Here is a 72089-nt window from a genome sequence, read left to right as displayed (position 1 = left end):
ATGAAAGAGATAGGGACTTTAGCTTGTGAATAAGCGTTGCCCTTTTGAAAAATTATGAGAAAGAATATAATAAAAAGGTTTGAGCATTGCAAGGCAATTAGGGGCAATTACCTTAAACTCAGATGATAGGTCTCTTTTTAGCCTTTCAGAATGAAAGGGTCTATCCTTGCCATAAGAGGGCAGGAAGCCTTTCGTTTGGAGGTTGAAGGGTCATCGAAACATCCTTTGCCATAAGACTGTCCCATGCCATAGGAGGGCAGGTAGTCTAAGGTAAGGATCAGAATAAGCCTTATTCGTAGGCAGCCAGAAGATACCTCAGCCTTTTCCGTAGGCAACATCCGAGGGTCGAGGTCATTTGTGTATCGAAGGCAGCATCATTAGGGTCGTGACCTTTTTATCGAGGCAACACGGCTGAGGTATCCTCGAATTCGAGGGACATGGCTTATTCTGCAGAAAAAACGAAGGCAACAGGCAACAGGCAACAGGCAACAGGCAACAGAGAGGGTTACCCAAAAGCGTGCGTGTGTGCACCAATCATGTGATTCAATTCAGATTATATTATCTTGTGTTTAGTTATTCTAATTAATTTAGGGTTGCACTCCCTATTTTACTAACCACGCAGTAATATAAAGCAATAAAAGGGAAGGGGACAATGAAACCAGCGGATCCCCAATGGGGTTTGACACAAGTAATAATAAAATAAAAACGAGGGGCAAAATTTAGGGTTACCGACTATGCGAGGCTTTGACATTTGGCAAACCTGAAAAGGCGAAAAAATGGCAAACAGAAATAGGGTGAGTGCATTATCGGTTCGGAGGCAAACATTATAACCCTAAAAATAAAGAGTAATGAAATTTAAAAATAAATAAAGTAAATAGACACTTAGCTTCGGATTTGATCTGATATGGTTGGCGGGAAGCTTCGGGGTTAACCCTGAAAGAAACAAGGCAGGAAAGGAATGAAAGCGAAGCAAACCCTAAAAGTAAAATAATCTGAATATAATTTAAATTGAATTAGAATTAAATTACTTAACTTCGAGATTTGTTGAAGGCGCACGCTCGGGACGAACCATGTTGCTAACCCTGATAATGCACAGAAAAGAAAAATAAAATCAGTGTATGGCATGATCTCGTAAACCCTGATTAGGGTACGAATTTAAATAAGAAACCACAAATGATTTAATTAATTATTGGTCTTGCGACCTAATTAATTAAATCAGGATCAGAAGATTAAATTGAATGTAAAAATATTTTTTATGAATTTTTATGAATTAAAATAAAATATGTATGAATTTTTGATTATATAAGTGATTAAATGTAATTTAAATGAAAGAAATCAAATAGATATAATTAAAATAAATATTCAGGATTTTAAATACTATATATAAATATAATCTAATAATATAAATAAGGATGATAAAAATAAAAAAAAAAATATGTAAATAATATAATTATAAGAAAATAAATAGATATATGAATATAATAATGAGAATTTAGTAAATAATATAAGTAAATAAGTAAAGAAGAAAATAAATGATAAAATAAGAATATATATTAAATAGTACAAAAAGAAATAAGTTTAAATGTTATTATTATAAAAAAACAAAGTTTTTGTAATTTGAAAAGAAAATAAATGAAAAGAAGAAAAAAAAATAATAAAATAAAATAATAATAAAAAGAAAAAGAAAAAGAAAACTTAGCGAAATAATCCGGTGTTGCGAAGGTCTGCAGGTCCATGGTGCGCCTTCCGATTTGCATGCGTTGGATTCAATGAAAGAGAGATCAGACGTTTGTGATGAGACAGGCACATGGTATGGCGTAGGTCTTATCGCACCAGATCCCAAAGGTCCCCCCTCAAAAACGCGCGCGCTTCAGTTTGAATGGGCCAATGAGAGCGTGACACCACGTCGTCTTCTTCCTTGCGCCGTCGTTTAAACCAGACTTATACCTACAGTTTCTTCGTCCGTTGCCATAGCCCTGCGCTTTTCGAATACAACAAAAACACCACAAAAATTCTTCGCGAGGCCATGGACGTGATCGTCCAGACCTCACGATCCTTACCTTGGCTTTAATTAAGACTAATTTAACCTGTGGCAAAAAACCCCAAATTGGAGCAAGAACCCTAACTATGGCGTCTTGCTTGAAACAATGTAATAACGCACCAAATTATCCAGAATCGATAAACACACCAAGATAAACAACAATATGCAATTTATTTTAAGTATGGATGCTTATATGGTGCAAATCGAAGAAGATTAGAATCGGATAAAGAACCACTTACAGTGCTTTGTTCTTGAGGTTTCAATGCTCGAAAACGATTGGGATACACTCTATGATGATCCAGGAACGTGTTTGAGTCGATCAAATGCCTTGAATTGTCCCGTGATGCAAAATTCGAGTGTGAGATTTTGATGAACTTTGGAGCTTGAGTAGGGTTCACTTCTGCAGCCAACTTCTAACCCTTGCCATCTGAATTCGTTTAGTACTTATAGGAGGCTAATTTAGGTCAATAAAATTGGGTTGAATCCTTGTAAATCTTTGATTTGCAATTTTGGAAAATATGATTGAAATATGTTTCTAAATATGATTCAAATCCCATCTTTTTCTACCAATTATCCCTTGCACGAATTTTGTATGATTATTGGATATTATTGGTGATTGAATTGATTGAAAAATATAATTGAACCAAATCTTTTCAAATTTCTTTGATTTATTTGATTTAAATCATATTTTAATAAATAAAAATCAATAAAAAATCAAATAACCATCAAATTTTCGTGGCATTGGTTTTGGATCTTCTAGATGACTTGGGAAGCAAGATTGGATAAAAAGATTTTGGGCCCATTTGCAAAAACGTCCCAATTCTTTCACATTTTTCTCTCCAAAATAGTCCAACTTTGACAAGGTGTATCTCCCTCAATTTTTGAGGTATGGAGGTGTTCTAGGACTTTTTGGAAACCTTGGAGAGTCCTCTAACCAATGTCTTTGGTCTCATATCAAAATCCTTTTCCATTCTCATTTTATGTCCTTTTGAAAAAGGTGTCTTTTTGTTGACTTTTGAAAAGGACCTCTAATGTTTAAGGCCATATCTCTTAAACCATTGACCTATGGGCTTTGATTCTTGGACAATTAGATAGAGGAATGAATTCTCTTCAAAATGAGCTTTGGTGGGAATTTTTCTGATGAAGTATGAATATTTGGTGAATTTTCAAAGTTTGGTTGACTTTTTTAGTTCATGCCCAAAATAGTAACTTTTGACTTTTGACTGTTCTGATCTTTCCTTGTATCATCATGATCAACCCTTGATCAAATGATGATTTTAGGGTTATGAGGATGTTGTTGACCAAATATCTTGAGTTTTGACTGTATATTGACTTGAAATGACTGTTTTGCCCTTGAGAGTCGACTGTTTACCTAATCAGGTTTTGAGGGACTAAATTTGCTCTGTTTGACTTGAAACTTTACAGGGAGATTCTTTAGGATGTTGGTGACCCTATGGAACCACCTTGGGCCATTGATTCAATGATTTTCTTTTGCCTGACCTAAATCCTAGTTCAGGGCCTTGTATGGGAGAGTGTGTCTATGAGCTTTTGCATATGGACTTGAAGCTTGAATAAGAGAAATACTGTGGGCAAATTTTGGGGTATGACACCATGGATCTATCCCATATGTGGACAACATTATCGTTTCCACCACTGGCCAATTGTTGTCTTGAGGGGGACCACTTGAGTCCACAAACTTCCTGGCTGTGTCCCCTGTAAGTTTGAACAATGGGAGACCTCACTCTAACATCATTGTTTAATATTTTACCATCCATTCCTCCTGTTGTCAGAATATGATTGTTCCAAGCCAATGAACCCACAGTTGCTCTGTGTCCACCCTTTAATGTCCTTAGCTGCAGGCACCAAAATGAAACCATACAAACATGAGATTTCAAAAGAATTCCAAGTTTAAAAGAAAAGGAAGAACTGTTGAAAAAGGACAATTTGCATATTTAGTATGATAATTAAAACAACAAGAGTTGATATTTACCTTTTTACTAGCAATGGAATCCCAAATTTGGACATGGGAATTGTTCAAACCAATGGCTAAATGGCGACCATCTGGGGCCCAGCTAAGACTTGCGACAGGACCGTGTTCCTCATTGAAGGTGACAAGTTCTGAAACGGAACTGTTTGAATCATTCCACAGAAAAACGGTATCCTGAAGGGCAATTGCGAGGACATTGGTTGTACCCCAATCTAGTAAATTCAAGGAAAAGTGGTCCAACATATCAGGGGCATCCAAGGTTCTCAAACATGTCTGCAGAAGCATTTTGACAAACAGATTATAAGCATGCAAATGGTAAGAATGTGATTATATAACATGAAATTGAAAAAAGTAATAACCTTAGGAATGGATGGTTTTGGTTTGGAGTGAGGAGGAGATGAGAGAATCTGTTTAGGTATGAGTTGTAGCCGTGATGGAGGCTTGTTCTTGAAAGCCAGAATTCTAGTTCTTTCATTGAGGTCACATGCTTCGGCAAGGCGTTTGCGGTAGGCTTGTGTCGATGGTGAAATGACCTCTGGAACCGAAATGTGGTTTTCCTTACGACTCAGCATGTAGTAGGCGTAACCGAAATCCATTGCGGAGCGATTTGGAATAAACCTATCCAACTGTTACAAACATAAAACTAAAATGAGAAATCAAACCAAATGAAAATTAAATGAAATTGATGAATGGAGAAATGGAGAAATGGCTTACGTTATCCTGTGAAGAAATGTTTCGGCGTTGTTGGAAAGGGTAACGAGAATCCATTAGTGATGGTGATGAATGAAATCTGCAACAAAGAAACAAACAAAGCGAGATTCAGAAAACTGAGAGATTAAAAAAAAAATGAAAAACAAATGCACAATCAAATTATTGTTAGTAGCGATTTTCGAAGATCAGAATTTTCAATTGGGTTGAGAGAAGAGAGAGATGAGAAAGAAGAGAGTGATCACTCATATGTCTGTTCTTCTATTTATATCTTTTATTTTTTTTATTTGGTTTCGCGGAATATCTTTTTCAATCTTTCTCAATCCTTTTTCAATCTTTTTTTAATCTTTTTCAATCCTTTTTCAATCTTTTTTTAATATAATATCTTTTTCAATCCTACAATAATAATAATAATAATAACAATAATAATAATAACAATAATAATAATAATAATAATAATAACAATAATAATATAACTAAAGATTATATAATTTTATATCTATATTTTATATTTATATAATATAATATTTTATACAATTCAATATCTAAATTTAAAAATGGAACTGAAAATTAAGTGAAATTATTATAGTTAAAAATTAATAATCATTGTAAGTTTCAGATTTAATCTTCAATATAATCTTAGCTAGAAAAAGTATCCTTATAAAAAATAATTTTTTTATTTAGTATCACAAATACTACATATCACTTAAAATGATCTCATTTGTACTAGTACTTAGACCCGTGCGAGGCACAGGTTAAATATTTTATAAGTAAAAAAAAAATTAAAAACATTTATAATTTAGAAATTTCACTTATAGTAAAATTATTATTGTATAGATAAAATGTCATTGTTATTAAAAGTTTACATATAAAAGTTAATTTAGCTAAATTTTTTTATAAATTATAAAACAATTTGGATATTTCTAATTTATTAATATTTGTGAAAGTTTAAAAAAAATTTAACTTCTTAAATAAAATTAAAAGAGAATCAATCAACATGACATTCAAATTAAAAACATTTATTTGAAATAATTATTGTAATAAATTTTCTCTTTTTATTAAAAAAAAAATTAATAATGGTCATAAGTAAACAAATTAAAATTTTCAAATGCAAATGCAATAAATGAGATGATAAATTAATTAAAACTACTATAAATAAATAAAAAGTACGAAATAAATTCTTAAATTTATTATAAACTTAAATTTGGTTATTATGTTTTAATATCAATATAAGTAAATTTTGATGGAGAAAATTTATATTTTGAAATGTGTTGAATATTTTTAAAAAAAAATTAAAAACAATATAATACATTAGTACATAAAATCATATTGGTTTATATTGATTTTTAAGAAGTCTTAGGCCAATGAGGGAGGAAAATAGATGTTAGAGTATATGACTCAGTGGAGTGTTTTGTCATAATATATGTAGGGTTTAACGAGCCTATTGGTTTTAGGGATATACAACTGAATGCGTCGGATTGTGGAGGGATACAATCCAACAATAAAGTGAGATTGGTATACTTTAAAAGAGGTATACTTGTGGGGAATTATTATGTGGCTTATGGTAGCTGTTATGATATGCAAGCACTAAGAGAGATATGGTATAGATTTTATGGCTAATAATTAACAGCTGCATTTAATTTCCATGCCTTCATTCATATGCAAACCATGTACATTAAATAGTACAAATCCTTACTAGAATTCATTAAATAGTACAAATTCTTATTAGAATTCAAAGTACTCCTAACAACTTTTAATGACTTATCATAACAACCTAGAGAGTCATGGCTAGGGAATATTCCGAATTTACCAATCCTCCCTTTACTTCCAGCTTGGCATCACAAAGTCCTTGAAGTGCTTGGTCTTGTTTGCGTTCCTTTTGGCCCCTGGTCTAGGAAGATCCACTTCTTCCGTAACATTCCTTGAGGGATCAAAGTCCACCTTGACCTCAAGCTGAAAATCAGGGTATGCTTCTAGTATGTGTTAATAACCTTTCCAACTGGTATCCTCATGAAATAGGCATGCCCACGGAATTAAAACCTGCATTGTGTTGCCTTCATTTCGCTTCCAATCTAAGACAGTTAGTGGCTTATTCTGCGGCTGGTTTCCCATAAATTCATCAGGTAACTTCAGCTCCCATGTCTCTTAATTAAATATAGCTTGATTTGAGTTGGGGCATGAAAAATAGGGTGAATCATACTGGTGTGGGGCAGTTCGAGTTGGAAAGCAATGGCCTGCTTAAATGGCACATAGTAGCGTTTGGCTAAGTTATGAAACCTGCGTCCTGCTACAGAATTCTGACGATATGGACGCAACTTGACAAATACAAAGTCACCCGCCTTGAACTTATGAGGAATGTGTTTCTGATCATCCATTTCTTTTATGGTTATCTAAGCTTTTGCGAGTTTGTCGTTTAGTTCACGTAACATCTTTGAACGATCCTTTACTGTTGCTTCTACTGCCTGCAGTTGTGCGGTACCTTCGATGTAGTCGGAGAGTGCTAGTGGCGTTCTACCATACACAATTTGAAATAGTGAAAGTCATGTGTAAGTGTGTATCACTGTTGCAGTGTCATTCGGCCCAGTGTAAGTAGTGTCTCGATTTGTTTGGGCGATTATGCACGAAGTACCTGAGATATTTCTATAGAAGTTTGTTCACAATATCCGTTTGCCCATCGCTTTGTGGGTGATAAGCTGTGAACATACGTAATTGGGATACGTAATTGAGTGCCATCCAGACGAAATAACTCTTGCCAGAAGTGCTCAGAAAAACAGGATCTCTGTCTAAAATCATGCTGCGAGGCATACTGTGGAGATTGCATATCATGATGGTGAACAGTTTCGCAACTTTAGTAAGAGTGAATTGTGTTGAGAGCATGCTGAAATGTGCAGTTTATCGAGTCTGTCCACCACAACTAAGATCACAGTGTTGCTTTGGAACGAAGGGAGACCAACAATGAAGTCCAATGAGACATCTTCCCAAACATCATTAGGAATTGTTAATGGTTGGAATAGTCTATAAGGTGCATGATTAGCGGGTTTGGTTTGCTGAAACACCATGCAACTCTTGACGAACTAAGTGACATCCTTGCGTATACCAACCCAGAACATGCTTTCTTGTAATCACCCAACAGTTCGGTGGATTCGCTAGGTCCTCCAATCAGGGAAGCATGGAATTCTTCAAGCAGTGTTTGTTTCAAGGGCGAATCGCGGGGAATGAAGAGCTTCCCTTTGAAGAACACCAGTCCATTCAGTACTTGAAAACCTTCGTGCTCTGAAGGTTTTTGTTGCACATCTTGAACAAATTGTTGAAACACTACGTCATGGGCCAGTTGTTCCCTCAACATGTTAATGAATTGCATATGAGTAATTGAAAGAGATAAGCAATGGATCCGGGAATCAACAACCATAACAAGCTGGAAAAAAAAAAGAAGCAATATTTCTTGCACCTGGAGACTATATAGTGTTAGGGCTTTGGCTAATATGCATAAGGATTTACTTATGCACCATGCATAAGCCTACATAAGTCATTGGATCATGTTTTTAATCCAGTATTGAGTATTGAGTATTGAGTGGTGAATATTGAGTATTAACTAATAACAATTGATGTCTAGAATTTGATCCAAGAGTCCATAATAATCTATGCATGGTGCAGATTTTTATCTATGCACGGTAACTGCACCCCAGTGTTAGCATTATTTTATTTTGGATCTTGATATTATGATTTTCACAGTGTTTTAATTTCAATCCTTTTTTAATTTTTAATTTTTTGTTTATAAAAACTATTTGTAATAGTAGGTTAACAAATTGTTTATATAAAATAATATATCCTACTTTTGGAAACAACTTTGCAAAAGTGAAAACTAAAAAAATTGTTTTGTAAGTTATTTTTTAAATATAAACAATATATATATGTATATATATATATATATATATATATATATATAATTTTTTCTTTAAATTTTTAGTATATTTTCAAAATTATTAACTTTATTTAATCATAATATCATATAATCTAAGTTAATTTTATTTTTTAAATAAAATATTATCCTATTTTTTCATATTTTAAAAATTTCAATGGAATGTAAAGAGTGAACTGCATGCTCAATAACCATATATGGCTTATCAAGTCTAAGGTTCAAATTATTGATTGCATCTCTCTTATAGTTTTATTTAAAGAAGACTGATATTTTGATAGCGGCTTTGCAAGACACGTGACTAGTCAAAAATTAGGGTTAAATATGTTTTTAGTCCCTATAAATATGCGACCCTGCATTTTTAGTTCCTATAAAATTTTCCTTCAAAGAATAGTCCTTCTAAAAATTTTATGCATGCAATTTCAATCCCTCCTATTTTCTAAAATTTTAAAAACTGTTTAAATACCCTTTAATTTTTAAATTTTTGAATAATTTTTTTTGTATATGATTAGAATTTTGTAAAATATTTACTTATCAAGTTTTAGAATTTTTTAAAACGAGAAGAATTAAATATGAATTTTTCAAATTTCAAAAAATAATGATAAAAGTCATGAAAATCTCAATTTAGAAATTAAATTTTGAGTTTCTTTTTTTCAAAATTTTTTTAAAATATTATGAACATATCTGCAAAATAATCATTCTAAAATACATATTGGTTTGACAGTAGGGACTAAAATTAGGTGCATAATAATTTTATAAGGACCATTCATTGAAGAAAAATTTTATAGGGACTAAAAATGCAGAGTCGCATATTTATAGGGACTAAAAACGTATTTAACCCAAAAAAAACTATTTGAAGAATTTGACACATTATGGTGATGATGCTTGAGAAATTCTTTTGTCTCAATGATGTGTTGTTGGTTGATGGTCTTACTTTTGGACTATCATGGTCTTCCTTGACTAAAGTATGTGTTGTTGGTAGATAGTCTTACTACAATCTCATCAGCATTAGTCAACCACATGATCGAAATTTATGTGTTAAGTTAAATAGCGAAGAATGCAGTGTTATTGATACACAACACACTCAACTCATGAAGGGTTTTAGGTTCGCTCACTACAAGAAAATTAGGGTTTTACAACACAAAAGTTGCAACACTTACTTGATAACCGTCGTAATTGGTATATAGAGATAGTGGTTACGATAGTTGACACTAACCGCCCTTACTTTTTTAAAAATTATTAAACATTGTGACAGTTATCAATAAATCGCCCTAAAAATACAGGTCACATCGGTATAACAACGGTCACCCCAGAACATTTTAACACACACGTTTCACCCTAAGCAGCTGAACTAACTCATCAAAGTCAAGACGGCGAACCACCCGCCGCCACCCCCCTAAAACGCATCGAAGGTCACGACGCTGAACCTACCGTCGCTCCCTAAATTCGTGCAAATGCCTTAACCAATTGGTACTTCTAAACTTCAGAAATATCACAAGGGATAAGGAAGGATCAAATGCATCATTGCATAAAGATTGGAGAATATTCAAAAATTCAATGTCATGTGATTAAGTAATCATTACAAAATGGAATATTGGTAAATCATCAAGGAATCTTCCCCTATAAGCACACCAAAGCAACATAACTTTTTTTGCTTATAAATAGAAGTGTCTTCCTCTATATTAAGCACACCAAAGCAACATAAAATTCTTGCTTTCTCTTTCTCTTCCTCATGCTTATGTTTTTCAAAGGTTCTTTGGCAAGAAGGCTCAGATTCTTCAAACCAGAGCTCTTCCTAGCTCTAAGGTAAAGTAAACAAGTCAAATAAATTTAAAGTGATCCTAGCTCTAAGGTAACCCCTCTTTTTATTTTGTCCCCAGCAGAGTCGTCAGTTCTGTAATACGGTGAACTGACTTTTATTTTTATAAGCAACAATGTTGCGATGAGCAAGAGTCGCCACCGACTTTTATTTTATCCAATTAGGAAAGGTATAAAATAACAGGAAAGACCTTTGAAAAGGGACTGAGTTCGGGGGATAGGTTATGCAAAGGGAATGTGTAAGCACCCTTTGCATCCATGGTTATCCATGGGCTCTTAATTGCTTAGCTCACTTTGTTTGTTTTGAAATGTTTGAAAAGTGTCGTGTGTGTTTAGAAAAACAATTTGGTTTTGAGAATGTCTAAAAAGACAATGTTAGAAAACATGGTGTGAAAAACGTTTTGATTTGGATTGATTGTGATCAAGCACTTAAGAGTTCCTATCATAAATTCCTAAGGTCTTTCCAATGCTTTAAAGTTCTCCTTGGGTGATAGTACTATCCATACCATTTGAGGGTAGGTAGCCCTATACATTGGATGTATGGGTCATCAAAGGATCATTGTATCGTCATAGAGGCTATCCATACCATAAAGAGGGTAAGAAGTCCTATGAGATGTGAATAGTCATAAAGGCAACCAGTAGAGATACCTTAGCAATCCGAAGGGACTATCATCGTTTATCGAAGGAAACTCGAGGGACGAGATCATTTCATCGTAGGCAACTCGAAGGGACTATGATCTTTATTCCGAAGGGACAATGATGATTTTGAATCGTAGGCAACATGTGCTAAGGTATCCCTACGCTTCGAGGGACTTGACTATTATTTTCCGAAAGGCAACCAAGAGGGGAACCCTAAAGGTGAGTGTGTGAACAGTAAAGAGGAGTGTGTTATGTTCAGATATTTAGTCTTGAAGGTTAGTGATCTAACGGTTAATTTTAGTCTTTCCATGCAATCCTATTAGCCATACATCTAAGCAATTAATATTGCAGAAAATTAAAAGTGCGGAAAGTAAAAAGCAGAAAAGAAAGAGTTCCTATGCTATTACAAAAATACCCATGCGACCTATACATCGATTTCTAATATTTAAATATACATGAAGTAATTTAAATAAATAAATATACAATCATGCGACAATCATTGAGAGTTTTGAGATGAGAAGAGAATCGGTAGGGTTTGATTATTCGTTAAGCGAAAGATTACCTTTTATTAAAGTTACTTCTAAATTAACCTAAATTAATTATATACAGAGTCTACTTAAAAAAATATACATATTAAGTTATTTACTAAATCAATTATAACCTAATTCTATTAAATTAATTAATGACAAAATTAAATTAATATTGAAACTAATAAAACAACCTAAAGTTAATAAGTCCTAAATTAAATTAAAAGGTTAATTGGTGATTAATGTTAATTGGTGGTTGATGGTTAATTGGATTAATTAAATACAAATAAAACAAAAAGATAACTAAAAAACAAAGGGAGAAGGGCGTATGATTCCCTGCGTTGCATCCTGAGTGTCCATGGTGGAGTAGCATTCTAGGGCCCTTAGATCACATTTGGTATAGATCTAGCGGTGGAGGGCTGAGGGTGCGCCATACACCAGCGGGGAGGCATGAGCACTGGACTTGAAACAAAGAAATTCACATAAACAAAAATGTAAACACCTGGATTCGAACCCAGGTTTTTGAGGATAACATCATTACTCTCTGCCAGTTATGATGTATTTGGTTAATCATTAATGGTGCACACGGGATAGAATAAATATCAAACAAAGCAATTAATGGGGAATTCAAATGAAACTTTCAATGTGGGGCCCAGACGAAGCATTTCTGGGCGAAGAAATGGCCAGAACCATGATCAATGAAACCAATATGGCTAAGCATTTCTGGGCAGAAGCAATAAACACTGCATGCTATATTCAGAATAGAATCTCTATCAGACCTATTCTAAATAAGACTCCTTATGAATTGTGGAAGAATAGAAAGCCCAACATTTCATATTTCCATCCTTTTGGATGTGTATGCTTTATTCTGAACACTAAAGATCATCTTGGTAAGTTTGATTCCAAAGCTCAAAAGTGTTTCCTTCTTGGATATTCTGAACGCTCAAAAGGCTACAGAGTATACAATACTGAAACATTGGTTGTAGAAGAATCAATCAATATCAGGTTTGATGATAAGCTTGGTTCTGAAAAACCAAAGCAGTTTGATAATTTTGCAGATTGTGATATTGATATATCAGAAGTTGTTGAGCCAAGAAGCAACGCATCAGAAGCAGAGCTCCTCAGAAGCAAAGAACCAGAAGATCAAGTATCAGCTTCTCTGGAGGATCTAAGTATTTCTGAAGAACCATCTGTCAGAAGATCATCCAAACTTATCTCTGGTCATTCAGAAGATGTCATTCTTGGAAAGAAGGATGATCCAATCAGAACAAGAGCATTCCTTAAGAACAATGCAGACTGTCAATTAGGTCTTGTATCTTTGATCGGGCCAACTTCTGTTGATCATGCTCTAGAAGATCCAGACTGGATAATTGCTATGCAAGATGAACTGAATCAGTTTACAAGGAATGATGTTTGGGATCTTGTTCCTAGACCAGATGGATTAAATATAATCGGCACAAATTGGGTCTTCAGAAACAAGCTCAGAATGAGAAGATGAGAAATTCTTACGTATGAGTATCCTTTGATATGAATTTTTTTAAGAAGTTCTGATAGAAATCAATTAGAAACTGTGATTCAGTTATTACTAACGTTTCAGTGTCTAAGTTGATTCAGAATCTCTCTAAAAGCAAAACAGCTGTAACTGGCTATCCAGATGGTAAACACGTGTTCACTATTCCTGGACAAGCGTGCGTGCAGTTGAGGGGACGTCTACTTAGGTAACTGTGCAAATCACGTCTTTTGTCATTATTATCTCTCCTCATGTCACGTAACATTAAATGCTTTTCATCATTTACTCTCTTTCAGTTTTTTTTTATACTCTTCAAACGTTTATTTTCCCTCTCATATTTCTCTCTCTCTGCATTCGGTTTCTTTTTCATCTCTCTCTTTTCATATCATAAACCCTAGCAGTTTCCATTATCTGAAAATTCATCATGAATCCATCGTCAAGCTCTGGGAATCAAGACAATGATAGGAAACAAAAGAGAAAGGCATCTGCTGAACCAGAAACCAAACCTAAAAGAGTTAGGATCTCCTATGACCCTCTCAAAGTGTATCAACCCCTTGACGGTTTCCGTCAATCACCTCCCTCTTCAAAGACCTCCACCACCTCTTCCTCCTCATTCATCCTCTCGGAACCACCTTCTTCACCATCTGATATCTCTTCTCCTTTAACCCCTCCATCAGATATTTCTTCATCCCTCTCATACCCTTTTCCCACCAGAACACCTAATCCCTATAGTGTTGTTCTTCCCGACTCAAGGTTCACTGTCAACCCTCCAACCCCTACCACTCAAACATATCTGGAGACTTTCAGTGGCTGTTCAACTGGTTCAGAATGAACCCTTCTGAAAAAGCACCTCTCATGGTCTTTCCAGTAGTGGTTTATCGTGCTGAAGTTGCTAGTCCTACTCCTCCAACAAACTTAGCAGCTATTCTTCAAGCATTGGAAGATGGAACTTCTGAGCTGCCTGAACCAGAATATGCCAAGGCTCCTTCTGAGTCAGACTCAGATGAGGAAATGGGAGATGCACAAGCTGAAGATCTTCCAGAAGATCACCCTGCTGAGATTGCTGTCCCTCTGGGCAGAAATACTGGTGCTTCTTCTTCTGGTGAAACCTCAGCTCTGATGGAGACCTTGGAAACTCTTCATCAGAATCAAGCTATGCTGGCTTCTCGTTTGGACGCGCAAGAAGCAGCCAATGCTGAGTTTCGTTCCTTCATGACAAGGCAAGCTACAAGCACTGACGGGATTCATGATGTTCTGGCGCGGATTTTGCGTAGGCTAGGATCTTAGGATTTGGTCTTTGTAGTTTCCTTTCCTTGTTGCATCTGTTTTCCTGCATTCCTGTCTTGTAAACCTTTTTGATTATCAATGAAAAAGTTTCTTTGATTTACATTCCAGTGATTCTATTTGTCGTTTTATACATCTGAATTTTTTTAAATTTTCTTTTTGATGTTATGACAAAAAGGGGGAGAAGATAAATGATAAATGATTTGATTAATCTATCAGTTGTTGGGTAAAGGCTCCCACACATTCACTAACAAGAACTGCAAGTTCTATATGGTTTGAGTGTTTTGCAGGTACAGAGAAGTGAAGTGAATCTTCAGAAGCAAACACAAGAAGCAAAACCATGGAAACTGAAGCAAGCTGAGTGCTGTCAAGCTTCAGGAATCAGAAGCACGATCAGAAGCACTGATAATAGAATTTGAATATCATTGTCTATCCTGTTCTGACAAAATTCTATTTGCTCTGATACATATAATGTTATGGCTCTGATACATTATTTGCTCTGATACATTATTTCAGCCTATATGGCTCTGATACATATAATGTGTTCAAACATACATTTTATGTTCTAAACTCGTTCATGCTGACTTTTGTCGTTTAGTTTTTGTTCTGTAACATTTCAGGATGTAGAGATGCTCTGATGATGCTCTGGTACATTCAACAATGTTCTGATACAAATCTAGCATGAAGTGATGTTGGTAGACATTCAAAGTTCTGAAGCTATCCGAGGGAAGCAGAAATCAGAAGATGTGAATGTTCTAAAAGATCCAGAAAATTCAAGTTCTGAAGCTGTCCTGAATGGAAGCAGAAGTCAGAAGCTGTGAATGTTCTGAAGATCAAAGAAATTCAAGTTCTGAAGCTGTCCACGATGGAAGCAGGAATCAGAAGCTGTGAGTGTTCTAAGGATCTAAAGAAATTCAAGTTCTAAAGCTGTCCAATGGAAGCAGAAGTCAGAAGCTATGAATTCTCTGAAGGCAGAAGCTTATATGATCGTCTCTACCGAAATAATCAGGGAAGTCTTTTATCAAAGTTCTTCGAGTATTTATTTCAGGGGGAGATTATTTATCTCAGGGGGAGATTGTTAATCTCAGGGGGAGACATATTCATATGCTTATGCTATAGCTGTGTAATTTGTCTTTTGCCGTCTACTCTTTCTGATCGCAAATTCATATCATTTATATATGTTTTTGTCATCATCAAAAAGGGGGAGATTGTTAGAACAAGATTTGTTCTTATCAATTATCTTAGTTTTGATGATAACAATAATATGAATTTTGCTTAAGATAATATGGTACTCTAATCCAATGCAATTTCCCTTTCAGGAAATATATATAAAGAGTACGCATAATTCAGCGCTCAGAAGTTGTATCTCAAATGGTTCAGCATGCAACATCAGAACATGGTCTGGCAAGACATCAGAAGATGGTCGAAGCAGAATCAGAACATGGGTCTATGGAAGCATCAGAAGAACATGAGATCAGAAGCACTGAAGATCAGAAGATGGTATCACGCTCAGAAGCACTTCAAGGTCAGAAGATCAGAAGATGCTATGCACCAAGCTGTTTTGACTCTGATGATATTCAAACGTCGTATTCACAAACATCAGATCAGAAGGAAGTACAGGTGGCAGACTACGCTGACTGACAAAAGGAACGTTAAAAGCTACTAAAGGCTACGTCAGTAGACACAGCGTGAACAAGGCTCGAGGTAGTTGACAAAAGCGTATAACATTAAATGCGATGCTGTACGGAACACGCAAAACATTAAATGCATTCAACGGTCATCTTCTCAACGCCTATAAATATGAAGTTCTGATGAGAAGCAAAAAAAACCCAATTTCTACATCTATTCTGTGAATATCAAACTTGCTGAAACGCTGTTCAATCAAAGCTCAGAATCTTCATCAACTCACTACATTGCTGTTGTAATATTTTAGTGAGATTAAGCTTAAACGTTAAGAGAAATATCACAGTTGTGATTATCGCTTTTAAGAAGCATTTGTAAACTCTTGAATAGATTACATTAAGTTGTAAGGAACTAGAGTGATCGTGTGATCAGTATACTCTAGGAAGTCTTAGCAGTTGGCTGAGCAGTTTGTAACTAGAGTGATCGTGTTGATCAGAATACTCTAGGGAAGTCTTAGGAGTGAACTAAGCCTAGAGTGATCGTGTTGATCAGTAGACTCTAGAAAAGTCTTAGAGGGTATCTAAGCAGTTGTTCCTGGAGTGATCAGTGTGTGATCAGAAGACTCTGGAAGACTTAGTTGCGGACTAAGTGGAAAACCATTGTAATCCGTGCGATTAGTGGATTAAATCCTCAGGTTGAGGTAAATCATCTCTGCGGGGGTGGACTGGAGTAGCTTCGTTAACAGCGAACCAGGATAAAAATAATTGTGCAATTTATTTTTATCGTCCAAGATTTAAAGTCACACTTATTCAATCCCCCCCTTTCTAAGTGTTTTTCTATCCTTCAATTGGCATCAGAGCGCCGGTTCTAAGGTGCAAGCACTTAACCGTGTTTAGAAAAGATTCAGGAAGAGAAAAACGCTTCATTTAAAAGATGGTTGATGAAAGTGAAAAGTCTACACCTACACCTGCATCTACATCTGGCTCTGCTGAGCAATACAACGGTAACAATGGTTATACTAGACCGCCGGTATTTGATGGTGAAAACTTTGAATACTGGAAAGATAAACTGGAAAGTTACTTTCTGGGTCTAGATGGTGATCTATGGGATCTTCTAATGGATGGTTACAAACATCCAGTAAATGCCAGTGGCGTGAAGCTGTCAAGGCAAGAAATGAATGATGATCAAAAGAAGCTTTTCAGGAATCATCATAAATGTAGAACTGTTTTGCTGAATGCTATCTCTCATGCTGAGTATGAGAAGATATCTAACAGGGAAACGGCCTATGACATATATGAGTCCTTGAAAATGACTCATGAAGGAAATGCTCAAGTCAAGGAGACTAAAGCTCTAGCCTTAATCCAGAAGTATGAAGCCTTCAAGATGGAGGATGATGAAGACATTGAAAAGATGTTTTCAAGATTTCAAACTCTTACTGCTGGATTGAGAGTTCTTGACAAGGGATACACCAAGGCTGATCACGTAAAGAAGATCATCAGAAGCTTACCCAGAAGATGGGGTCCTATGGTGACTGCATTCAAGATTGCAAAGAATCTGAATGAAGTTTCTCTGGAAGAGCTTATCAGCGCCTTGAGAAGTCATGAAATAGAGCTGGACGCAAATGAGCCTCAAAAGAAAGGTAAGTCTATTGCATTAAAATCAAATATCAAGAAATGCACTAACGCTTTTCAGGCCAGAGAAGAAGATCCTGAAGAATCAGAATCTGAAGAAGAAGATGAACTGTCCCTGATCTCCAGAAGGCTAAATCAACTCTGGAAGACCAAGCAAAGGAAGTTCAGAGGCTTCAGAAGTTCAAGGAAATTTGAACATGGAGAATCTTCTGATGAAAGAAGATTTGACAAGAAGAAGGTCATGTGCTATGAATGCAATGAGCCTGGACACTACAAGAATGAATGTCCAAATCTTCAGAAGGAAAGTCCCAAGAAAAAGTTTCATAAGAAGAAAGGTCTTATGGCAACCTGGGATGAGTCAGAAGATGATTCAGAAGATGAGCAGGCCAACTGTGCGCTGATGGCGACAGAAGATGACGGATCAGAATCTACATCAGAATCAGATTCTGAAGAGGTATTTTCTGAACTTACTAGAGATGAGTTAGTTTCCGGTCTAACTGAACTTCTGGAACTCAAGTCTCAGATTAGTCTCAAATACAAAAAGCTGAAAAAGCAATTTGAATTTGAAACAAAGAAGCTTGAGTTGGAGAATTCTGAATTAAAAGAAAAACTTTTAAAATTATCCAATAATGTTGGATCTCCTTCTGATTCAGAGAAATCCACTCCTAGTCTAAACCATATTCTGAAAGAATATGATTTAAGTTTCAGGAAGTTCTTTTCTAGAAGTATTGGCAGAAGTCAGCTAGCTTCTGTGATATATGCCGTATCTGGAAACAAAAGAGTTGGCATTGGTTTTGAGGGTGAAACCCCATACAAACTTGAACCTGTTGATGAAATGAAAATTACATACAAGCCATTGTATGATCAGTTCAAGTATGGCCACTCTCATGATATTAGGCACACTTCACATGCTCAAAGTTTTCACATAACACACACCAAGAAGCATGTGACACAACCTAGGAAATATCATGAAACTCACATTAAAAATTATCATGCTGTTCCTCCTATTGCTTATAATGTTAAACCCAAGTTCAATCAGAACTTGAGAAAATCTAACAAGAAAGGACCCAAGAAAATGTGGGTACCTAAGGATAAGATTATTCCTATTGCAGATATCCTTGGCTGCAAGAAGGACAAAGCACAACATGTCATGGTACCTGGACTCTGGATGCTCACGACACATGACAGGAAGAAGGTCTATGTTCCAAGACCTGGTGCTTAAGTCTGGAGGAGAAGTCAAGTTTGGAGGAGATCAGAAGGGCAAGATAATTGGCTCTGGAACTATAAAGTCTGGTAACTCTCCTTCCATTTCTAATGTACTTCTTGTAGAAGGATTAACTCATAACCTCTTATCTATCAGTCAATTGAGTGACAATGGTTATGATATAATCTTTAATCAAAAGTCTTGCAAGGCTGTAAATCAGAAGGATGGCTCAATCCTATTTACAGGCAAGAGGAAGAACAACATTTATAAGACAGATCTGCAAGATCTTATGAGTCAGAAGGTGACCTGTCTTATGTCTGTTTCTGAAGAGCAGTGGGTCTGGCACAGAAGATTAGGTCATGCTAGTTTGAGAAAGATTTCTCAGATTAACAAACTGAATCTGGTCAGAGGACTCCCTAATCTGAAATTCAAATCAGATGCTCTTTGTGAAGCATGTCAGAAGGGCAAGTTCTCCAAACCTGCATTCAAGTCTAAGAATGTTGTTTCTACCTCAAGGCCATTAGAACTCTTGCACATTGATCTGTTTGGACCAGTCAAAACAGCATCTGTCAGAGGAAAGAAATATGGATTAGTCATCGTAGATGATTATAGCCGCTGGACTTGGGTAAAATTCTTAAAACACAAGGATGAGACTCATTCAGTGTTCTTTGATTTCTGCATTCAGATTCAATCTGAAAAAGAGTGTAAAATCATAAAGGTCAGAAGTGATCATGGTGGTGAATTTGAGAACAGATCCTTTGAAGAATTCTTCAAAGAAAATGGTATTGCCCATGATTTCTCTTGTCCTAGAACTCCACAACAAAATGGAGTTGTAGAGCGAAAGAATAGGACTCTGCAAGAAATGGCCAGAACCATGATCAATGAAACCAATATGGCTAAGCATTTCTGGGCAGAAGCAATAAACACTGCATGCTATATTCAGAATAGAATCTCTATCAGACCTATTCTAAATAAGACTCCTTATGAATTGTGGAAGAATAGAAAGCCCAACATTTCATATTTCCATCCTTTTGGATGTGTATGCTTTATTCTGAACACTAAAGATCATCTTGGTAAGTTTGATTCCAAAGCTCAAAAGTGTTTCCTTCTTGGATATTCTGAACGCTCAAAAGGCTACAGAGTATACAATACTGAAACATTGGTTGTAGAAGAATCAATCAATATCAGGTTTGATGATAAGCTTGGTTCTGAAAAACCAAAGCAGTTTGATAATTTTGCAGATTGTGATATTGATATATCAGAAGTTGTTGAGCCAAGAAGCAACGCATCAGAAGCAGAGCTCCTCAGAAGCAAAGAACCAGAAGATCAAGTATCAGCTTCTCTGGAGGATCTAAGTATTTCTGAAGAACCATCTGTCAGAAGATCATCCAGACTTATCTCTGGTCATTCAGAAGATGTCATTCTTGGAAAGAAGGATGATCCAATCAGAACAAGAGCATTCCTTAAGAACAATGCAGACTGTCAATTAGGTCTTGTATCTTTGATCGGGCCAACTTCTGTTGATCATGCTCTAGAAGATCCAGACTGGATAATTGCTATGCAAGATGAACTGAATCAGTTTACAAGGAATGATGTTTGGGATCTTGTTCCTAGACCAGATGGATTAAATATAATCGGCACAAATTGGGTCTTCAGAAACAAGCTCAGAATGAGAAGATGAGAAATTCTTACGTATGAGTATCCTTTGATATGAATTTTTTTAAGAAGTTCTGATAGAAATCAATTAGAAACTGTGATTCAGTTATTACTAACGTTTCAGTGTCTAAGTTGATTCAGAATCTCTCTAAAAGCAAAACAGCTGTAACTGGCTATCCAGATGGTAAACACGTGTTCACTATTCCTGGACAAGCGTGCGTGCAGTTGAGGGGACGTCTACTTAGGTAACTGTGCAAATCACGTCTTTTGTCATTATTATCTCTCCTCATGTCACGTAACATTAAATGCTTTTCATCATTTACTCTCTTTCAGTTTTTTTTTTATACTCTTCAAACGTTTCTTTTCCCTCTCATATTTCTCTCTCTCTGCATTCGGTTTCTTTTTCATCTCTCTCTTTTCATATCATAAACCCTAGCAGTTTCCATTATCTGAAAATTCATCATGAATCCATCGTCAAGCTCTGGGAATCAAGACAATGATAGGAAACAAAAGAGAAAGGCATCTGCTGAACCAGAAACCAAACCTAAAAGAGTTAGGATCTCCTATGACCCTCTCAAAGTGTATCAACCCCTTGACGGTTCCCGTCAATCACCTCCCTCTTCAAAGACCTCCACCACCTCTTCCTCCTCATTCATCCTCTCGGAACCACCTTCTTCACCATCTGATATCTCTTCTCCTTTAACCCCTCCATCAGATATTTCTTCATCCCTCTCATACCCTTTTCCCACCAGAACACCTAATCCCTATAGTGTTGTTCTTCCCGACTCAAGGTTCACTGTCAACCCTCCAACCCCTACCACTCAAACATATCTGGAGACTTTCAGTGGCTGTTCAACTGGTTCAGAATGAACCCTTCTGAAAAAGCACCTCTCATGGTCTTTCCAGTAGTGGTTTATCGTGCTGAAGTTGCTAGTCCTACTCCTCCAACAAACTTAGCAGCTATTCTTCAAGCATTGGAAGATGGAACTTCTGAGCTGCCTGAACCAGAATATGCCAAGGCTCCTTCTGAGTCAGACTCAGATGAGGAAATGGGAGATGCACAAGCTGAAGATCTTCCAGAAGATCACCCTGCTGAGATTGCTGTCCCTCTGGGCAGAAATACTGGTGCTTCTTCTTCTGGTGAAACCTCAGCTCTGATGGAGACCTTGGAAACTCTTCATCAGAATCAAGCTATGCTGGCTTCTCGTTTGGACACGCAAGAAGCAGCCAATGCTGAGTTTCGTTCCTTCATGACAAGGCAAGCTACAAGCACTGACGGGATTCATGATGTTCTGGCGCGGATTTTGCGTAGGCTAGGATCTTAGGATTTGGTCTTTGTAGTTTCCTTTCCTTGTTGCATCTGTTTTCCTGCATTCCTGTCTTGTAAACCTTTTTGATTATCAATGAAAAAGTTTCTTTGATTTACATTCCAGTGATTCTATTTGTCGTTTTATACATCTGAATTTTTTTAAATTTTCTTTTTGATGTTATGACAAAAAGGGGGAGAAGATAAATGATAAATGATTTGATTAATCTATCAGTTGCTGGGTAAAGGCTCCCACACATTCACTAACAAGAACTGCAAGTTCTATATGGTTTGAGTGTTTTGCAGGTACAGAGAAGTGAAGTGAATCTTCAGAAGCAAACACAAGAAGCAAAACCATGGAAACTGAAGCAAGCTGAGTGCTGTCAAGCTTCAGGAATCAGAAGCACTGATAATAGAATTTGAATATCATTGTCTATCCTGTTCTGACAAAATTCTATTTGCTCTGATACATATAATGTTATGGCTCTGATACATTATTTGCTCTGATACATTATTTCAGCCTATATGGCTCTGATACATATAATGTGTTCAAACATACATTTTATGTTCTAAACTCGTTCATGCTGACTTTTGTCGTTTAGTTTTTGTTCTGTAACATTTCAGGATGTAGAGATGCTCTGATGATGCTCTGGTACATTCAACAATGTTCTGATACAAATCTAGCATGAAGTGATGTTGGTAGACATTCAAAGTTCTGAAGCTATCCGAGGGAAGCAGAAATCAGAAGATGTGAATGTTCTAAAAGATCCAGAAAATTCAAGTTCTGAAGCTGTCCTGAATGGAAGCAGAAGTCAGAAGCTGTGAATGTTCTGAAGATCAAAGAAATTCAAGTTCTGAAGCTGTCCACGATGGAAGCAGGAATCAGAAGCTGTGAGTGTTCTAAGGATCTAAAGAAATTCAAGTTCTAAAGCTGTCCAATGGAAGCAGAAGTCAGAAGCTATGAATTCTCTGAAGGCAGAAGCTTATATGATCGTCTCTACCGAAATAATCAGGGAAGTCTTTTATCAAAGTTCTTCGAGTATTTATTTCAGGGGGAGATTATTTATCTCAGGGGGAGATTGTTAATCTCAGGGGGAGACATATTCATATGCTTATGCTATAGCTGTGTAATTTGTCTTTTGCCGTCTACTCTTTCTGATCGCAAATTCATATCATTTATATATGTTTTTGTCATCATCAAAAAGGGGGAGATTGTTAGAACAAGATTTGTTCTTATCAATTATCTTAGTTTTGATGATAACAATAATATGAATTTTGCTTAAGATAATATGGTACTCTAATCCAATGCAATTTCCCTTTCAGGAAATATATATAAAGAGTACGCATAATTCAGCGCTCAGAAGTTGTATCTCAAATGGTTCAGCATGCAACATCAGAACATGGTCTGGCAAGACATCAGAAGATGGTCGAAGCAGAATCAGAACATGGGTCTATGGAAGCATCAGAAGAACATGAGATCAGAAGCACTGAAGATCAGAAGATGGTATCACGCTCAGAAGCACTTCAAGGTCAGAAGATCAGAAGATGCTATGCACTAAGCTGTTTTGACTCTGATGATATTCAAACGTCGTATTCACAAACATCAGATCAGAAGGAAGTACAGGTGGCAGACTACGCTGACTGACAAAAGGAACGTTAAAAGCTACTAAAGGCTACGTCAGTAGACACAGCGTGAACAAGGCTCGAGGTAGTTGACAAAAGCGTATAACATTAAATGCGATGCTGTACGGAACACGCAAAGCATTAAATGCATTCAACGGTCATCTTCTCAACGGCTATAAATATGAAGTTCTGATGAGAAGCAAAAAAAACCCAATTTCTACATTTATTCTGTGAATATCAAACTTGCTGAAACGCTGTTCAATCAAAGCTCAGAATCTTCATCAACTCACTACATTGCTGTTGTAATATTTTAGTGAGATTAAGCTTAAACGTTAAGAGAAATATCACAGTTGTGATTATCGCTTTTAAGAAGCATTTGTAAACTCTTGAATAGATTACATTAAGTTGTAAGGAACTAGAGTGATCGTGTGATCAGTATACTCTAGGAAGTCTTAGCAGTTGGCTGAGCAGTTTGTAACTAGAGTGATCGTGTTAATCAGAATACTCTAGGGAAGTCTTAGGAGTGAACTAAGCCTAGAGTGATCGTGTTGATCAGTAGACTCTAGAAAAGTCTTAGAGGGTATCTAAGCAGTTGTTCCTGGAGTGATCAGTGTGTGATCAGAAGACTCTGCAAGACTTAGTTGCGGACTAAGTGGAAAACCATTGTAATCCGTGCGATTAGTGGATTAAATCCTCAGGTTGAGGTAAATCATCTCTGCGGGGGTGGACTGGAGTAGCTTCGTTAACAGCGAACCAGGATAAAAATAATTGTGCAATTTATTTTTATCGTCCAAGATTTAAAGTCACACTTATTCAATCCCCCCCTTTCTAAGTGTTTTTCTATCCTTCAATTGGCATCAGAGCGCCGGTTCTAAGGTGCAAGCACTTAACCGTGTTTAGAAAAGATTCAGGAAGAGAAAAACGCTTCATTTAAAAGATGGTTGATGAAAGTGAAAAGTCTACACCTACACCTGCATCTACATCTGGCTCTGCTGAGCAATACAACGGTAACAATGGTTATACTAGACCGCCGGTATTTGATGGTGAAAACTTTGAATACTGGAAAGATAAACTGGAAAGTTACTTTCTGGGTCTAGATGGTGATCTATGGGATCTTCTAATGGATGGTTACAAACATCCAGTAAATGCCAGTGGCGTGAAGCTGTCAAGGCAAGAAATGAATGATGATCAAAAGAAGCTTTTCAGGAATCATCATAAATGTAGAACTGTTTTGCTGAATGCTATCTCTCATGCTGAGTATGAGAAGATATCTAACAGGGAAACGGCCTATGACATATATGAGTCCTTGAAAATGACTCATGAAGGAAATGCTCAAGTCAAGGAGACTAAAGCTCTAGCCTTAATCCAGAAGTATGAAGCCTTCAAGATGGAGGATGATGAAGACATTGAAAAGATGTTTTCAAGATTTCAAACTCTTACTGCTGGATTGAGAGTTCTTGACAAGGGATACACCAAGGCTGATCACGTAAAGAAGATCATCAGAAGCTTACCCAGAAGATGGGGTCCTATGGTGACTGCATTCAAGATTGCAAAGAATCTGAATGAAGTTTCTCTGGAAGAGCTTATCAGCGCCTTGAGAAGTCATGAAATAGAGCTGGACGCAAATGAGCCTCAAAAGAAAGGTAAGTCTATTGCATTAAAATCAAATATCAAGAAATGCATTAACGCTTTTCAGGCCAGAGAAGAAGATCCTGAAGAATCATAATCTGAAGAAGAAGATGAACTGTCCCTGATCTCCAGAAGGCTAAATCAACTCTGGAAGACCAAGCAAAGGAAGTTCAGAGGCTTCAGAAGTTCAAGGAAATTTGAACATGGAGAATCTTCTGATGAAAGAAGATTTGACAAGAAGAAGGTCATGTGCTATGAATGCAATGAGCCTGGACACTACAAGAATGAATGTCCAAATCTTCAGAAGGAAAGTCCCAAGAAAAAGTTTCATAAGAAGAAAGGTCTTATGGCAACCTGGGATGAGTCAGAAGATGATTCAGAAGATGAGCAGGCCAACTGTGCGCTGATGGCGACAGAAGATGACGGATCAGAATCTACATCAGAATCAGATTCTGAAGAGGTATTTTCTGAACTTACTAGAGATGAGTTAGTTTCCGGTCTAACTGAACTTCTGGAACTCAAGTCTCAGATTAGTCTCAAATACAAAAAGCTGAAAAAGCAATTTGAATTTGAAACAAAGAAGCTTGAGTTGGAGAATTCTGAATTAAAAGAAACTGCTAATTTGGCCTTTATTGCTTAGGAGAAGAGTTAACATGCTTGCAATTGGATATCACGTGAGCCTGAAGAGACTGCTTGAGCCAAGCTATATTAAAATATAGTGGGCAAATTTTGGGGTATGACAGTAACACACTTTGATCAGAGCTTGATCTCCATTTTTTAGGTAAGCTTCATGAGCTTCAAACTCTATAATTCACGTATGATAAATGAAAAATGAAGTTACCAGTTGGTTTCTGCACTTATAAGGATCATTAACCCTCAATCAATTGCATCATATCATACATATATGTCATTTCATATTAAATTCCAATTTTAGGGTTCTTATGATTTATGCATGTGAATTTTGAGTTACACTCAAAATAAATGAAATCAAAGACCACCATCAATTTCCTTGTCCAAAAACGAGTGAGTTTCATATTTACTTCGTGGCAATTGGTTGTGAAACGAAGGAGTTAGAATTTCAAATTCTTGAGTGATGAGAGGTTGAAGATGAAGATGGCCATGGCGCGCCATTTTCTGAACTTAGGGGGAATGTTTAAAATACATTTATTGAATGTGTTTATTAAACGAATTCATCATTTTCCCTAGTGGCCTCACATGCGTTCTTAAGACTCTTGTCGTGCCTCAGGTCTGGGGTTCGATCCCCCTCTTAGACCTTTTGTCAATTTATTTTTCAAATCATTTTTAATGCTTTGCTTTTACATATAATCACATGGACACCTTTTGCTATCATTCCACGCGTGTGGTTCAGTTGGTAGTTGTTTTGTTTGGTAACCTAGAGGACATGAGTTCAACCCTTGGCAAGACCAAAACCATATATTTACCACTATTTTCTTTCATTTTTATTTACAACTTCATATAATTATTTAACCTATCAAATTAAATCAGTTTCACTTAATTTTTCACACACTTTTCATTTATCACATCTATTTTATGAATATAAAAAAAATCACAAAAATATTATTTGTTTGATGTATTTTTATTAGGTTTAAAATGGTGTATTTTTTTAGTATTTTTATACCTTTAAAAATAGTTTTTTCATTTGATTTTCAAAACCTAATATCTTGTAAATATTTTTGTGATAAAACCCTAATCATTTAGGTCCCAATTAGGTATAGACTTTGTCCTTACCTTAATTAAGTTGACTGTTATCATTTTCAAAACTGTTTTCAATACTCGATTAAACAGACGATCAAGGTTTTCAAACAACAAAACCTTGTATCCTTCAATCAACTATTTTTCATAAACAGTGGATAATCTCTTAGGCCTCTAATAGAGTGTAAGACCCAACCCTTTTTTGTACAGTAAATAAATCTTCTTGGCCTTTAATAGAGTGTAAGACCCAACCCTTTTTTATACAGTAAATAAATCTTTTGGGCCTCTTGAATATTAGAGAATGTAAGACCCAACACCTTTTTCTTTACATACAGTTTTTAATCCTCTTTAAACAGAAAATTCCTCATCTGTTTTTTCAAAACTTTCTTCTCGGTATTGAAGGGCATTATTCCCGATGAAACTCTTCATATACCTATGTGACCTAGTGTCCATCTTCATTTCTCCTGTTTTCAAAATAAAAACAATCAAAACTGTTTTCAATAAACAATTCAAGTGTTTTCAATAAACTATTCATCTGTTTTCAAAACAACTTCAAATCCATTTCACATGGGCCTCTCCTTGAGTCTAAGTCCCAACCCTTTTTGTACATACATCTTTCAAAGGCCTCCTCCTCATCCAGGTTAGGCTTTACAACTTTAAATTTACAACTTTTATTTAAATTCCTGTCAAATACAAACTGTATATACACTGTTTAGAACTCCGTCTGAGAAAAACCTTAGGACAAATAAACTGTATATATATTATAGGACTATGAACTAGGATTGAAAATGTCTTCCTGTTGAAGGCTCTTTCTTAATTAGATTTCTTTAGTTCAACCTCAAGATGAATTATTCCCGGTGAAACATCTTGAAAAAAGCCTTAGAACAAAAATAGGGCACATCCACCCAAGAGGAATTATTCTCGGTGAAACCTCTTACCCATTTGCTTAGAGCCAAGCTAAGTTCAAAGCCACTGATCAGTGCATTTTGATGCACATTCCTCTACGGTTGTACTTATACATTTTCATGGTTTGCTTTTCTTATTTTTGTATTTTATAATGTTTTTATATTTTAATTTATTTTTACTGTTATTTGATTTTCGTATTTAATTTTCAGCTTTAATAGTCTGCACGGAAACGATCATAACTGGAGTTTCAGGAGTCTGATTGACGCGTTCTAATAATCGACGGAAATCTAAGAGAAAGATATACAATTCTTATGTTGGAGTCAAAGTCAGAATCGGACTGTAGAAGGGCCATAAAATTCGTTGAAGTTGCAGCACTAGTTTTAGTTAAGTTTCGGGTCAATTAGTTTTGGGCCTGGGTCGTATGTTTGACCCAGTTGGATTGTAAAACGGGTTGTACTCTTTCCCCTTAGGGTAGCAGCCGCGGTACTGTAGCAATAACATTCCATTCACGAAATTTTGAGAGCTTTCACGATTGGCTATGGAGAACTAAACCTTCCGGACGAATTTACTGTATTCAGGTTCAATACTTTGAGATTGTTATAACTACAATTAGAATTCTATTCCTTTCAATAATATTATATGATCATTGTTTGCTTAATTCAATTTCCTTGTAATGTTGTTGATTAAATTTGAATTGATATATGTTCTTGACTTTTGATCGCAATTCGACTCTGCTTAACCGTTGAATTGTGATATCTTTAACTGTATGCTTAATCCGGCAATAGGAATATATATCTTACGATGTCGATCACGCTTGTTGAGTGATGTTGTGTTCAAATAGGATAGAGATCGTAGTTGTATCAATCGATGATAAGTAGAACCCGAAGTAGTGAATTCGTTTGCACAATAATCACTTATTTCAAAATAACTTATTTTCAGAATCACTTTTTTTAAGCACTTTTTCTGATTCGAACCCAAACCAATCCCCCCTTATTTCGACTTTGCTTTTAGTTAATAAAATCAAGAATCCTTGCGATACGACTCGAGCCATTGTCGTTGTACTACGTTTTACAAAATACTCGCTTTTGATCCGCGCGCGACAGCGGATCAGCCAGCATAACTTTCTCTTGTGCTATAACAAGGACTCTCGATGACCCTTGATGACCCTCGATTAGCCTCCTCTTGGGATTACAATACAAGGACCCACGAGCTTCTTAAAAGCATATTCATAACTTTCTCTTGAGCTTGTATACAATGACCCATCAGGTTTCTTATAAACATAGGAACAGGTCTCTAGTCACCTTTTAGCCTACCCTGGTGAGATTCTTCTATTCTTCAAACCAGACTTCAAATAAGCTAAGATTGTCTCAATCTCAGTATTAAGTTCACCTTTTTGGAATGAGAGACATGGACAGTCTCTGTCACCCATATCTTCAAATCTTCGGTAAGTCTTCTCCTTAGTAGAGTCAAGATTCCATGTCTGGAATTTACTTAGCAAGGCCAACCTTAATCTTGGGCTTTAAACAAGAAGTATAAATCAATCCTTCATTTCATAAAAATTCCATGGAAAGGGTTAGCTTCCAATCAATCTTCCATAGTCATAAAATCCCCCGGAAAGGGTTAGCCTCCAAAACAACCTTCATTTCATAAAATTCCCTGGAAAGGGTTAGCTTCCAAATAAAACAATCTTTCATAAGTCAAAATTCCCTGGAAAGGGTTAGCTTCCATAATCCATCATTCAAACCTTCAAAACTCCCCAGTAAAGTCAACCCTAGGTCAGTCTCAACATATCAAATTCTCCAGTAAGGTCAACCTTCAAAGATGGGTTTTCATTCATCCATCCTTGCTTAATAAAAGCAAATTCCTCAGTAGGGTCAACATTCAATCTCTGCACAACAGAGTAACTCTCAGTAAAGTCAGCCACAACCTTGGGCTTTGTACAAGGCATATATTTTCCTTTGAGTAAAAATATCCCAAACTATTTGATATTTCCCTATTTATAGTCAGCCACAACCTCGGGTTTTGTACAAGGCAGATAATAGTCTCCACAGTGGGTCTTTCCCCATCAAGAGTAGCCACAACCTTGGGCTTTATACAAGGCACATAAACATCATTTCCTGTGTCAAAAGATTCATAACTTTTAATTCTTTTCCTCACTGAGTTAGCCACAACCTTGGACTTTGTACAAGGCAGAAAACAATGTCTCCATAGATAGAGTCAGCCATAATTCTGGGCTTTGTACAGAACACCAAATAAACCTTTCATTCAAATAAAATAAACACTCTCCAACTAGAGTCAGCCACAATTTTGGACTTCATACAAAACATAAATTTCTCCAGTCAAAGTCAATCCCCAGTGGAGTCATCTCCTATGGTCAATCAAAATTCTTTTAAGCCTTAAGCTTGGGCCTCATACAAGCCAATCAAATTCAGATCTTTCATACAATAGATAGACATGATTTATCTCTACAAAGTGATATTTCTCCTATTTCACCACATTAAAAAATACAAACATTTTCATTTCAATTTCAAAACATTCTCCCATTTAGGATTTTGAAAGGCCTGCTCTGAGGAATACACACCCAGACTTGTTTCCTTTCCCTAAACTGGTTGAGAATCGTTCTTTCATTCAAGAGACTGTGACTGGCATACTTGCACACACATAAGTAAGGTCCTTCTCTTATGAAACCAACTTAGCTTTTCCGTCACTTCAAATGTTTGTGGTAGAATAGTAGAAATACCTCTCTGTAAAGATGACTTCATGTCTCTTTCTTGTAATCAGAGATTTAATTCAAGCTTCAACCTTGAGCTTCAGACAAGGCACCCAAAATCAATTCATTTCCCCAATTAGTTCCTCGAACTACAAAAAGCTCTGACTTCCATTAGGGATATGTAGGCATGAGATTCACAAGGAATCTCAGCGAGCTAATTAAAAACCAAAAATATCCAGTTCATCTGTCTTTCAATTCAATTCAATTCAATTCTCTCTCCTAACACAAAGGAGAAACTTTCTCAATCAAGCAGCAACACAAACACATAGACACAAAGAAGGTTCTCGTAGAGTACTACGAATATGTAGGGTGCTTAAAACCTTCTCTATGTATAACTGACCTCCCGAACTCCAAAACATTTGATTAGGTGAAATCCCCACACCTAGAAAACTCCTGGGTTTATTTGAAATATTTTTCCCCTTCCTCCTTGTAGGATAATTAAAAAGTTTGTGTGTTATCGTAGGAAGAACTGAAATAAAATTCATCCCACAAGGGCGCCTATCTCCTTCCAAATTTCGCGTGAAGGATCCGACGTGCCGTCCTCCCAAGTGAAACGGGGAGGTAAAAAAACGACACCACAGAAAAATGACGACTCTGCTGGGGACAAGTAATACCCTGGGGCGAGGTTAGAGACATGACTCCTTGACAACTACACCCTTCTACCCCATGTTTGCTAAAAAATCTTGTGTGCGCATTCATGCATTCATTCATAATAATAAAACAAAGAGTCTTTTTCGAGTCGTTTTTCAAGGAAACTAAATAACAAACATTATAAACTTCATAGAGAGAAAGAGAGAAACAGAGAAAGGATCTAAGGATCTATACCATGGATTACAGAAGAAAGAGAGCTAGGAAATACACCTTCAAAATTCCTAAGGTGGAGGAATTGGAAAAGCTCAGAAAACTGGTGGTCAACCCTTGATTTCTCCCATTTTATTTACCTGAGCCTACAAATACTATAACACATAACCAAAGCATAAAATGAAGAATAATGAAATAAAACATAAAATAAAATACTTTAAAAGCAACTAAAAACAACTGTAAATATATGTGTGAAAACCACTGATCATTATTTTATTTTCTTTACCTAATCTAAACTTGCACTAGCAAAAAAGATGATGCAATGAAAAAATGTGTGTCCATAATATACAAATAATACAACCATTAAAAAATTAATCTACATAGGCCCTTCACGGGCAACATCGGACAACCTAGATAAAATAGTATGAACCTCACCATCAAGGTTCACCAAATCCATGAGGCTATCTAAGTGAACGACGATGAACTGCAGGCAGTTGTCCTGGTCACATGCGGGAGGTGGAGGTGGTGGTGGATCAAATGAATCCCTGGTAGCTGAACGCCCTGGAATATTAGATGTTGTGGCACATGGTATGACCCTAGGGTGTGACACAATGTGGAACCACTCCGGTTATCCATCCTCGCACTGCATAGGCTCCTAAACCTCAATTGCTTTATCAATGATCTCACGGGGGAGCTGATGATCTAACTCTTGATCAGTGCATTTTAATGCACATTCTACTTTGTTTGTTCTGAAGCATTTATTTGATTTTCTTTGTTGACTTTTATGTTTTATAATGTTTTTCTAATTTAGTTTATTTTTGCACTTATTTGATTTTCGCACCTTATTTTTCAGCTTTAGCAGTCGACGCTAAAACAATCATAACTGAAGTTCCGGGAATCAGATTCGCGTTCTAATAATCTCCAGAAATCTAAGAGAAAGAGCTACAACTTTCGTGTTGGAGTTGAAGTCAGATTCGGAGCGTATATTTTCCATAATTTCGTTTGAAGCTGCAACATTAGTTTTATTTAATTTTGGGTCGTTAGTTTTGGGTCTGGGTTATGTTTGTTTGACCCAACTGGGTTATGAACCGAATTATTGTTTCTCATACTTACCTAAGGCTGGCCGTACTGTTCATTTTCTCACGTTTCATTATTCATGAAAAAAATTTCTTGCAAGTTTTTGTACAATTCGAATGGCGAACTAATTTCGAAGAATCAATCAACTATAATCGAATTCCACTTTGAGGTTCTTTTATAAATTCCATATTAATATGTTTCCTTTGAATCATTTTTATAATCTCAATTGTTTGCTTAATTTGGTTGTTGCTATAGGATATAATTATTAAATTTGATTGTTGTTGTTGTTGTTTCTGAATCATATTCGCGTTACCGTAGTTTTTGTGTTATCGCGTTCGATCAAATTGCATTTGCTTAATTCACAATAGTTTTTATTCCGTTTGCTTAATTCGAATTTTAGAAACTTACTTCGTATAATTGATATTGCGCTTGTCAATAGTTCTTGTAATCAAATAGGATCAAACCCGTTTGGGGAAATTGGAAATTTATATTAGTCAATGATAAGGCGGAAGTCAATACAGTAGGTTGATTTGTTTTAGCTTATTTTATTAATCACTTAATACTGCGTTTTAGCTTATTTGAATCCTAAACCAAAGCCCCCATTAATCGTTACTGTAATTAGTTAATAAGAATCCTTGCGATACGACTCGAGTCTTTGTCGCTATATTACGTTTTCAAAATACTCGTTTTTGCTCCGCGCGCGACAGGGTTTCAACTCTGAAACCATCGATCAATGCCACCAGCTGGAGCCTCTGGAACCGGATGTGGGATGCCCTGTATATAACCATATTGGCGTAGACACCTCTCATACAAGTATTTATCCACACGACTCTCCCATCTGACATACCCTAAATATAAAGTAGATACCTCAAAAGGACGATGAAGGCAATGAGCTGTATACGGTGTCCAGATGACATCATCTAATGTCAGAGCATCTAGCCTCCGCCTGTACTCCATCAATCCTCCTGGAATGGCCTGCTTGGCCTTCCACCTCTTCGCACATGGGTCAGTAGCCGCAACACGTTGGATCTTCCTCTCACAGATGTGAGGGAAGTGCTCGTAGATCCAACACTGCATAAATAAAACCATAAAATAAATACACACAAATAATTAAACACAAAACCATCTAATCAAATATAATATACATGTAACAAGCTCAACCAGCAAGCTGTATGGTGTCAGGACGAGATACAACATCAAGTGTTGTGTACAACATCGTCAATGCCGCCACTCTCTAAGCCCAACACGGGGTGTCAAGGGCGCTGAATAGAGAAAGGTATCGAACATCTATATAAACTTCAGACTTGTCCGCAAAGAGAGTACATGCAACAAGATGTAGCATGTACGCCCTAGCGGTAACCTGGTACCTCTTTGCATCCACAAACTCCTAATAAGTTCTCCTCAACCAAGACATCCTAAGGTGAAAGCTCCGAGTCTCACCAAACTCACGTAGCACATCCACCTCATCAACCTCCAAAACATCCATAACCATGCGCACTGTCGTCGCCTGGTCCCTATAAACTGGTGTAAGAATGTACCGACAATGAAAATGTGAAAGAGGGCATCCACATCATCTAAAGTCACCGTCATCTCCCCAAGTGGAAGATGGAAGAATGATGTCTCCGGGTACCACCTCTCAACAAAATCTAATAATAGAGAGGCGTCCAACATCATCAAGGAGCATCCAACAAAGTCCATTAGATGGAAATCCTGAACTATCCTCCTCACCTGCTCATGCATCTGACTCTCGGGGAAGTTCTTTAATTTTGACCCGTGAGAAGCGACCTTCAACACTGGACGCTCCTGTAACAAAATAATACAATTAAAACAAATTAGTATAAAGCAAATAGCATAATAAACATAAAAATTAAGCATTTAAACAAGACCAATATTACATACCTCGTCCTGCGACATCCTATAAGCGACATGGTCAGCGTATCCCGTCAACACGTACCTGTCAGAAGGTCCTCCGGGGAAACCTCCATCAGTGTGTATCGATGGCTCCATAGATGCACAAGTGGTGGTGTTTGTATCCTGAACCACCCGCTCTTGACCTATCTGATCCTCAACTACCAGAACCTCAACCTCAGTCACCGACACCTCAACATCACCCACCGACACCTCAACATCAGCCACCGACTCCTCAACCTCAGCCACTGGCTCCTCAACTTCAACCATCGGCTCCTCAACCTCAACCACCGGCTCCTGAACCACATGCTCTTCCATATCAGTGGATGCTCTACCAGTCCGGTGGCGAGGCGTGTAGAACCCCGTCACCATCTGCTGCTCAACCCTTCGTTTCTGGTTAGAACCAGTCGGGGGAAAGCGTCCAGCACGTAGCTCTGAGTCCAGCGCCTCATCAGCAGCTCGAGCAACTGCACCGACTATATCGGTGGTCCGTCCCACAATAGTAACGTCCGTCCCTACCTCTAGTCCTCCCTTCAAAATTTAAAAATATAAGAAAAATAATTTAAAAAAAAAAATTAAAATACCGGAAATTTCAAAAATTTATGGTATGATAATAGGAACCGAAAATTTCAAAATTTCCGATAATTATATCGATAAATAATAATATCGAAAAATTTCTGTACGAAATACCTGAAATTTTTAAATTTCCGGTAGCAAATACCAAAAATTAAAAAATTTCTGATATAGTATATTGAAAATTTCACAAAAATATCATAAATCTTATTTGATTTCGCTAAATTTTCAATACGCCTTTGAAATATATGATATCGCTAAAAAATTTGAAAAATGCTATCTCTTAGCCTCTGTTTGTTTGAAGAGAAGTAGGAAAGAGAGAAATAGAGAAGAGAGAAAGAGAAGAGAGATAGCCATTTTCTCTTGCTTGGAATGCAATGAAATAGGGAAGAGAGATTTAAAAAAGGTGGGACCCACCACTTTTTATCTTCTCTCCATAATAGAGAAGAAAGAAGAGAGAGTAAGCTTAAACTTTTGTTTTTCCATTTTTGCCCTTTCTTAAAATGCAATATTTTCTACTTAATGCATATAAGTCACGTTGAAGAAATAAATTATAAATAAACCTTCAAGTCTTTCTCACTAATCACCAATGCATATATAGAATGCTGTTTTAAAATATATTATTAAGCAAAGAAGTGAATAATATAAATTTTAGGTTTTTTAATATATATTTGTTCAGTTTTTTCTTTTATTTTTTACAAGGTTCGTTCTAACTTTTTTGTTAATGTAAAAAATAAAATAAAATAATTTAATCTCCGTTGATTTTAAATTGATTTATTTTTATTAAGTTATTAAAAATAAAATAAAATTATTTAATAAAATAATTTTTAGTGAATTTTTATTTAGGGGTATTTTGGTATTTTTTCAAAAATCAACACTTCTTTCTTCTCAATTTCTTTTCTCTTTCTCTCATAACAATCAACACATCAAATCATCTCTATTTCTCATCTATTTCTCTCTTTTCATAATCTTTCTTACTTATTTCTCTCTTTTCATTCTCTCTTCACAACCAAACACACCCTTAGTAAATTTGTGAAAATGTAATAATAAAAATTGGTCGGATAATTTAGTCTTTTCATAAATTTTAGATTTGAGGGATATCATGTATAATTTGGGGAGTGGCATCTTAATTCATCGATAATTGAAGACGAATCCCAATTCCTCCATTGTTTCATTCCAGTAGCTCCATAATCGAAAGACCTCCACAGTTTCTGGCATTCGGTACGTTACAGTATCACTCAGACGATAACCTCTTATTTTCTATTCAAAAAATTATCACTTTTTTCTATGCATTGCTACTTCAAATAGATTAACCTAAGTTTGTAGTTTAATTTCTCTGACTCAAGTGTTCTACAGTTATATTATCTATGTTGTATTATAATTTTAGTTTTTATCTGTTTGCTTTTCAGTTCCCAATTTTTTTCAAGAAAAAATGCTTTTTTTGATGTGTATGCAAAAAACCACACATCATTCTGCAGTTTCTGTTTCAATTTGTTACTGGAGGGTTTCATATACATGACTGCATACAATTTTAGTGTAGTGATTGGTTAGGGTTTTTGTGGCTTTAATGTCATTTAGGTTTTGTGTTGTTCACACAGGAATTTTTCGGAAACAATGAGGCGACAGGGGCAGTATGGTGATGCATCTGCTAATAGTTATGGGGCTTCGCAGATGCATCATCATCATCATCATATGGCTGGTCAAAGGGTGGAGACTAAGTCTGGTAATTTTGAAGGGCGGCTAGAGGCGTTCACTCCTGAAAGAGATAATTCGTATCCAAATTCTAAGCTGGAGGGTCAGTGGAGATGGGAATTGGATGAATCGAAGATGTCTAATCCTATGACGTCGCACATGTTTAATGAAGGCAAGTTTTATTCGTTGTTTCCTCATGCTGGCTTATACACCACTTTATTAAAATCTCTATTAAGTTATTAACCTCAATGGAACGTTGTCAAATAGAAGCCGTTGCAGCATTATAGTACTAGCATAAGGGAATTTGAGCAAACTGTTTTTTTCTGCAATCCAAGATTGACAATATTGATTAATCTAGACAAGAACTACACATGTAGTAGGAAAAACGAACCCTAGCTTTTGATACTTAGATTTCTCTGATGTGATGGACACATGTTTTTGATTTTGGGAATCCATTTTTATGTCATTAACAGTAGTAACTTGACAGTGAGTTGATTAAGTTTGTGTGTGCCAGGGTTATCATTTTCAATACTTTTTTTTAATGAAATAGACTGCCCTTTGAATAACAGATCGTTGATGGTATCTCGTGTCACTTGAATGGGTAGCATAATTTTTTTAAATGTTGCCAATTCCAATTTGTTGTTAAATGTGTATTAATATTATTATTCATGCTCGTGGAGTTCTTTGTAACCCTTACTATGAAAGCAGTTTATTTATCAAAGAATGCACTTAAAAGCAGTTCCTGATTTATCTAAGATGAATGCTGATCTTGGTGTGTATTTTAAGTTGGCTAAACTATCCTACTTTTTAATTGTTAGAACATTGATTACTATGTCTAAAATGCCTAGTTACTGGTTTTCCATATATATCTTAGGGCAATTTTGCATGTTCAGGTCAAGGGGGTGATGCTTCAAGGTCCTATTTTCAAGGGCAGAGGCCTGATCCTAAATTAGCTTTGCAGAACCGGAGCAACAGTGATTCCAGATCTCAGGCCCATGGTGAAGATATAGATGTTAGATATGAAGGAAATCATTCATCACAAACTTTTGAAGGTCTTGAGCAGAATTTTCATGATGACATTATTAAACTGACTAAAGAACAGCAGGATGTTGAAGATGCAGAACATGCCAGGCATAGAGAGGTTAGCTTTAAATGTTAACAGTATTTTTTTTCACTCGGCTCTTTGAATATACTCAAAATCTGCTATAAAATTGTCAACCTTGATGTCATTTTTTCTTTTTCTTTCAAAATAGATGAACACGTAATCATGCAATACCCTTGATGGATTGAGTACGGATCCTGCTAGGTTAACCAAAAAAAAACACTTTTTGGGGTTTCAGCATACTGAAAACAGGAGAAACATAATGAGCCAAAGAGAGTTTAGACTGCTTTCGCAGATATATAGTTTCATAAACAAATGATCATCATCAATAAAACTAATTATGTTATGGTTGAATAAATATTTTCCAGGTTAGGAAACTTATTCCTAATTTCATATTAATAACTTCCCCTGCGCTCATTTGAAGACTTGTCTTAGCCATGACATGCATCATGATTTCCAGACAGTGAAGTTTGAAGTTTTTTTTAAAACCTAATTCACTGTATTACTATTAGGTATCTGACCCCTTATAGGGCCTTACTTTGTTAGAGGGCATTGTCTTACATTTTTCTTTTGCTGTATCGTCCCTCACTAACAAGGTAGTTAAAATCTAGATTTTATGCAAAAGTTGAATGGTAAGTAAAATAGTACAATCTTACCATTAATTGTAAGATTACAGGAAATTCATAAATCTAAAATATATTCATAAGCATAGTTGCAGTAACAAAACAAGTAAAGCTAATAAAAAACTAGTCTCAAACAACGAACTCAAAAGTGTCAAACAACGAAGCCAAAATGTTGGAGTTTGCAAGGGTGTTACTCATGAAATAAAGCAGGTGATGCTCCAGATTCTTTATGACTTGGAGGAAAGATTGATAAACAGTTATTGCCAAAGATGATGATTGTGTAGAAGTTACTGAAAAAAGGAAAAGTTGTGAAATAGAGGATGTTGTTAACCACTCCTAAAATATTTTTAAGAGGGTATTTAGCTCACAATCCATAACCAGTAATGTGTTTAAGAAGGAATTGAAAGGAGATGCAAATAAAGATATTGCAAGGTTTTTCTATAACAATACCATTGCTTTCAATTTGGCAAGGAGGGAAGAATTTTTTGTTATGCTTCAATCTGTTGCAAAACATAGCTTAGGATTTAGCCAGCATCATACAATGATATTAGAGTAAATTATTTAAAGCAGGAAGTTCAAACCACAAATGATGCATTTGCTGTCCATGAGAGTAGGGGATCTATGGCAGATGTCCGTGGTGGTTTTTGGGATCACAGCAATGGTAAATATCAACCGCTATTGTGGGTTTTTCCTCCATAATCTGCTATGACAGCACCACAAAGCAGCCAGTACTGAGGGGTTTTGGTGAGACCGGGCTTAATTCACTTTGCAACATTGTACTAAGATTGAAGGTGCATTCATGAGAGTAGGGGATCTTTGATTAATATATTCACAAGTGACCCCAGTGGAAGACCAACAAGTTTGCAAAGTCAAGGGTGGAAAATTTGTTAAGGATATGGTTTTGAACAAGGATTTTTGGAAGGGTATTGTTATTAAGGGTGCAAATCCACTAATCAAAGGCGTTTTGTGTAAAATACTGACTGCTACTTTTTCACACTTTTAACACTATACTTCCACTGGTGGAAGACTTGCTTTAAAACTGCACAGAACACTTTTTACACTATACTTCCACTGGTGGATGTCTTACTTTAAAACTGCACTTTTTACTTTCTTGTTTAAAATGAAAATACAAACAAGTCTTTATATAGACCTAAAAGACTTCTGCTATACTAGGAAATTAAAGCAAATGAATACTCTTAATATGCCATTATCTCTTGGCTTTTCCAGTACAAAACTCTTGGCCTTTCAACTACAAGAGACTCTTTATTTTTCACAAACTTATCAATTAAAACACACCTACTAACATTAAAGTTTATTCAACAAAACTCCCCTGTAAACTTAAATGTTTCTTCTATCCATCATACCTATCAACTTCTTGCCTCTGTCGAAAATTTCTTTCGATAACGGTTTTGTGAAAATATCTGCTGCTTGATCCTTGCTTGCTACATGACTCAATTCGACACTTCCTTCCTTCACATGTTCTCGAATGAAGTGGAAGCGAACGTCGATGTGTTTGCTCCTTTCATGATTCACTGGATTCCTTGCTAACTCAATTGCTGACTTGTTATCCACTTGAATTATTGTTGCACCTACCTGCTTTAGCTCCATTTTGCTTAACAATCTTCTAAGCCATATTGCATGACAAACGCACCAAGATGCTGCCACATATTCAGCTTCACATGTCGAGAGTGTTACAATCGGCTGCTTCTTAGAAAGCCATGTAAATGCAGTATTTCCCATAAAGAACACATATCCTGAGGTGCTTTTCCGATCGTCTACATCTCCGCACCAATCGCTGTCGGAATAACCAATCAGCTTGTAATCTTCTGCTCTTGAATAAAACATTCCAAGTGACACAGTGCCTTGGATGTATCGAAGAATTCTTTTCAATGCCTTCCAATGTGTATATACTGGTTCCTCCATGAAACGACTTACAATTCCGACACTAAGCGAAAGATCTGGCCTTGTACATGTGAGATATCGAAGACTTCCTACCAAACTTCGATATTTGCTTGCTTCGATGCGTTCTCCTCCATCAAATTTTGACAACTTTGCACCTGGTTCCATTGGCGTCGATATCGGATTACAGTTTTCCATCTTATATTTTTTCAAGATTTCTTTTGCATATTTCTCCTGTGAAATGAAAATTCCTGTTTCTTCTTGTCGAACCTCCAGACCAAGAAAGAATCTCATCAGACCTAAGTCTGTCATCTCGAATTCACGTGTCATTGTGCCCTTGAATTCTTCTATCATCTGACTGTTGTTACTCAAGAAAATTAGATCATCGACATAGAGAGCAACGAGTAACAGGTTACCTCCATTCTTCTTTACATACAGAGCATGTTCGTAAGGACATTGCTTGAAACTGTTCTCTTTGAAGTATGTGTCAATGCGTGTATTCCATGCTCGCGGTGCTTGCTTCAACCCATAAAGCGCCTTTTTCAACTTTAGCACTTTTTCTTCTTTTTCAACTTTCATGTATCCGGGTGGTTGTTCGATGTAAACTTCTTCTTCGAGCACACCATTTAGAAATGCTGTCTTGACATCCATTTGAAATATCGGCCATTTGAATTGAGCAGCTTGTGATATAAGTAATCGAATTGTCTCCATTCTTGCAACAGGAGCAAATACTTCGTCATAATCGATTCCAGCTTTCTGTTTGTATCCCTTCGCAACAAGCCGCGCTTTATACCGTTCTATTTCGCCTTGAGCATTCATCTTTTTCTTGAACACCCACTTCACACCGATGGGTTGAATTCCTTTTGGTAATTCTGCTAGTTCCCATGTGTTGTTACGTTCAATGGCCTTGATCTCTTCGTTCATGGCAGTTTTCCATTTTTCATCTCGCATCGCCTCTTCGAGGCTAATGTTTTCAGTATCTGCCAAAAGACATACAAGATGCACCTCTTCTGTTGTATCATACAAATCCTGCAGACTTCGCATTTTGGGTTGTACAGGTTCATCTTCATTGTCAGAATCTTCAAGTTCTGTTGAATTGCTTATTGGTACAGCGACTGATGTTTCTCCAACTTCGACGATAACTTCTGTCGAATTATTCCAGTCCCACTTGCTCATTTCGTTTACTCGAACATCTCTACTCACTATCACCTTCTTGCTTATGGGATCAAACAACCTGTACCCTTTTGTCTTCTCATCATATCCAATGAATATGTATTTCTGACTTTTGTCTTCAAGTTTTGTTCTTCGTTGATCCGGTACGTGTGCATAAGCCACACTACCAAATACTTTAAAATGAGAAACTGTTGGCTTTTGTCCGCTCCATGCTTCTTGTGGTGTTTGATCTTCTAACTTTGAATGTGGACATCGATTCTGAACATAAATGGCACATTGTACAGCTTCTGCCCAAAATTCCTTTGACATGTTCTTGCTTTTAAGCATTGATCGAACCATGTCGAGAACTGTTCGATTCTTCCTTTCAGCCACACCGTTTTGTTGAGGTGAATATGGTGCAGTTAGAAATCTCCTTATGCCCTGCTCTTCACAATACTTCAAAAAGGCTGTTGAAGTATACTCACCGCCTCTGTCAGATCGAACTGCTTTGATGTGTCTGTCAGTTGCCTTCTCCACCATCACTTTGAACTTTTTAAACACCTCGAATGCTTCAGATTTTTCTTTCAAGAAATAAACCCAAGTCTTTCGTGATAAATCATCGATAAAGGAAATGAAATACCTTTTGCCACTGAAAGATTCCGGAGTGATTGGTCCACATATGTCGGTATGAATCAGTTCGAGAATATGTTTAGATTGATATTCGGCCTTCTTTTGAAATGAGGTTCTTGTTTGTTTGCTAAGCACACACTCTTCACAAAACTTTCCTTTATAGTCCATGTCTGGTAGCCCGTGCACCATGTTCCTCTTTGCTAACCTTCTCAGACCAGCATGATGTAGATGACCAAAACGTAGATGCCACAGCGACGCTTTGTCTTCGACATTGACTTGCAAACATTTTCCTCGAACGCTTCTCAAGTTCAGTTTGTACATTCGATTTTTCCCCTTTTCGACTTGAGCAACCAGATGCCCTAGATTATCCTTCAAGTGTAATATCCGATCATTCATGAATATCGAATAACCTTTTTCAGTGAGTTGCCCCAAACTCAAAATATTTGTCTTGAGATCTGGTACATAGTACACATCTTGGATTGACCCAGTCAAGTCATCCTTCTGCAAGTAACAAATCGTACCTCTGCCTTCGACCTTCACTTTCGATGCATCTCCAAAAGACACATGACCATCTTCAATCTTTTGCATTTCTTTAAATAGGTGTTTGTGACCACACATATGGTTACTTGCCCCTGAGTCAAGATACCACATATTATCATTATTCGCGTCTACTTCTTTTTGAGTCATCAGCAGAAAGCCTTCATTCGCTTCGGCTTCCAAAGCTAGATTGGTTGTTTCTTCTACCTTCTTTTCGACTCGACAATCTTTTGCAAGATGTCCCACTTTATCACACTTATAGCATTTGTAGGAGTTGCAATCCTTTGCATAATGACCATGTTTGTTACACTTGTAACATTCGATGTTGGAGTAGTTCGACCGACCACCTCTTTGACCACGTCCTCTGCCACGCCAATTTTGCTGGCTCGACTGTCCTCTCTCGAAGTTGCTGCCTCGACCACTTCGACCATTGTCACGACCTCCACGGCCACGTCCTCTTCCTCGAAAGTTTTGAGAAAAGAGCACCGTTTCGTCTTTGGTGGACTCCTTGGTCTGAACTGCTTCGTCGTTTGTCTCCTCCTTCTTTTTGATCTTACGTTGTTCGTGTGCCTCGAGAGAACCAGCTAGCTCTTCGACTGTGAGCGTTGCAAGGTCCTTCGACTCTTCTATCGCGCACACAACATTCTCAAAGTTATCAGTTAAAGATCTGAGAATCTTTTCGACAATACGAGCATCAGTCATCGTTTCTCCATTTCGATTGAGTTTATTCACCACTGTTTGCAAACGCGTGATGTATTCTGATACAGTTTCTGACTCCTTCATCTTCATTCTCTCCAATTCTCCTCGAAGAGTTTGAAGACGAACTTGCTTGACTCGGTCAGCTCCTTTGTATACTTTTTCTAACGTGTCCCATGCTTGTTTCGAAGTCGTTGCACTTGCAATCTTTTCAAAGCCTGATTCATCAACAGCTCGGAACAAGATGTACAGTGCCGTCTTATCCTTCGAACGCGTCTCTTTCAACGCCTTGGTTTGAGCCGCTGTATACCCCGTGGTATCTGGTTCTATGAAACCAGTTTCGACCGTCTCCCACGAATCTAGAGATCCAAGAAGAGCTTTCATTTGGATACTCCAGTTTTCGTAATTCGCCTTCGTTAATCGTGGTAGCGGCATTTGACTCATCGTATTCGCCATTAGCTCTGATGCCAATTTGTAAAATACTGACTGCTACTTTTTCACACTTTTAACACTATACTTCCACTGGTGGAAGACTTGCTTTAAAACTGCACAGAACACTTTTTACACTATACTTCCACTGGTGGATGTCTTACTTTAAAACTGCACTTTTTACTTTCTTGTTTAAAATGAAAATACAAACAAGTCTTTATATAGACCTAAAAGACTTCTGCTATACTAGGAAATTAAAGCAAATGAATACTCTTAATATGCCATTATCTCTTGGCTTTTCCAGTACAAAACTCTTGGCCTTTCAACTACAAGAGACTCTTTATTTTTCACAAACTTATCAATTAAAACACACCTACTAACATTAAAGTTTATTCAACATTTTGGTTATTTTCTTATCAGTATCTGGCAGAAAACCTATACTGGCTGGGAATGCAGAAAACTGAGGGATTTGCAGGGTCTTGTGATATTTGCCAACAAAAGTATGCAGCCACCACCTCTAGTAGTTCGCTACAACCCCTTCCCATTCCTAATGCCGTTTGGAAAAACATTTCCTTAGATTTTATCACATGGCTCTCTAAATGTAAGGTGCTGGTGGATATGGATAGACTGTCCTAATACAGCCACTTATGCTTCTTAAACACATGTACCTGACTAGGTCAGAGGCAGAGTTGTTTGTGACGGAGAAACACTCGTACATGTCCTCTGTTTGTGAGTAACTTCTGGAAAGAGATATTTCAAATGCAAGGAACTCGATTCAATATGAGCTCAGCGTACCATACCTGAGACTGCTGGACAGACGGAGGTTATCAACCAATGCTTAGAAGGGTGCCTGCACTGTTTTTCTTCTGAACAGCTAAGAAACTGGATTCATTGGATCCCGTGAGCTAAATATTGGTACAACACAACATTCCATAAATCCATCCGTCAAACCCCATATCCCATTTGCTGTAGGTAGTGTATGGAAGATACCGCCTCCAACTCTAATTTGCTTCCTCAGTAATGAAACAAAGGTGGCAGCAGGGGCAGCTGAGTTAAGTGAGAGAGATGAATCCTTAACTCCGCTCAAAACCTACTACGCAAAGGCTCAAGCCCAAATGCAGAAATAGGCGGATAAAGAGAAGCGAGATTTAAGCTTCTTCGGTTTGGGGTGGGTGTTTCTTAAGTTGAGATCCCACAGGCAGCATTGTGTATCTAAAAAGGTTCCATCAGAAGCTAGCAGCTTGTTTTTATACACCCTTCCAAATTATAGCTAGTCCGGCATACACTCGACGTGTCATGCGTCCCAATTAAAGAAAATTGTATGAAATAATCAAATGCAAGGAGAACTTCCAAAGAAGTTAGAGGTTCTGGTGGAGGCAGAAGGCGAGCTTGAAGAGGTTGTAGGCAAAGGGCTGGTCGCAGACCAAGTATTTACCAAATGAAAGAGAGCAGCCCAAGTTTGGGCATGTTTATCGCAGAAGGCGCATCAATAACTGTTGGTTAACTGAGCTGCCGTTGGTGGGCCTAGGGGAATATGGGAATCAGAAGGTTGTTCTAAAGAATAATGAGAGCGAGGAAGGGATTATACATAGTTGTCAATCCCAGAAAGTGGCACAGAACAGTAGATCCCTCCCACCACTACTTAAGAGGATATATGTTGTTAAAAAAAACAAGTATCAGATGCAGGTCATCCGGCAGAATCCTCCATTGGCATGGGTTGAACTGCATCCCAGGAGTGCAAAGCTTATTAATGAAATTCTGAGGACATTGACCAAAAAACTTCTGGAAGGAAAAAATTTGTTTGTATTGGTTAGTTTCGTTGTAGGCTCTGATTTCCTACTTCCATGATAGTCAATAAACTTGAAGTGACTATGCAAGCAAAGTTGCAAACACGGTGTTTTTAAAACTTGCTTTTTTTTTGCATCATTTGAACTTTAAACTATAAACTGACTTCCACTTTTGTCTGATCTTGATTGATACATGTAGTTAGATTATCCTGTCAGTTGAATGTCAGCACTGGGTCTAGTTCTGCAACCTGCGGCTTTCCTGTCTTGTGTTTATAAAATCCATGCCACTATATTGTGTAATTGTATAGATTGGGGTTAACCAAGATAAATCTTATTCATGTTGAAACTGGATAGTTTTATGTATTCTCAAAAACTGTATTTCAGTATCTGTAACAAGTTCTATTTTATTTGCCTTGTCAGAAAATAAACGCTATCAATACTCAATATGAAGAAAAACTGGAAGCACTCCGAGCTCGGCATGGAAACCGCAGGGCTGAATTTCTTCAAAGGGAATCACTTGCTAGACAACAGCAGTATGAGCAAATCATCCGGGATCCTTACTCTTCCAGCAGTGGCATGACACCTAGAGACTCTCATGCTCACAGCAATGTTAATGCTCCAGCTTCTGGTGGAGAACCCCCACGAGGCTATTCCGCTGATCACTTTGATCCCTACCGAGAGCAATCTCGATTTCTCGGTAATGCAAGAGATCAAGGATTCGAACCTAGAGGTCCTTATCCTGGGGGACGTGTCTATGACACCTGTTCACGTTACTACAACTGAGTTTTGACCAAAAGTTCTCCTCTCTTGTTCGGTTTGTACCAAGTGCAGTTTAAATTTCATACATGCAGTTGGATGTAGGGTGACTAGGATGTTTGTTGTGTTTGTGAAATCCAGTTCCATTAATAATTTTATTCCATTTGAGAACAACTGCGTAGAACCACATTTAGCTAGGAAGGATGGCATGAATGAATTAACTTGTTGTAAACTGGGGTTAGGCTAAATTTGTATTTATATCTCTGTTATCAGTTGTTTAATGGGTTTTTTTCCTCCTGGTTATGGTATTTTTGTTCTAAAAATGATGCTCCTAGTAGTGATTGGTTTCTAAATCCAGTTGGGGTGCCTTAGTTTTGGTTGAAAGGAACTTTGTATTATTGAATTTGAGTACTCATTGTTGCTTATATATGTGTGTACACAAATCTGACACATCTATTTAAGATAAAACAAAATTCTAAGTTATACAATGTAATTCATACATATTTCCCAAGTTATTTATTTATACATTTTACAATATATAATTTATACATATATTGCAGTTATTGGACTAAAAATGTAATCTTAAGGTATTTCTTGTTAATGTCTTTCTACCAACAATGTTGATGAGAACAAGTACAAGAATCAAACCATGCGAAACTTCAAAAAAATTAATTTGTTTTAAACATTCATAAATAAAATAGAATGAATGGCTGCAGTAAATAATCTAACACATATATGCATTTTTTCTTTACATTAAAAAGAATTCTTAACCTAGTTCTCCATGGAAGTTTTTGTTTAAATTATTGATAGAAATCTATAACAAGAGATACAACTTATTACATGGTATCTTTACATATTTTTGGAACACTAATTAAGCCACGATGAAATTCCTTTTCAACCCTATTAAGAGCTTATTCAAAAAGTGATCATATTATTGAAGAGTAATTCAATATTCAGAAGATGAGCATCAGAAGTTCTGATGTGGGCTGATCTTCTGATGGTTACTCAGAAGATGTTGTGATCTTCTGATGGTTACTCAGAAGATGTTGTTGACCAGAAGATGTTATCTTCTGGGTCCCATTAGCTTAGCTATTTAGTAGTAAGGGTACTTTAGTATTTTGTAGTACTGTACTATTTGTACCTTTAAACTTGTTCACTAAGTTTAGTCTGTTAGGGCCTACGTGGCAAGAATTTTCTTTTGTATAAATAGCCTTGTAGTAGCTATCATTTATCAAGATCAACAACTTTATTCCCTCTCATTAATCTTTGCGCCGTTATTCTCTTTGTCACCATCTTTATTCATTGTGCACCAACAATTGGTATCTAGAGCTCCGGTTCCAAACACAGGGAAACACGAGTGAACGTGAGTTTGTGTGACTGTGTGATTGATTTGGTTTCTGGGAAACAAAGTTGTGTTGAATCACATTTTTCTTGGTTGTTTATGGGTTAGGAAACACTGTGTGAGTGTGAGTGAAATCTGTTTTTGTCTGCATAAGTTTAAAGATGAGTGGAAGCAACTTGAATACCAAACTTCCAGTTCTTGATGGTAAAAACTGGAATAGATGGATGATTCAAATGCATGTATTATTTGGTGCTCAAGATGTTCTAGATCTTGTCATTGGAGGATATGTTCCGGTTGCAGCGGATGCAACGGAAGAACAAAGAGAAGCGCAGAGAGAGACGAAGAAGAGAGATCAAAAGGCGTTGTTCTTCATCCATCAGTGTGTGGATGTGAATGTGTTTGAGAAGATTGCTGATTCTATGACGTCAAAGGAGGTGTGGGATATACTAGTCAGGTGTTACGGTGGTGACGTATCAGTGAAGAAGGTGAAGCTTCAATCCCTGAGAAAGCAATATGAAAATCTCAATATGAAGAACAATGAGAAAGTTTCTGAGTATATCTCTAGAGTGATTGTGATCACTAATGAGATGAAGGCTTGTGGAGAAACTCTTTCTGAACAAGTAATCATAGAGAAAATATTGAGGTCACTTACTTCTCAATTTGATTATATTGTTGTATCTATTGAACATTCTAAAGATTTGGAAACCATGGGAATAGAAGAGTTGCAAAGCAGTTTAGAAGCACAAGAGTTGCGTCCGACTGAGAGAACTTCTGAGAGAGAAGTTGAGCAAGCTCTGAAGGCTTCTTTTGTCAAGAAGGACCAGAAGCATAGACGTGGTGATAGATTCCAGAAGGAAGCCTCAACTTCTGATGAGAAGAGATATCAGAAGGGAAAGGATAAGAAGAAACTTCAATGTTACTGTTGCAAACAGTTTGGCCATTTTGCTAGAGACTGTTTGGCAAACAAAGGAAGGAGATCAAAAGAAGCAAATATAGCCAGAGGAGCTTCAGATGATGAACCTGTGCTATTGATGGCTTCAGAATCTGACGAAAGATGTTTGTTAGAGTGGTGGTATATGGACACTAGGTGTTAAAATCACTTGACTGGAAACAAACAATGGCTGATAGATTTTGACTCTAAAAGGAGGACAAAAATCAGATGTGCTGATGATAAGTATCTTTATGCAGAAGGTATGGGAAATGTCAAAGTCAAAGTGAAGAATGAGAAGAATGTTCTGATCAAAGACGTTTGGTACGTTCCTGGAATCATAAGCAATCTGATGAGTGTGGGTCAGCTCATTGAGAAAGGTTTCTCAGTTGTTATGAAGAATGATCTCTTGAAGTTGTATGATTCCAATCAGAAGTTGATTATGCAATCTGAACAAGGAAGCAACAAAACATTCAAGGTGAAAGTAGAAACAACTGAAACAGAGTGTCTGAGTGCTGAAGGCTCAGAAGGTGATAGTAAGCTGTGGCACAAGAGGTTGGGGCACTTGAACTATAGAAGCCTGAGGCATCTAAGTTCTAAGAAGCTTTTACATGGAATTCCAAAGATTGAAAAGCCTGAGAAGTCATGTGAGGTATGCATGAAAGGCAAGCAAACTAGATTGCCATTTGTATCAGAAGTTGCTCCAAGAGCAAAGCATGCTCTGGGAGTAGTGCACTCTGATGTGTGTGTTCCAGAACCTTCACTTGGAGGAAATAGGTATTTTGTGTCTTTTGTCGATGAGTTCACAAGAATGACGTGGGTAACTCTCATTAAGTTTAAGAATGAGGTGTTTGCAGAATTCCAGAAGTTCAAGGTGAAGGCTGAGAGGCAGAGTGGTCAGAAGATAAAGATTCTCAGAATGGATGGTGGAGGCGAGTATAACTCTACAGAATTCCAGAAGTTCTGTGATGATAATGGAATTGAGCATGAGGTTACTGCTCCTTATACTCCTTAACACAATGGTCTTGCTGAATGTAGAAACCGTACTTTGCTTGATATGACGAGAAGTATGCTAAAAGAAAAGAAGCTTCCTCATAATCTATGGGGAGAAGCTGTTGCTACTACAGCATATGTGCTCAACAGGTGTCCAACAAAGAGGCTCAAGGAAATTGTTCCTTTAGAGAAGTGGACTAAGAAGAAGCAGAGTGTTAGTCATCTGAAGGTTTTTGGTTCTGTGTGTTACAAACACGTTCCAGAAGCTAGAAGGAAGAAGCTGGATGATAGAATAAAAGTGATGTTATTGATGGGGTACCACAGTACAGGTGCATACAAGCTTTATTATCCAGAGACTAACAAAGTTGAAGTCAGTAGAGACGTCATTATGAAAGAATCAAAAGTTTGGGATTGGAGAGAGTCTCAACCAACTTCTAATGTAGAGATAACTTTTGAAGAAGAGTTAGAGTCAGAAGATGAAGAATCTTCTGAAGATGAGTCAGAAGATGAAGAATCTTCTGAAGATGAGTCAGATGGTGAATCTTATTCTGATCCAGATTCTGATGATGATCCAGAATCTGGTGGTAGTCATGATTTTGGAAGGGAAAACATTGAAGACGTAGAGTCTGGAGGACAAGCTTCTGGAGATGATCATGGAGGTGGTGACTCTGGAGTAGTTGACTCTGAAGTAGCTCAGCGACCACAAAGAGTCAGAACTATACCAAGAAGGTTTGCAGATTTTGACATGTTGCAAGACACAGAAGTTGACTCAGAAGGAGAGGTCATTCAGTGTGCCATGTTAGTAGATTCTGAACCAGTGGGTATTGAAGAAGCGCTCAAGAAGAAAGTCTGGCTGAATGCCATGAAAGAAGGACTTGAGGCTATAGAAAGAAACAAGACTTGGAAGCTGACAGAACTTCCAAAGAAGAAGAAAGCCATCAGCGTCAGATGGGTTTTCAAGGTAAAGCTGAAGCCAGATGGATCAGTTGGTAAACACAAAGCGAGGCTAGTAGCAAGAGGTTTTCTTCAGAAACCTGGGCTAGATTACTTTGAGGTGTTTGCTCCTGTAGCTAGACATGAAACAATCAGACTGGTGATTGCGTTAGCTGCAAACAGAGGTTGGTCCTTGATGCATCTGGATGTAAAGTCTGCATTTCTGAAAGGTCCATTACAAGAGGAGGTATACGTGTCACAACCCTGACTTTGTGAAAAAGAATAAGGAAGGGATGGTGTACAAATTACACAAAGCTCTGTATGGATTGAAGCAAGCACCCATAGCTTGGAATTTGAAGATTGATTCATTTTTCAAGAAGCAAGGGTTTCAAAAGTGTGAGATGGAATATGGAGTTTATGTGCAACATTCTGGAAGCAATATGATTCTGTTGTGTCTTTATGTTGATGACATATTACTTACAGGGAGTTGTTCAGAAGATCTGATGAAGTTCAAGAAGGTGCTGATGAATGAGTTTGAGATTACAGACCTTGGGAAAATGTCATATTTTCTAGGGATGGAGATTCTGTACTCAGAAGATGGTATCACTCTGCATCAGCTGAAGTATGCATTAGAACTTCTGAAGAAATTCAAGCTGGAGAATTGCAAAGCCGCTGTTACACCGTCAGAAACGAATCAGAAGTTGGACTCTGATTCTAAAGGTGAAGATGTTGATGCTACAGTATTCAAACAACTGGTTGGTTCTCTAAGGTATTTGTGTGATACCAGGCATGATATATGCTATGCAGTTGGATTGGTTAGTAGGTTCATGAGTAAACCTAAGTGGTCCCATTACCAAGCTGTTGTCAGAGTCTTGAGATATGTCAAGGGAACTCTGAAGTATGGCATATTGTTTCCTTCTGGGAGAAAGGAAGAATCAGAGTTATTGAGTTATTCTGATTCTGATTGGTGTGGAGACAGAGCTGATAGAAGGAGTACTTTTGGATATTTGTTCATGTTTTTGGGAGGTCCTATTTCTTGGAGTTCCAAGAAGCAACCTGTTGTTGCTCTATAAACCTGTGAAGCTGAGTACATCGCAGGCGCTATAGCTGCATGTCAAGCTGTGTGGCTTCTGAATCTATTAGAAGATCTGAAGATTAGAGTGAAGAAGCCTTTGAAGCTGATGATTAATAACAAGTCTGCAATCAATTTTGCCAAGAATCCGGTGTTACACGGAAGAAGCAAGCATATCGAGACTAAGTATCATTTCTTGAGAAGCCAAGTCCAGAATGGAACATTAGAAGTTGTGCACTGTAGCACTCAGAAGCAGATGGCAGGTGTTTTGACGAAGGCGATCAAGACGGATCAACTTCTGCTCTTGAGGGATGGAATTGGCGTTGTCAGCTTTGATTAAAGAATATGAATTAAGGGATGGTATTGAAGAGTAATTCAATATTCAGAAGATGAGCATCAGAAGTTCTGATGTGGGCTGATCTTCTGATGGTTACTCAGAAGATGTTGTGATCTTCTGATGGTTACTCAGAAGATGTTGTGATCTTCTGATGGTTACTCAAAAGATGTTGTTGACCAGAAAATGTTATCTTCTGGGTCCCATTAGCTTAACTGTTTAGTAGTAAGGGTACTTTAGTATTTTGTAGTACTGTACTATCTGTACCTTTAAACTTGTTCACTAAGTTTAGTCTGTTAGGGCCTACGTGGCAAGATTTTCTTTTGTATAAATAGCCTTGTAGTAACTATCATTTATCAAGATCAACAACTTTATTCTCTCTCATTAATCTTTGCACCATTATTCTCTTTGTCACCATCTTTATTCATTGTGCACCAACACATATAATTTTCTTTAATCCATAATTTAAAGTCAAGCCTGAACGCTCACTTTTATAAAAGGCATGAATTTCTAATGTTTTTTTTATTTATTTAAACACACACACACACACACACAGACACACACACACACACACACAGACACACACACAGATATATATATATATATATATATATATATATATATATATATATATATATATCAAATTACACCTACACACACACACACACATATATATATATATATATATATATATATATATATATATATATATATATATATATATCAAATTACACCTTTAAGTTATACTAATTAAAATTTATGTCACACCCAGGATTCAAATTTGGAACAGATATGTTATATAGCAATATTTTCACCAATTGAATTACAACATTTTGTTGAAACTAAATCTAGACCATTGTTATATTTACTCCAGGAGTAAGTTATTATAACTTACTCCAAATCTAGACCATTGATTCTTCTCAGTGGTTAAAAATAATAAGTAATTAAATGTGGAGAGAGAAAACTATTACTTATTATTTTTAACCATTAGATTGAGAAGAATCAATGGTCTAGTTTTGGAGTAAGTTATAATAGCTTACTCTTGGAGTAAATATAACCCTCCTTATATATATATATATATATATTAAAAGTATATATATTAGTTTATAATATGTTTAAAATGTTAGTTTATAATATATTAACAGTTTATAATAATAAAAATATATATGTTAGTTTATAAAAAAATGTTAGTTAAAACACAAATATAATAATAAAATATTAACTATAAGTATTATTTACATTAATATACTATATTAATATGTATACATTAATATAGCGTCATTGATATAATATATTGTTTCAGTTCCATCATATATCACAGATTCACAATAGGCAAGTTGGCCTAGTGGTACCGCCTGTTTTTGCAATTTATTTTTTTATCATATATTAAAAATTTGATTTTAATTTAAAACGAATTTTCATAAAATGATCACTTTATGTATATATATTTTTTATTTACAACATAATTATTATTATGTACACATTACTCGTTAATTTTATTTTTTCTTTAATGTTTTTAATACAATTTTCTAATATATTAAAAAACTTATAAATTTTATAGTGTAGTTTAATTGATTAAAATTGATCTTTTTGAAAGATTCCATTGTCTTTAAAGAACTTCTCAAAGAGATGATTCTCAAATTCTCATCCATGATCAATTCTAACCTTAATGATTTTAGACTCTTTTTCATTTTGTATTTGATTACAGAAATAAAAAAAATACAGTATGTGTTTCATCTTTATGTTTTAAGAATTTTACCCATGTCCATCTGCTGTAGTCATCTACAATGACCAATCCATACTTCTTGCCTCTTATTGATGCAGTTTTTACTGGACCAAATAAATCAAAATGTAGAAGTTCTACTAGAGGAAGAAACAACATTTTTAGATTTGAAAGAGGATTTTGAGAACTTTCCCTTCTGACATGCTTCATAAAGAGCATCTGAGTTGAACTTTAGATTAGGGAGTCCTCTTACCAAATTGAGTTTGTTGAGTTGAGATAATCTCTTCAGGCTAACATGTCCCAATCTTCTGTGCCAGACCCATTGCTCATCATTTACAGACAGAATACAAGTTACTTTATGAGATTTTAGTTCAGAAAGATCAATCTTATAAATGTTATTCTTTCTGACTAACAGCCTTACAAGACTCTTGATTAAAGATTATGTCATAGCCATTGTCACTTAATTGACTTATAGACAACAAGTTATGATCTAATCCGTCTACTAGTAAAACATTAGTTATAGAGGGAGAGTTACCGTTACCGATAGTTTCTGAACCAATAATCTTTCCTTTTTGGTTCCCTCCAAATCTAACGTCTCCTCTAGATTTAAGTTCCAAGCTTTGGAACATAAACCTTCTTCCCGTCATGTGACGCAAGCATTAGGAGTCCAGGTACCATGACTGGTGTTTTGACTTCACTGCTAAGGGCATCTGCAACATAGATCATTTTCTCCTTAGGTACCCATATCTTTTTGGGTCCTTTGATGTTAATGTGCCTGAAGCTTTGTTTTAGCTTAGGTCTAACATAATAATTTCTAGAATAGGATGTATATTTAATATCATGAGTGTGACAATAGTTAAAATGTGTGTGCAGTAGTTTATATTTGATTTCCATATCATCATCCGGTTTAGGTTGATATGGTTCCTTATCCTTAGGTGTTTTATAACCCATTCCTGTTCGATTGTTTCTACTTACACCATAAATCATAGAGGCTATTTTGCTTCTGTTTATACTTTTAATAAGAAACTTTTGAAAACTATCATCATATTCTTTCAAAATATCAGATTTTAAAGTACTATCTGACTTAAGGGTTTTTTGTGTTTCCAGTTCCTCTATGAGTTGTATATTGTTATCTTTAAGTTCAGTATTTTCTTGTTTAAGTTTCTTTGTTTCAGCTAGAAGGTCGTTCTTTAGCCTTTTAAATTTCGCTCTTAATCTATTGTGACTTTCTAGAAGTTCTGATAAGCTTTCTTCAAGCTCTTCTCTAGTGAGTTCATAAAATACCTCATTTGTTTCTGCTTCTGAATCTGAGTCATTTTCGATGGTGGCAATGAATGCTATGTTGGCATGTTCATCTTCTAAGTTGTATTCGTCTTCAGATGATTCAGAGTCATCCCAAATAGCCATCAGACTTTTCTTCCTTTCAAACCTTTTCTTAGGCCTTTCTTTTTGCAGTTTAGGACAATCACTTTTGAAGAGTCCTAGTTCATTGCATTCATAACATACACTACCTTTTCTGCTTGATCTTCTATATTGAGAGGATTCTCCTTTATATTCTGGTCTTCTGAAGTTTCTGAACTTCTTTTGCTTGCTCTTCCAGAGATGATTTACTCTCCTGGAGAGAAGGGATAGCTCATCTTCTTCCTCTGATCCAGACTCACTTAAGCATTCTTCCTTAGCCTGCAGAGCATTAGTTTCAAATTTTTTAACAGATTTAAGAGCTATAGTCTTACCTTTCTTTTGAGGCTCATTTGCGTCGAGCTCAATCTCATGACTTCTTAACGCACTGATAAGTTCTTCAAGGGATACTTCATCAAGATTCTTTGCGACTTTGAACGCTGTAACCATTGGCCCCCATCTTCTTGGCAGACTTCTGATTATTTCTTTACATGATCAGCTTTCGTGTATCCTTTATTTAGAACTCTTAGACCAGCAGTCAAGGTCTAAAACCTTGAGAACATGGCTTCAATAGTTTCATCATCTTCCACCTTGAAGGCTTCATACTTCTCGATTAAGGCCAGAGCTTTCGTTTCTTTGACTTGAGCATTGTCTTCATGAGTCATTTTGAGTGACTCAAATATATCATGCGCCGTATCTCTGTTGGTGATTTTCTCATATTCTGCATGTGAGATAGCACTTAGCAAGATAGTCTGGCTTTGTGATGACTTTTGAATTCTTTATTTTGTTTATCCGTCATGTTCTTCCTTGCTGTCTTTGCACCCGCGTCTTCAGGATGATTGTAACCATATACTACAATATCCCATAGGTCAGGATCTTGTCCTAGAAAGAAACTTTCTATCCTATCTTTCCAATATTCAAAATTTTCTCCATCGAACACAGGGGGTTTTGTGTAACCATTTTTGTTTAAATCATTCGCCATAGTGTTTTCCTTCTGGATCTTTCTCTGACACGGTTAAGTGTTTGCACCCAGAACCAAGCACTCTGATACCAATTGAAGATTGATAAGACACTTAGAAGGGGGGGGGGGGGTTGAATGAGTGATTCTTTTTGGTTTGAAAGAAAAATAGACAGAACATATTTATTTTTATCCTGGTTCACCTTTTTAATAAGGCTACCTCCAGTCCACCCTCAACAAGGTGATTTGCCTCTCTCAACGAGGACTTAATCCACTATAATCAGAACCTGATTACACTTGCACGACCAACCGTCGTGACTCACAATACAGTGCACGAGCCAAACTACTAGTGACTAACCAACCTCTAAGACTCAATCTAGTCCTAGACTTCTTGAGACTTCAGACCTAACCGGTCTCTCAATGACTCAGTTACTACGTAACTTCTGATGATAGTGTATAAGGTTGCTTCTAAAAAGCTGTAATCACCAGTGTGATATTTCACTAAGATTAAGTACAAAGTTATGAACTCAGAATATGAATATGAGAGTTTTTGCTTCAGAGAGTTTTCTTCACACTTGATGATTTTTCAGAGTAATGATGTCCTCGTGTGTGATTGTTGTTGTTTTTTGATTCAAACGATCATGAATATATATAGCTTCAATATTTTTTCCTGTTAACTTCAAATCTTGTGTGCAACATTAAATGGTTTGCGTGTTATCTTAGATTTTGTTTTCTCCAAGGATTTGCATGTGGATATCTTCTTCAATCAACCTTGGGAATTGCGCTTTTGGAGTGTTGCAGTCGTTTTACTAATGATTATGTCCTTAAAGCCATTATTTTGAATCAGTCTTCGTGATCTTCTATTCAGCCTTGCATTTCAGATTTTGTTATAGATGTGTTCGCACCGGTTTGGTGCAGTAACAAAAGTTGCCTTAAGACTTTGAGTATCTCTTGTGTTTGTCCAGCTTTGCGTATTTGTCATGTTCTGATTGTGCTGGTACTGGTACATCTTCAGAAATCAGAAATATATAATTAGAGTACCATGTTTGCTTTATACAAAATTTATTTTCTTGTTATCTTCAAAACACTAAAATATGATTAGAACCAAACTATGTTCTAACATGGTAGCCCCACGCGGGATTTCCAAGATTCTAGAGGCCTTCGTTAAGGAAGGCTATTCTCCCCATTTCTTTTTAATATAGTGGCTGAAGGTTTAGCAGGAGGGATATGAGGAATGTCTCTTCTTCATTGGGTTTTTATCCATTTAAAATGACGGATTGTGGTGTCGTTTTCTTTACCTCCCCGTTTCACTTGGGAGGACGGCACGCTAGACCCTTCACGCGAAATTTGGAAGGAGAATGCGCCCGTGGCGGGATGAATTTTGTTTCAGTTCTTCCTATGATATCACACAAACTTTTTAATTATCGTAACGAGTAGGAGAGGGGAAAAAGATCTCAAATAAACCCTAGGAGTTTGCTAAGTGTGGGGATTCACCTAGACTAGAAATTCTGGAGTCCGGGGGGTCGGTTATACATAGGGAAGAGTTTAAGCACCCTACATATCCGTAGTACTCTACGGGAACCTTCTCTATGTCATTGTGATTGTGATTGTTGCTTGTTATTGGGAAAGTTTCTCCTTTGTGTTAGGAGAGAGAATTGAATTGAATTGAAAAGAAGACAAATAGACTGACTATTTTTGGTATTTTGTTAGCTCGCTAAGATTCCTTGTGAACCTCATGCCTACATATCCCTAATGGAAGTCAGAGCTTAATGTAGTTCGGGGAACTAATTAGGGATTTAAAATGATTTTTTGTGCCTTGCTTGAAGCTCAAGGTTGAAGCTTGAATTAAATCTTTGTTTACAGTAAAGAGACATGAAATCATCTTTACAGAGAGGTATTTCTACTATTCCACCACAAACATTTTTAAAGTGACAGAAAAGCTAAAATATTTCATTAAGAGGGGGAGCATACTTGGTTGATCAAGTATGACATCCAAAATGCCTCTTAAATGAAAGATTCTCAACCAAATTAGGGAAAGGGTCGTACAAGTCTGGGTGTGTTGCCAGAGCATGCCTTTCACGAGTCCTAAATGGGAGAATGTTTGAAATGATGATTTGTTTGAAATGATTGTAATGATTGTTTGTTTGTGGTGAGATAAGAGAAATACCCACCTATGAAGATGAGCTATGTCTATCTATTGTTTGAAAGATTTGATTTTTAGATGGCTTGAATGAGGCCCAAGCTTGAGGCTTTTGATTGATTTATTGTTTTTATTGACCTTGAAAGGTAACTCTACTGGGGATGGATTTAAACTAAAGAATTTTTTGTGTTCTGTACAAAGCCTAGAATTGAGGCTGACTCTAGCTGGAGAGTGTTTATTTGATGGGTTTTATTTGGTGTTCTGTACAAAGCCCATAATTGTGGTTGACTCTACTTAGGGAGACTCTCTTTTGTGCCTTGTATGAAGCCCAAGGTTGTGGCTGACTGCTGAGGAAACTGAATTTGAAGACTATGGATGACTCTATTTTGTGCCTTGTACAAAGCCCAAGGTTGTGGCTGAATCTTAACTGGGGAAGTCATTACTTTGTGCCTTGTATGAAGCCCAAGGTTGTGGCTACTCTGCTAGGGAAAACATTATTTTCTGCCTTGTACAAAGCCCAAGGTTGTTGCTGACTTTTAAAGAAACTGAGTATGGATGACTCTATGGGGAAAAGATCCTTGAGATTAGGAATCTTTGACACAGGAAATGTGGTTTATCTGCCTTGTACAAAGCCCAAGGTTGTGGATACTTAATGATGAAGGACTCACTGGGGGAGTTTTACTCTACTGGAGGATTTATCTATTAAAAGACTGATTTTTTTGGAGGCTAACCCTTTCCAGGGATTTTACTCAGCTGGGGAAATTATCTTTTGAAAGAATGAATTTTTGGAGGCTGACCCTTTCCAGGGGTTTTGTTAAAATGAAGGAATGATTGGAGGCTGACCCTTTCCAGGGGTTTTGAATGATAGCAGAAAGATTGTCTAATTGAGACTTCTTGTTTAAAGCCCAAGATTAAGGTCGACACTGACTGAGGATAAACAAATATGGATCATAGACTCTGCTAAGGAAGATTAGTGATGATAAGGGTGACAGAGACTGTCCATGTCTCTCATTCCAAAATGTGTACTCAGTATGAGATTGAGACAAACTTGGCTTGTTTAAAGTCTGGTTTAAAATGGAAGAAACTCACCAGGATAGGCTAAAAGGTAACTAAAGACCTGTTCCTATGTTTATAAGAAACCTGAGGGGTCCTTGTATACAAGCTCAAGAGGAAGCTGGAAATGCTTTTAAGAAGTCTGTGGGTCCTTGTACAAAGCCCAAGAGGAGGCTAATCGAGGGTCATCGAGGGTCCTTGTTATAGCACAAGAGAAGGCTATGTGGTTTTGAACTTATTTTGGCTTTAAGCAAATGGGTAAGAGGTTTCACCGGGAATAATTCCTCTTGGGTGGATGTGTCCTAGTTTGGGTTCTAAGGCTTTTTTCAAGATGTTTCACCGGGAATAATTCATCTTGAGGGTTTGAACTAAAGATCTCTAATTAGGAAAGAGCCTTCACCGGGAAGACATTCTCAATCCTAGGCCATATTCCTATAATATATATATATATATATATATATATATATATATATATAGTTTAACTGTCCTAGGGTTTATACTCAGACGTAGTTCTAAACAATATATAAACAGTTCTATATTTGACAGTAATTTAAATAAAGACTGTAAATTGAAAGCTATAAAGCCTAACCTGGATGGAGTGGAGGCCTTTGAAGATGTATATACAAAGCCTTACCATCAATTTTATTGATAACAGTTGGATATTTATGATAAACAGTTAAAAGGTTTTGAAAACAGAAGAAGTGAAGATGGACAAAGGTCACATAGGTATCTGAAGAGTTTCACCGAGAATAATGCCCTTCAAATACCAGAAGAATGTTTTGAAAACAAAAAGGAGATTTTGTAAATACAGTTTTTGAAAACAAACTAAGAAAATAAAAGATGTTGGGACTTACACTCTAATAGAGGCCCAGTACTTTATAGTACTGGTTGACAGTGATGAAAACAGTTATTTGAAAAGAATTAATTGAATATAAGAAAGAAAAAAGGGATGGGACTTAGACTCTATTAGAGGCCCAGTACTTTATAGTACTGTTTATAAGAAATAGTTGAAAGATTTGAGATGACACATGATTTTGTTGTCTGAAAACCTTACTTGTCTGCTTAATTTAAGGTTTGAAAACAGTTTTGAAAATTGACAAAAGTCAACTTAATTAGAGTTTAGACAAAATCTACACCTAATTAAGACCTACATGATTATGAAGGATAGAAAAGCGCTTAGAAAGGGGGGGGGGGGGGTTGAATAAGTGTAGCTTTAAAACTTGTAAGATAAAAACTATTTGCACAATGATTTTTATCCTGGTTCGTTGTTAACTAAACTACTCCAGTCCACCCCCTTGGAGTGATTTACCTCACCCGAGGATTTAATCCACTAATCACACAAGATTACAATGGTTTTCCACTTAGACAACTTTTAAGTCTTCTAGAGTATACTGATCACAACCTGATCACTCTAGGAACAATCTGCTTAGATACCCTCTAAGACTTTCTAGAGTATACTGATCAACAACCTGATCACTCTAGTTCTTACAACTTAATGCAAACAAATTCTTTTAAGAGTTACAATGCTTCTTAGAAAGCAATTATCACAACTGTGATTTTCTCTTAAGTTTAAGCTTAATCTCACTAAGATATTACAACAGCAATGTAGTGAGGTTGAAGATGAAGTTTGAGAGCTTTTTGAATTTGACAGCGTTTCTGTATATTAGCGCAAGTGTTGTTATCAAAGTTCGTAACCTTGCTTTCGCTGTGTCTACTGACATTGCCTTTAATAGCTTCTAACGTTCCTTTTGTCAGTCAGCGTAGCCTGCCATCTTGTACTTGCTTCTGATATGATGTTTGTGTAAACAACGTTTGAATATCATCAGAGTCAAACAGCTTGGTGCAGAGCATCTTCTTGTCTTCTGACCTTGAAGTGCTTCTAAGCGTGATACCATGAGAACTTCAGTGCTTCTGCTTTTGATCTCAAGTTCTTCTGATGCTTCCATAGACCATGTTCTGATTCTGCTTGACCATCTTCTGATGTCTTGCCAGACCATGCTCTGATGTTGCATGCTGAACCTTCTGAGTCAGTGCTTCTTGCGTTGATTTTGTGCATACTCTTTATATAATTCCTGAAATGGAAATTGCGTAGTATTAGAGTACCACATTATCTCATACAAAATTCATATACATTGTTATCATCAAAACTAAGAATATTGATCAGAACAAATCTTTAACTAACAGATTAGGGTTTAATCACAAAAAATATTTACAAGATATTAGGTTTTGAAAATCAAGAGAAAACTATATTTAAAGTATTTTTAATATACTTAAAAATATGTTATTTTAAACCTAGAAAATATATATCAAATAAATAAAATTTTTGTGATTTTCTGGGTTATCTATAAAATAGATATATTAATTAACAAGTGTATGAAAAATGAAGTTAAAATGAATTAATTTGATAAGTGAATTAATTGTGTGAAGTTGTGAAGAAAATAAAGAGGAAAAGTGATAAAAAATAATGTTTTGGCCTTACCATGGTTTGAACCCACGCCCTTGCAGTCAACTCCTCAAAACAACACCACTGGGCCAACGCGCGCTTGGTGTCAAGGGAGTGACTCCATTGCAATACATATGTTGCTCAAGTGCATAGAACAAAAAAAGAAATAAAATCAAAAGGTCTGGGGCGAGGGGGATTCGAACCCCAGACCTTGGGCACGCGCAACACACAAACTCTCTTTACCACTGGGCTATAACGATGTAGTCGTTTGTAAAACAACTTCCACTCAAAATAAAATAAACTCAAACCCTGGATTTGAATTTCTGCGCGCCACCACCATTGTCATCTTCAACCTCAAGATTTCTCATTTTTGAATTTCTGAACTCTCTCAATTCTCAACCATTTGTAAAGATGTAAAGAGCAAACTTGCTCTAAAATCTCTCACGATTTCAAATATGTAACTAACATTTATTTATATTGACTATAACTATCTAATTTTCCAGAAAACACGAAGAACACATAAAACCTGATTTTAAAATTAAATGATGCATAAGATGAATAAATGAATGATGATACAGGGTTTTCAATCCTCTGATGATGGTGAACAAACTGGTATCGAGATATACAAGAAAGAGTACTTGAATTATTGAGTTGGAGTTTGAAAAATACCTCTGAAAATGGAGGTCGTGAGCTTGATGGAAAACACCTGGGCTTGCGTGAGTGATCCTAAAAGCTTCATTGGGACTCACTGATGCTAACTGAATACTTATTGTGACTTGAATACCTCATAATTAGTCCACCCGACCCCTTCTATTTGAGCTCCAAGTGAACATGGAGGTTGATGAATCTGTAGTTTCAGATGAGCTGCAACCATCTGAATAGCTTCACCACACCCTAAGGAACGTGTTTGGATACTTAGCTTGGCTTGACACCTTCTGAATTGCTCTATGGACCTCCAACTGCATGAGCTCCAAAATGAAAGCAACAATGGTATTCCTCCACTTACAGAAGTGATCTAGGTGCTTGGATCTCCTCAAATGAACCCCCTGGAGATGTTAGAATGCTTACTTTCCAAAGAAGAGCTCGGGTTTGAAGAAAACGAATCTTCTTGCCAAAGAACTTTGAAAAACCATAAGCATGAGAGAAAGAGAAGGAGAAAGCAAGGAATTGAGTTGCTTTGGTGTGTCTAATACTGAGGAATGCACTTGTATTTATAGGCAAATGAATGCAGAGCAATTGGATATAGTGAGCTTGCTTAGTGAGGTTAACTTGGTTCAAAGTGTGATCATTGCATTTTCCAAGTGTGATCATTGCATTTTCGAGCTAGCTCCCTATCCATTGATTCCATCTGATCTTAGGGAACATTTCTGATGCATAATGAGCTCTAATTGGTTGGTGAGAAGATTCCTTTGATGATTCATGCATTTGCCATAAATTCCCAAATGTAATCATTACATAATCACATGTTCTTGTTTTGGGAATCTTTCTCAATCCTTATGCCATGGTGAAAATGAATGCATGGCATGCTTGCAGATGTGTTATGGGTCATGTAGCATCCATAAGTGAGGCTATATGCACAAAATTGCAAAGTTCCAAAATGATGCATGACCTATAATTTTACTTCATGAGGCCAAATTTGAACAAGCATAACTCCTAGCTCAAAATGAATTTTGAGAAGGTTGAGCACAATTTGGAAAGCCCTAAACATATACTTCAAATCATTAGTTTGGAGTTTCTTCAGAATCATTTGGGAAAATTGTGAAAAATGAGCTCAAAGTTGGAAGAAAACTAGGTTAAAAACACTTAGAAAAATTTCTAATTTTTTATAACCTAAAGCTTCCAAATTCCAAATCTCTTAAATGATTGATTTCTTGAAAAAATTTGCATTTTAAGATGTTGTTTTATTTTGCAAGATCTACAACTTTCATGTTGGAAGTTTTTTGAGTTGTGTAGGTGAAATTTTGAGTTCCCACAATGCCCTTAAAAACCCTAATTCCCAACTTTTTTATCCTTGGTGAATTTTCTTGAATTTCTTTGGTCAAATGACTTTAGTAATCATATATTGATGATATTGATCTTTAAAAGTCATGGTTTGACTAAAAACCCTAAAAGTCAAAGATGATTCTGTACAGTTGACTTTTTCGATGAAGTGAGATTTTGGACTTTTGTGATGAACCAAGTTCCCCTCCTCAAATGAATGATATGAATGGACTATATTGAGGTAATAGAAGTTCTTGATCCATGTTTTGAGTTTTGGATCCATGCCCTGATTAAAAGTCAACTATCTTGGTGAATTAGGTCAAAAACCCTAATTGTCGACCAGATGAAATTGATGATTGTGGATCTTTAATTGAGGTGTAATGCCCACTGGATGTTGTTATATGGATCATTTGAAGATGATTGAAGCCTTTGAGTGATATATTGGAGTTTTTTAGGGTTTCCCAAATGTGATCCCTGGTTATAGTCCTTGATAGGCTCAAAACCCTACTCTGGTGATCTGGGTAAACCTGAGCTCAGATGACTGGGTGTCTAATCAATCATAGGTGAATAAAATAAAGCTTTTGGGTCCCATGATTGTATTAGAGATTAATTCTTCTATTGATTGATCCTTTGCCTGAGTTCTTTTGTCTCTGAACTCCCTCGATTGAGCTCCAGATGAATAAGTGACCGCTCTGGGTATCTGTCTTGATCTGATGAGAAGCTTGAAGATATGACATCTCATGGGGGTCAAAATTAGGGTATGACACGGATAGTGTGTGAATATGTCTCCCCCTGAGATTAAAAATCTCCCCTTGAGATAAATAATCTCCCCCTGAAATAAATACTGGAAGAAATTTATAAATAAAGGACTTCCCTGAGTATTTTCCATTTCAGTTGAGACGATCACATATGCTTAGATCTTTCAGAACATTCATAGCTTCTGATTCTTGCTTCCGTAGGACAGCTTCAGAGCTTGAATTTCTTCTTGAATCAATGCATGCTAGATTGTATCAGAACATTGTTGAATGTACCAGAGCATCATCAGAGCATCTCTACATCCTGAAATGTTACAGAACAAACTAAACGGAAAAAGTCAAAGCATGAATGAATCAGAACATAATATATGTATCAAAACATATAATACATATCAGAGAAAAAACAATAAAGTTTCAGAGCATATTTAGAACTAAAACATGCATCAGAACATATAAGGAATAAGAATGTGTTAGAGCATATTCTATCATCAGAATATCAGAACATTCTTCCTTCTTGCTTCTGATCTTGAAGCTTTACAGCACTCAGCTTGCTTCAAATTTCCATGAGCCTGATTCCATACAGAATTGCTTTTCCCCATGTCTTTGCTTCTCATGTTGAGCTTTTAAGAATATCTTCAATTCCTGCAAAACACTCAAAGACATAGAACTTGCAAGTTCTGTTAGAAATGTGGAGACTTTCTCCCAACAACTGATAAAATAAATCAGATCATTTATCACAATTTCTCCCCCTTTTTGTCATAACATCAAAAACACAAAAGATTCAGATGAAAAAACAAACAATATGAGAGAAAGAAGGAAAATTTTCATTGATTGCAAGAGAGAATTATCAGAAAATACAAGAAGGATGCATAGAAGACAGATGCAAGAAACAAAGAAAAACAACTAAGACACAAAGGACTAAGACGACCCTAGCTTAGACATAATCTTGGCCAGCATGTCATGAATCCCAGCATTGCTCTCAGTCTGTCTCTCCATGAAAGAGCGGAACTCATCATTGATAGTATCTTGCGCGTCCATGCGAGAAGCTAGCTCAGCGTGATTCTTCTGAATAACCTCTAGAGTCTTCACCAAAAGAGATGGTTCACCAGAAGAAGCTTCATAACTTCTGTCTAGAGGGACAACATTCAAAACCGCAACTTCCATAGTAAGATCATCAACTTGATTTTCCTCAACGGGAATAGTCCCAGCAGGATGATCTTCAACATCAGCTTCTTCCATAGAAGCATCTCCATCATATTCTGCAGCAGGAAGATCAGAATCTCCATTCTCAAGAGCTTGAAGAATGGCAGCAAGATTCCTTGGTGCAGGAGGACCTTCAACTTCTGGCGGGTCAATAACTTCTGGAATGACCATATTGGGGTCTTCCTTAGAAGGATTCTCCCTCAGAAACTCAAACAATGACTTGAAGTCTCCAGTTAGAACTGGATACTTAGGTCTCCAGACCATAATATCCCTACAAGGGTTGTCCAGCAGCTCATTAACAAACATCTTCTCCTTAAGAACTCTTCTGTTTCTGATAGGATGAAAATATTTTCCATCATCAACTTCAAGAAGATAACCAGCATAACCAGGTGCAGCAGCCACTAGTCTCTTCTGAACAGCCATAGCTCCAACTTGAAAATCTTGGCGAAAGCTTCTCCAAAGATTTCTAGTAGAAACATCATCAAGATCATTGAATAAGGCATCTTTCAAGAGATCCAGCCTACTAACAACTTCGTGTCTGAACAATTCTAGGTTGATACGGGGTTCAGGTTCAGGAGGGTTGAAGGTGAATTTGTAGTCAGGGTAGAGAAGGCAGTATGGGTTGGTTTTTCTGGTAGGAAAGGGATGGGATATAGAAGGTTGAACTGCAGTGGTTGAAGAAGATGGAATATCTGTGGGGATGGTTGATAAGGATGGGATATCAGAAGGAGTTGGGGGATAGATATTTAGTGGTGTGGGGTTCAAGACAGGTGTAGAAAGAGATGGTGGGGGAGGATTTGGTATGATGAAAGAGTTTTGTGGTTCATAAGGAGGAGGGTGGTATACTTGCCTGGGAAAGTCGTTAGTTCTTTCAGCACGGAAAGACTCCCTGATGCGCTTGTCTCGAAATTCCTTGGAATTTACTTTGACAGGATCAAAAGTGACCCTCTGCTGCTTGGCTTGCTTGGCTTCTTCTTCTTGAGCCTTTCTCTTTAGCCTTGCTTCTTGCTTCTTCTTATCCTTCTTCTGAAGGTCAGCTAGAGAAGGAAGCACTCTTCCACGAATCCACGCAGGATCAACAAAAGATTGAGTTCTTACAGAAGCTTCCAAGTAATGCTTGACAGCCTTGTGAAGTTCTGCTTGGAACAAGGTAGCAAAGCCTTCAACTGGAATTCTTCTAGTCAGAATATCTGGGAAGATTATAGGAGCAGAAGTTACCTCCCTGATAAGTTCCAATCTTAGCAGATCAAAAGCATTGATGACATGCCCTTGAATGACTCCAAAGAACTTAGAAATTCCAATAGCCCTTAGAGAGTCCATCAAATCACTTTCTATCAGAATGTCTGAGATCATTCTGGCGAAAAGAATAGTATTTCTTAGAAGATGAGGATACTTCTCACGTTCTTCATCTCTTGACTCTTCAATAGCCATCTTCAGATTCTGAAAAAGAATGTTGGAGATGTTGCGTTCAATTCTTCTTCCAATGCAGAAGAGAGTATATTTGTGATCAGGACTAATGTAAGAGGAGGATAATGATCTTCTTCTGTGATGGAGAGAACCCAGAATAATCTCAGCCCAAACTTGATAGAACGCCCTCAATGTACCAGTTTTATGAGATTCAATACCAGTAGCAAAAGATATTTGTCCTTCAACCTGTGGCCAACTGACTCTGGCAGGAAGTGGACCATTACATCCTTCTTCATCATCTAGGTTGTACAGCTTCCTTATCAACTTCTCAGTAATCACAACTTCATGCCCTAACACGAAGGAGATGATTGCATTTGGAGTAACCGTTGCATGAGCCCAGAAATCTTTCACAAGAGCCGGATAAATTTGTCCAACCAATCTATCAAGATAGTTTGACCAGCCTTGTGCCAAAATCCTTGCATCAGGTTTGAAGCCATGTGCTTTCAGATTTTCAAAGTCCACAGAAGACTCACAAAGAACTTCCATCTCTGCAGTAGGAATGGAGCAGGTCTTCAACGGAGCATACCCATGTTTGCTAAAAACCAGATGAGTGGAAGAAACTTTTGCAGGGCTAGAAGAACTTGATGAAGGATTCATGGTGAAATGCTGAGTTACAGACGCAAGCTAGGGTTTATGCGATGAATGCATAAAGAGAGGAACGAATGAAGAGAGAGAGTGAAAAAGATGAAATGAAGATGAAGAGGGGTATTTAAAAGATTGAGTAAAAGAAAATAATAAATGCAATATGGTTTAAATGAAATGATTACAGAAAAACATGACATCAATTTGCATTTAATGAGATATGACGTTAGGAGAGATAAAGTGACAAACTGAAATGATTTGCACAGTTACCTAGGGCGGCATCTCCTCAACTGCACGCATGCTTGTCCAAAAATAGTGAACACGTGTTTATTTTCTGGAAAGACTGGTGACAGCTGTTTTGCTTTAAAAGAGATTCTGAATCAACTTAGATAATGAAACGTTAGAAATAACAGAATCAGAACTTCTAATTGATCATTATCAGAACTTCTTATAAACACATAATCCCAACACATTTCAGAATTTAACCATACATAAGATCTTCTGATCTTCTCATTCTGGGCATAAATCCATACTGATATTCTTCAGAATGAACTTAAACCTATCTTCAGCAAGGGGTTTAGTAAAGATATCAGCCCATTGATGGTCTGTATCCACAAAGTTCAAAGAGAGAACACCCTTCTGAACATAGTCCCTAATAAAATGATGTTTAATCTCAATATGTTTAGCTTTGGAATGTAAGATAGGATTCTTTGATAAACATATGGCAGAAGTATTATCACAGAAGATAGGAATGTTACTCTCATATATTTGGTAATCTTCTAGCTGACTCTTCATCCAGAGCATTTGTGTGCTACACCCAGCAGCAGCAACATATTCTGCTTCTGTTGTTGAGAGGGAAATGGTAGCTTGCTTCTTGCTGTACCGGGAGATCAAGTGACTTCCAAGAAATTGACAACTTCCAGAAGTACTTTTCCTTTCAATTCTATCTCCAGCATAGTCAGCATCACAAAATCCTACTAAGTTGTACTCTTTAGATCTTCTGTAGACTAAACCAACATTAGTAGTACCTTTCAGATACCTCAGAATTCTCTTAACAGCAATTAAGTGAGATTCTCTAGGATCTGATTGGAATCTAGCGCACAAACAAACACTGAATAGAATGTCAGGTCTAGAAGTAGTTAAATATAGAAGAGATCCAATCATACCTCTGTACAACTTCTGATCTACCTTCTTACTTACCTCATCCTTACCTAGAACACACGTTGGATGCATAGGAGTTTTGGCTTCTTTGCTTCTGAGACTTTCAGCTTCTAAAACTTTGCTTCTTGGTTCTTCAGCTTCTGATATATCAATATCTATATCTGCAAAATTCTCAAACTGCTTTGGCTTTTCAAGACCAAGCTTATCATCAAATCTGATATTGATTGATTCTTCTACAACCAATGTTTCAGTATTGTATACTCTGTAGCCCTTAGAGAGTTCAGAATATCCAAGAAGAAAACACTTTTGTGCCTTAGAATCAAACTTACCAAGATGATCTTTAGTATTCAGAATAAAACAAACACATCCAAAAGGATCAAAATAAGAAATGTTGGGCTTTCTGTTCTTCCATAATTCATAAGGAGTCTTATTTGGAATAGGTCTTATGGAGATTCTATTATGAATATAACATGCAGTGTTTATTGCTTCTGCCCAGAAGTGCTTATCCATATTGGTTTCATTGATCATGGTTCTGGCCATTTCTTGTAGAGTCCTATTCTTTCGCTCTACAACTCCATTTTGCTGTGGGGTTCTAGGGCAAGAGAAATCATGGGCAATACCATTTTCTTTGAAGAACTCCTCAAAGAATCTGTTCTCAAATTCACCACCATGATCACTTCTGACCTTTATGATTTTGCACTCCTTCTCAGATTGAATCTGAGTGCAGAATTCAAAGAACACTAAATGAGACTCATCCTTGTGTTTTAAGAACTTTACTCATGTCCAACGGCTATAATCATCTACGATGACTAATCCATATTTCTCCCCTCTGACAGATGCTGTTTTGACTGGTCCAAACAGATCAATGTGCAGAAGTTCTAACGGCCTAGAGGAAGAGAAATCATTCTTAGATTTGAATGCAGGTTTGGAGAACTTGCCCTTCTGACATGCTTCACAAAGAGCATCTGATTTGTATTTCAGATTTGGGAGTCCTCTGACCAGATTTAGTTTGTTAATCTGAGAAATCTTTCTCAAACTAGCATGTCCTAATCTTCTGTGCCAGACCCATTGCTCTTCAGAAACAGACATAAGACAAGTCACATTCTGCTTCTCAAGATCAGAAAGATCAATCTTATAAATGTTGTTCTTTCTCTTGCCTGTAAATAGGATTAAGCCATCCTTCTGACTTACAGCCTTGCAAGACTTTTAATTAAATATTATATCATAACCATTGTCACTTTGACTTATGGACAATAAGTTATGTGTTAGTCCTTCTACAATAAGTACATTAGTTATGGAGGGAGAGTTACCAATACTTATGGTCCCAGAGCCAATAATTTTGCCCTTCTGATCTCCTCCAAACTTGACTTCTCCACCAGACTTAAGCACCAGGTCTTGGAACATAGACCTTCTTCCCGTCATGTGTCGCGAGCATCCAGAGTTCAGGTACCATGACATTTTGTGCTTTGTCTTCTTTGCTGCCAAGGATATCTGCAACAAAAATTATCTTCTCCTTAGGTACCCACAATTTCTTGGGCTCTTTCTTGTTAGTTTTCCTCAAGTTTTGATTGAACTTGGGTTTAGCATAATAATTAATAGGAGGAACAACATGATATTCTTTAGGTTTGGCAGCATGATATTTTTTAGGTTGTGTCACATGCTTCTTGGTGTGTGTAGTGTTAAAGCTTTTGGCATGTGAAGTGAGCCTAATATCATGTGAGTGGCCATATTTGAACTGATCATACAATGGCTTGTATGTGATTTTCAAATCATCTACATGTTCAAATTTACGTGGGATATCACCCTCATAGCCAACACCAATCCTTTTGTTTCCAGAAACTCCATATATCATAGAAGCAAGGTGACTTCTGCCAATACTTCTAGATAGAAACTTTCTGAAACTCGAGTCATATTCTTTCAGAATATGATTGAGGCTAGGAATGGATTTTTCTGATTCAGAAGGACATCCAATGTTTTTGGATAATTTTAAAACTTTTTCCTTCAGTTCAGAATTTTCTACTTCCAGCTTCTTAGTTTCAGATTCAAATAGCTTTTTCAGCTTTTTGTATTTGATTCTAAAATGAGCCTTGAGTTCCAGAAGTTCAGTTAAACTGAAAACTAACTCTTCTCTAAATAGTTCAGAAAATACCTCTTCAGAATCTGATTTTGATGTAGATTCTGATCCATCATCCACTGTGGCCATCAGTGCAAAGTTTGCTTGCTCGCCTTCAGAGTCTGATTCTGATTCTGATTCAGAATCATCCCATGTTGCCATAAGACCCTTCTTCTGATGAAACTTCTTCTTGGGATTCTCCTTCTGAAGTTTTGGACATTCATTCTTGAAGTGTCTAGGATCATTGCACTCATAGCAGATGACCTTCTTCTTGTCAGATCTTCTGCCACCAGAAGATTCTCCTCTTTTAGGCTTCTTTGAACTTCTGAAGTTCTTGAACTTCCTTTGCTTGCTCTTCCAGAGTTGATTAACCCTTCTGGAGATCATGGACAGTTCATCTTCTTCTTCTGATTTTGATTCTTCAGAATCTTCTTCTTCAGCCTGAAAAGCGTTAGTGCATTTTTTTAATTAGATTTTAATGCAATAGACCTACCTTTCTTCTGAGGCTCATTTGCATCCAGCTTTATCTCATGGCTTCTCAAGGCACTGATTAGCTCTTCCAAAGAGACTTTATTAAGATTCTTTGCTATCTTGAATGCAGTCACCATTGGACCCCTTCTTCTGGGCAAGCTTCTGATGATCGTTTTTACATGATCAGCCTTGGTGTAGCCTTTGTCCAGAACTCTTAATCCAGCAGTTAGCGTTTGAAATCTTGAAAAAATCTTCTTAATATTTTCATCGTCCCCAATCTTGAAGGCTTCATATTTCTGGATTAGGGCAAGAGCTTTGGTCTCCTTGACTTGAGCATTTCCTTCATGGGTCATTTTCAATGACTCATATATATCATAGGCAGTTTCCCTGTTAGATATCTTCTCATACTCAGCATGAGAGATAGCATTCAGCAAAACAGTCCTACATTTATGATGATTTTTGAATAGCTTCTTTTGATCATCATTCATTTATTATCTTGTAAGCCTTACGCCAGTAGCTTTCACTAGATGTTTGTAACCATCCATCAGAAGATCCCATAAGTCACCATCTAGACCAAGGAAGTAACTTTCAAGTTTATCTTTCCAGTATTCAAAGTTTTCACCATCAAATACTGGTGGTCTAGTATAACCATTGTTACCATTTCCATTGTGTTGCTCAGCTGAGCCAGATTTAGATGTATTTGTTGGATCTTCACCAGCCATCTTTTACTGAAGCGTTTTTCTCTTCCTGAATCTTTTCTAAACACGGTTAAGTGCTTGCACCATAGAACCGACGCTCTGATACCAATTGAAGGATAGAAAAACACTTAGAAAAGGGGGGGGGGGTTTGAATAAGTGTAGCTTTAAAACTTGTAAGATAAAAACTAT

General features: G+C 36.8%; 2 protein-coding genes across 3 annotated transcripts; one reads left to right on the top strand and one right to left on the bottom strand.

Annotated features, from left to right (window-relative positions):
- Positions 1 to 3651: 3651 nt before the first annotated feature.
- On the bottom strand, positions 3652 to 4955 carry LOC131625949 (cell division cycle 20.2, cofactor of APC complex-like; the record flags this gene model as incomplete). Its single annotated transcript, XM_058896787.1, has 4 exons — positions 4743 to 4955; positions 4388 to 4654; positions 4032 to 4301; positions 3652 to 3894 (listed from the first exon to the last, which is right to left on the bottom strand). Coding segments are annotated over exons 1-4 (834 nt in total), but the record flags the coding sequence as incomplete, so codon positions are not given.
- A 30906-nt stretch (positions 4956 to 35861) lies between these two features.
- Positions 35862 to 46506, top strand: LOC131625933 (uncharacterized). 2 transcript variants are annotated; one of them, XM_058896771.1, is made up of 4 exons: positions 35862 to 36071; positions 36429 to 36714; positions 37436 to 37683; positions 45818 to 46506. In XM_058896771.1, the coding sequence occupies exons 2-4, from the start codon at positions 36465 to 36467 to the stop codon at positions 46178 to 46180; spliced, it is 861 nt and encodes a 286-aa protein (XP_058752754.1). In that variant the 5' UTR covers positions 35862 to 36071; positions 36429 to 36464; the 3' UTR covers positions 46181 to 46506. The 2 variants fall into 2 exon arrangements, with proteins under 2 accessions (XP_058752754.1, XP_058752753.1); XM_058896770.1 differs by having other exon boundaries at positions 35871 to 36071; positions 36449 to 36714.
- The last annotated feature ends 25583 nt before the right edge of the window (positions 46507 to 72089 follow it).

Source organism: Vicia villosa, unplaced genomic scaffold (assembly GCF_029867415.1).
Source record: "Vicia villosa cultivar HV-30 ecotype Madison, WI unplaced genomic scaffold, Vvil1.0 ctg.000251F_1_1, whole genome shotgun sequence".
NCBI classification, from domain to species: Eukaryota; Viridiplantae; Streptophyta; class Magnoliopsida; order Fabales; family Fabaceae; genus Vicia; species Vicia villosa.
Note: the sequence above shows the minus strand (reverse complement) of the source record. Positions and strands in the feature narration are given on the sequence as shown.

Bases quoted from the DNA above. Each gene is read 5' to 3' on its own strand.
- LOC131625933 (XM_058896771.1), top strand. From the start codon at position 36,465: ATGAGGCGACAGGGGCAGTATGGTGATGCATCTGCTAATAGTTATGGG. The intron at 36,715-37,435 runs GCAAGTTTTATT...TTGCATGTTCAG, and splicing joins GTCGCACATGTTTAATGAAG to GTCAAGGGGGTGATGCTTCA. The intron at 37,684-45,817 runs GTTAGCTTTAAA...TTGCCTTGTCAG, and splicing joins AACATGCCAGGCATAGAGAG to AAAATAAACGCTATCAATAC.